Here is a 72089-nt window from a genome sequence, read left to right as displayed (position 1 = left end):
CAAGCTCCTGCTACCAACGGACTTCACGGAGTCATGTCTTCTCTAACTTTCCGAATCCCGTAATATGTCCGATTGCATCCGTCAAGCCTCACCGACTTCTTTTGGCAAATCCCCAAAGCTTCCCAAGTTCCAAAACACTCTCTACACTCTGAAAAGGTGTGTGTTATGTTTGGGTACAAATCTCCTCTCAAGGTATGACAATAGGAGAGGGAAGGAGAAGAGGCTACAATGATTTCTCACTAAGGATGCGTAGCTCTCTCTCTAAAAGATGGGTGTATGTGTTGTAGAAAACCTATCTAGGGTTTTTTTCTCTGAATGACCTCTTTACACATTTGTGGGTAATGAAGGTATGTATAGTATGGGTGAAGCGTAAGAAAGTCACACTTAAAAATCCTCCAAGCAGAAAGTTTCGCAGGTGTCTCATGGGAAGGCCTTACTCGTGAGACACTAGCGAAATCCTCCAGGCTGGCACGTTGCTTCAGCTTCTAGCATGTGCTTCTCACGTGACTCTTTCGCAGGTTAGCTACTAGCGAGACAGTCGTGAAAACACTGATCTTCAATTTAGCTTGAATCTTCACCAACTTAATACTAAACCTAATACAATAAAATCCTACAAAAATACAAGGAACAAATTAAAGCAAATACAACATTTTTTGTCATGGAATAAAGCCAACATAAAATATAGTTGTAAATCACAACTTTACAGGACGGAAGACCTGAATTGAATAAATTTGAAACCTAAGGGACTCAATTGAACAAAAGTAAAGTTAAAGAACTGAAATGAATTTCAAGAAAATTTAAAAGATGCAATTTGCATTTTAGTCACACACAAAAAAGTGTATATATCCCAAACCGGTATGAATTCACCAACTAAAACACCTTATTTTTCTGTGTACGCTCAGCGGTGTCCAATATTGTTTGGTATGTGAACCAGGATGTTTCAACCCTTTATATTAGATCACATGCTTGTAAGAGAAATACTGGTCTTATCGACTGATAGGCTAAGAATGTATTGACCCCTTGGATAAATTAACCAATTAATTAGCAAAGTAAATTAATTAAGTCAATTTAACATGCAATAAGCGTACTAGCACATACAAATCACCAACTAAAGTAAATACAACGGAAAATAAAGTTGACACAGATGATTTGTTTACAAATGTGGAAAACCATCGAGGCAAAACCCCACCAAGTGAATTTAAAGTTACCACTCTCAAGAATCCACTATTAACAAAACAAGCGGTTACAAGTACTGAGAATCTCAATACCTTATACCAACTTACAGTTGAACCCTTACCCCAATACACAATTGAACTTGTAATGTAGTGAAAATCACTCATTTCAATGCACGACTCCCAGTACGTGATTAACCAATCGATGCACGGATTTCAGTACGCGGCTTACACACCAACTTGAAAAAGATGTTGGCTGCAAAGTTCTTCAGTTCATCCACACAATGAAGATCAAGAAGCTTTTTGATTACAAAACCCTATGGCGTACAAACACAAGAGCTTTTTCAAGAGAAAGATGAACTAGGGAAAATTGTCTGGTTACAATATGCAAGTAACAAGTGCAACAACATTTACATCACTTTAGACGACCCTTAAAATAATCCTTATATATGTCTAGGGTTGTGAGAAAAGAAACCCTACACAAACATACATGGATATGCGTGAAAACAGATCTAGAAATTTGATTTTCGTAAATCTCGATAGATAGGTTATCTGTCGAGATGATGCTGAGTTTTGAGCAAAAAGCTTCTTTTAAATCTTGATAGATTTAATCTGTTGAGTTTTAAAATGCAGTAATTCTTCACTTATTTCTTGAACAAATTTGCATGGCTTTAACTCTTAACTTGAACACAAAGTTGCTTGAAGATTTAAACAATCCTAGATCTACCCAATTACAAGTAACGTGCGTTTTGTCAAAGGATTAGCCAATTCTAAATGACATATGTACATAACAATTTCCACATATGTCCTAACAATCTCCCCCTTTGGCAATCCGTGACAAAACCACAACAAACAAATGAAATATGAGAGAAATCATAAATCACTCAACTTATACTTGTTGAATAAAATAAAATCTAATCTTAACACAAACTCTTGAAAAACTTTGCAAGAAGAGAGCTCATGGCATGATAGATTTTGACAACCTATATTTCTGAAACACTTTAAACAAAACTCATCAAGGCATCTTAGTGTGAAATAGAAATTAAGAGATTGCATACATAAGAATCATGTGTATAAAGAAAGAAAATTAAGAAACAACACGTAGAGAGATAGGTGAAAATGTAATAACAACCTCATCAAATATATATATATATATATATATATATATATATCAATAAAGAATACAAGATTTGCTATCACAAAGTGATCACATGACCAGCGTACAAGAACAAAGTATCTAAAAGATGAAGAAAAGAAAAGATATATAAGTCCTCACTACATCCCTCAAAATGTATAGACACTCCCCTTAACAAAAAGGTCCTATGCTAACTCTCCCCTTAGATACATGACTACTCTCATACCCAAAATGACTCCCCAAAGATGAACTAGGGAAAGTTGTCTCCGGTTACAATATGCAAATAACAAGTGCAACAACTTTTGCATCACTTTAGATGGCCTTTAAAATAATCTTTATATATGTCTAGGGTTGTGAGAAAAGAAACCCTACACAAACATACATGGATATGCGTGAAAACAGATCTGGAAATTTGATTTTCATAAATCTCAATAGATAGGTTATTTGTCGAGATGCTGTCGAGTTTCGAGCAAAAAGTTTCTTTCAAATCTCAATAGATTCAATTTGTCGAGCTTTAAAATGCAGCAATTCTTCACTTGTTTCTTGAACAGATTTGCAGGGCTTTAACTCTTAACTTGAACACAAAGTTACTTGAAGATTTAAACCATCCTAGATCTACCCAATTACAAGTAACATGCGTTTTGTCAAAGGATTAGCCAATTCTAAATGACATATGTACACAGCAATTTCCACATATGTCCTAACAATCTCCCACTTTAGCAATCCGTGACAAAACCACAACAAACAAATGAAATATGAGAGAAGTCATAAATCACTCAAGTCATACTCACTTGTTGAATACAATAAAATCTAATCCTAATACAAACTCTTGAAAAACTTTGCAAGAAGAGAGTTCATGGCATGATAGATTTTGACAACCTGTATTTCTGAAACATTTTAAACAAAACTCATCAATGCATCTTAATGTGAAACAGAATTTAAAAGATTGCATACATAAGAATCATGTGTATAAAGAAAGAAAATTAAGAAACAACACGTAGAGAGATAGGTGAAAATGTAATAACAACCTCATCAAATATATATATATATATATATATATATATATATATATATATCAATAAAGAATACAAGGTTTGCTATTACAAAGTGATCACATGACCAGCGTACAAGAACAAAGTATCTAAAAGATGAAGAAAAGAAAAGATACATAAGTCCTCACTACATCCCTCAAAATGTATAGACAGTCCCCTCAACAAAAAGGTCCTATGCTAACTCTCCCCCTAAATACATGACTACTCTAATACCCAAAATTACTCCCCCCTTTTTGTCACGAATGACAAAGGGCAAGTCACCATGAAGCAGTTATCTCCTTATCACCGGAAGAGCTAGCATCCTCATCCTCATCATCACTGGAGCCACCATCATCATCCTCGTCCTTTGAAGCCTATGGAGATGGAGATGGAGATGGAGATGGAGATGGAGAAGCGGTGAAACCTCCCATGACAGCTTGTCGTCGTGCGATACGACCAATACAGGTGTTCACCTGACACAACTCATCACTAAGAGTGTCAAGGTGAGCATCTATGCACTCAAGCTGAGCCATGATGGCCTCAAGAGTCACACCACCCGTAGAAAGAGCAGAGGTGGATGGAGTGGAACGAGCTGGAGGAGTCGCCGCCTCGGTCCGCGGTCACTTCGGTCGAAGCTGAGCCTCACTCCGTCGAACAGTCCTATTGTCAATGGCATGCATGATGGGGAAATGATTAGACTCAGGATAGGAGAAATGAAATCTGATTTCATGTTGAAGCTATTTAAAGAAAACGCGTCTTAATGGATCGAAAGGTATTGAGAATCTGTCAAGCACTAATTTTCGACAGATAAATCTGTTGAGGTATTGTCGTGAATCTATCGACGGCAAAAGAACCTCGATGGATCAAACAGCTATCGAGAAGCTATCGGCAAGACAGAAACTTTCTCGATGGATCGAGAATCTATCAAGAAGCTATCGAGACAAATTCTAAATAGCTCAATGGATCGAAGTTGCAATAGGATCTGTCGAGAAAAAGAAGTTCAGGGGTCTCGATGGATAGCTAGGTGTCGAGAGGTGTTGAGAAGCTGTCGAGCTTGATAAAAACATATTTTTGAAGGAGGAGAAAAACATACACATGAATGCAATCAAGCAAGCTACTCAACCAAAGATCCAATCAACATATTAAGCTTTCAAAAACACTCTCAACAAGAAGAATATAAAGCATTTAGATCCAAAACACACACACACACACACACTAAACAAGTCTAACCAATTTTATGTTTAAAAAATAAGTCAAGATAGTTTAGTGAGCATACATTCACACGTGTATTCCTTGTGATGGCAAAATAAGTGTCTCACGTTATGACGATTTGAGATAATAGAAAATCAATTTAACTCACACACAATCATAACTGCTTGATGGAGACTATCACCTTCGAGATATATCCTTTAACTCCCACTTCTCCTAGAAACACGCTTGCAACCATATTTAAAAGAATTTTGATTTTTTTTGCTTTTGCTTTCTTTGCATATATTTTTCTTTTGAGCATATCATGCACGGGCATATAAGAGAGAGAGAGAGAGAGAGAGAGAGAGAGAGAGAGAGAGAGAGAGAGAGAGAAGAAAATACCCAATTATGTTAAGCTTTTGACATTGCACTTTTGTTATGTCGAAGCATACAGATGTCATTTCATGATTGGCGGGCAATAGTGGTGAGATGGTTATTTATGCCTTTCTCTTAGGGTTTTCTAGTCATTCCCTTCAAAAACACGCTTGCAACCATATTTAAAAGCATTTTAATTCTTTTTGCTTTTGATTTCTTTGCATATATTTTTCTTTTGAGTATATCATGCGCGGGCATATAAGAGAGAGAAGAAAATACCCAATTATGTAAAGTTTTTAACATTGCACTTAAGTTTTTGACATTGCACTTTTACTATGCCGAAACATACAAATGTCATTTCATGATTGGCGGACAATAGTGGTGAGATGGTTATTTATGCCTTTCTCTTAGGATTTTCTAGTCCTTCCCTTCAAAAAGAGTGATATGAGTGTTAAGTATAAGAGATTACTTAATCTTACTCATCACAAACATGAGCCACAAAGCTCATTTGCTTAATTTTGATTTGAGATGCTCATCTAAGCTACAAAAGATACAAAATTTAGAAAACTTTATTTTCAATGGCCATCCAAGGTACACAAGTACCAATGTACATATAACACACTATTTTTGTATTTGTCTGATTTTTCAATTTTTTATTTTTATGAAAAAAAAATACAAAATAAAGCAGCTGAAACAAACAAACAAAAAACATGTTAACACAAAGCATAACATAAAAACTAGATTGACTCAAAAAAAGAAAAAAAAAGAAAGAAAGCAAAATACATAAGTAATGCATAACCAAAAAGAGAGGGAGAGAGAAAAAGTGATTAAATCACTTTGAGCCTTTTTTCTTCCACACCTTGGAAGAACCTTTCCTTTGTGCAAACCCTTGAACCAGAGGTGAGGGGGAAGATTTGAAACTATTCAAGTTCGAAAGGAACATGAGAGCTTTGAGAAGATCTCTAAGAAGAGCAAAAGAGGATGGAAATTGATTTTGGTTTCTAAATGAGATCATATTGTTGCTTTGTTGAGTGGCTAACCACTTGTAGCAATTAGGTCAAGTATGTTCTGTAGCCCCACAATGATGATAGAGATGCTAATTCTTTTGTTTAGACTTTTGGTTATTACCCTTCTTAGTCCTAGGGTTTTTAGTCTTTTTCTTTTCAAGTTTAGGGGGTGCTCCTAAAATAGATTTACCATTGTCTATGTTCTCACTAGCTAAAATATTTTTAACATCATTGTTCTCAGATTCAATATTATTAGCAGGTGGAACAAACACAGTAGTACTAGAAGAAGCAATATTAGGAGAAGAGAAATCATACCCCAAACCGGATCTATCAGAAGCAGATTTCTAAAAGCTAAACAACTCATCTAGCTTTGCACTAGAAGTCCTTTCCAAACGAGCTCTGACCTAGAACAGCTTCTCTTCAAGCTTTTTGGTCCTTTTAGCTAAGAAGTTGTTCTTAAACCGCAGTGCTCCAATGGTCTGATTAGCCTCATCAACCTTTGTGGAAAGCTCTTCTTGATTAAGCATCACTCAGCTTCTTGGTGGCTAGCCTACACAGTTTTTCATGCTTCTTAGAGACCTTGTACAACTTCGCATAGGAAGCATGGGTGTCATCTTGTTCATCCATTTTCTCAAAGTTAGATTCCACCAAGTCCTCTTCTTCATCCACATCTTCAATAAGCCCCTCAGTAGGATTTACAGTGACAGTGAAGGCATTCAAGATTCTTTCGTCATCAATATCTGAATCATTCTCAGGCTCGGTGTCACTCAAGATAGCAACAAGGGCTTTGCTTTTCCCAATGGTCTTGAGATAAGTTAGACATTCTTGTTTCATGTGTCTAAATCCTTAACAATCAAAACACTTTGGTCCAGAGGGAATAGTGTACTGACTGTCGTCCCTAACATCCTTCTTCCCTTTATCTTGGCTCTTGAACTGTGAAGAACTAGATTGCTTTCAGTCCTTGTCAAATCCTTTCGTGTTGGCATTCTTCATAAACTTTTTGAACTGCCTTGTGATGTAGGATTTCATCTTAAAACTTCATCATCAGAAGACTCATTGGTGTCACTGATTTTAGCCTTCAGTTCCATGCTCTTACTCTTGCTCGACTTCCCGATCCTAGACAAACCTAATTCATAGGTTTGCAAGTTGCCAACTAGCTTTGTCAAAAGAATTTGGTCAATGTCCTTTGATTCCTCAATGGTGGTTATCTTGGCATGGAATCTCTTGCGAAGAGGTTTAGCACATTTCTCATAATCTTGGGTTCGGAAATAGTTTCCCTAGGATCAAAGGCAGAGTTCACTATGTCATTGAGCTTGGCATAGAACTCATCAAATGACTCATCCTCCTCCATCTTAAATTCTTCAAAGCTTGTGGTAAGCCTTTAAAGTTTTGAATCCTTGACAGCCTTAGTTCCTTCATAGGTTGTCTAGAGGATGATCCATGCTTCCTTAGCAGTTTTAGTGAAAGATATCTTCTTGAACTCCTCATTTGTGACCGCACTGAATAAAGCATTCAATTCCCTACTGTTGAAGTTTGCCACTTTGATCTTAGCATCATCCCAATTAGCCAGCACTTCCTTTGGCTTGGTCTAGCCTATCTTCACAGCTTACCACACCTTCTCATCTAAAGAATGCCAGAAAGCTCTCATGCATACTTTCCAGTATGCATAGTTAGTACCATCAAATAAAGGAGGTGATTGTCCTCTATCCATGACAAACAGGGGTCAATTGATCACATAGCAAAGATTAACCCTAATCAGAGTGTGCCTGCTCTGACACCACTTAATAGGCCAAAAATGTATTGACCCCTTGGATAAATTAACCAATCAATTAGCCAAGTAAATTACTTAAGTCAATTTAACATGCAGTGGAAAACAAATTTGACACAGGTGATTTGTTTGCGAATGGAAAAAACCACTGAGGCAAAACCCCACAGGGTGAATTTAAGGTCATTCTTGAGAATCCACTATTATCAAAACAAGCGGTTATAAGTAAAGAAATCCCAATACCTTATACCAACCTACAGTTGAACTCTTACCTCAATACACAGTTGGACTTGTAATGTAGTGACAATCTCTCCTTTCAATGCGCAGCTTCCAGTACGTGACTAACCAATCGATGCGTGGATCTCAGTACGCGGCTTATACACCAACTTAAGAAAGATGTTAGCTGTAAAGTTCTTAAGTTCATCCACACAATGAAGATCAAGCTTCTTAGTTACAAACCCCTACGGCGTAGAAACGCAACAACTTCTTAAAGAGAAAGATAAACTAGCGCATATTGTCTCCAGTTACAATATGCATGTAACAACAAGTGCAACAACCTTTGCATCAGTTTAGACAGCCCTTAAAATAATTCTCATATATGTCTAGGGTTGTGAGAAAAGAAGCTCTACATAAACATACATAGATATGCGTGAAAATAGATCTGAAAATATGATTTTCTTAAATCTCAATAGATAGGTTATCTGTCGAAATGTTGTCGAGTTTCAGGCAAAAAGCTTCTTTTAAACCTTGATAGATTCAATTTGTCGAGCTATCTGTCAAACTTCAAAATGAAGCAATTCTTCACTTGTTTCTTGAATAAATTTGCATGGCTTTAACTCTTAACTTAAACACAAAGTTGCTTAAAGATTTAAATCATCCTAGATCTACTCAATTACAAGTAAAATGTGTTTTGTCAAAGAATTAGCCAATTCTAAATTACATATGTACATAACAATTTTCACATTTGTCCTAACATCGATTGATACAATATAGTGTTGACAACTTAGTATTCAGACTCTTCATAAGAATATCATTCAGATCCTTATGGCCCATTTGGTTGGGTGGAGAATGAGAATGCTGGAAAATAAGAGAAAACGTGAGGGGTTGATTTTGTAAATGAGGGGTTGATGATGGAAAAGTGAGTGCGTGGAGATTTCCACACATGCCTACCAAAAATCATCATCTCAAATTGGGAGAAAGATGTGGAGAGAAAATGTTTCGTACATAGAATTTATTATTTTGCCTCTTAATTAGGGCTATCCATGGATCAAATCAGATTGGGTTCGGGCTCAACTAGCATCTGACCCGACCTGTTCGGATGGAGCAACCCTTAACCCGTTGCCGACTGAGAGGATGATCAGATTGGGCGGGTCGGAGCTTCAACGGATGGCAGGCGCATTAGTTGAGGTCAAATATTTGGAAAGCGGTGAGAATCCAGCCAGAAAAATGTGAAAAACAGCAGAAATCCAGTGAGATCTCGACCATCTAGTGAAATCTCACTGAATCTAGCTGAGATCTTCCCCAAAATATCCCAAATCACGTTGGATCTTCCAAATCTTGTTGGTTTAGCTTGCTCGAATTTGAAAGGAGGAGAACCGACATTCGACTTGTCGATCTTGGTTTTTAAAGAAAGAAACCCGTCGCCAACCACTGGAAAATTTAGTTTGGTCGGTGAAGGGTTGGGTTCAGTTGTCTATGACGAGTGAGTCAGGTCCAACGGGTGGCTGGACAGTCCTACTCTTAATTATCATTTCAATCTTTTCTATCATCTCTTTTTACATCATAAAGTTATATTAAATTTATTCAAATCACATTTTCTATCATTTTTATTTTTCTATTATCTCTACCAAATATGTACAAGTTAGGAAAAATTAAAATATTTTTCCTTCCTTACACTATTCTATTCTTTTTATATTTTGACTAAAATAATCATTTGGCTTGACATGTACGTACAATCTTACTTAATAATCATTAATGTGGGGTAGAAATGGCATAGAAATAAAACTCTTTATGAGTTGCTAAATTCAGCATGGAGCCACCTTTGTAATCATTTTTAATTTTAAAAACCAGATTGGATCAGTCGATTCAACCAAGAATTAGGGATCAATTCGGTCTGGTAAAATGCCCAAAACTAGTATAAAACTGGTAAAAAGCAGTAAAAAAAATCGAGTTAAATTAGGAACTGGGGTAAAAAATGGTTCTTTGATCATAGTGGATGTTAAAACCATGTTAATAAGTAGAGTTGTAATAAACTAAGTTGTTTATGTTTGTTTGTACAACAGATAAGTTAAGTTCAAGACTAAGTTTAAACTTGACCATTAAATGAGTTTTAACAAAATAATGTGTCTGTGAACAAACTCGTAAACAAGAAGCATGATTTAACTATATATGATATTATATTTTTGTACATATATTCTTAATTGAAAAGATACTTATATAAATAAACTTGAGATGAGAATATATAAGTTTATAATAGGTGATAATATAATATCAAATAATTATTAATAGTTTATTGATAATATAAACAAACCATTTGTAGTAAAATTTTATAAATTCATAAATTGATAAACAAATTTAATCATAATATTATTATAAATAAGAAAATGAAGAAGCTCATGAACAAACTCGTGCCTATTCAACAATAAATTAAATAAACCAAATTTAAACATATAATTTTGTTTGGTGACGAGCTCAAGTTCAATTTGTGTTTGAAATAAAATTAAATAAACAAGTTTAAATTTTCAATACTCGTTTGCAATCTTATCAATAAGCCCTTGATGGTATATATATGATCCAACTCCCTAGGTAAGTAAGCATTAAAAATTGAAAGATCACTTAGTGTGCAAAACACTAGTGAATGTTTAGACCCCTAATTTCAAATTAGACCAACACAAGCTTATACTTAAACAATGGATGTGCGAATGATAAGTATAAACAATACCTAAATAAATAAACAACTCTAAAATATAATTAATCACAACACAGCAGCAATTAAAAGGTTAGAGTAAGGGTTAGAGAGATTCAAACACAAAGATAACACCAGCACATGTTATCGAAGAGGGAACCAAAGAACTCGTCAAAAAACCTCTCTGCCAGCCTCCAAGCGGTGAAATAATCTACTAAAGAATAAAGTTGGGATACATGAATAGCAATAAACCCTCCAAGCCTAATTTACCCAATGCACCTAAGCCCTCCAAGCTTCTTGCTCCAACAAGGTTAAGTCTAACCGTGTCTTCTTTAACTTTCCGGATCCCGCATTAAGCCCATTGCATCAACCAAATAAATTGGTTATCTCCGAACTGCTTCCAAAACACCAAAGAACCTCCTCATAGATATGGGTATGGTGAGATAAGGATTTGGCTAATGAACCTCTCAAGGGTATGTCAATGGAGAAAGTGAGAGTAGATGAATTTCTCTCTTAAAATTCCTCTACTTGTTTTTCTCTAAGATTGCGAATGAGTCAATCTTGTTTTTCTCTAGGGTTTCTCTCTCAAAATTCTCTCTGGAAGCTCTCTACATTTCGTGGGTATAAGGGTATTTATAGAAGGGTATGAGAAGGAATGTGAAAAGTCATTTTTTTGCATAACAGGGGGTTCTGGAAACTTGACTTGCGGTTGGGACTAGTCGCAAGTTTCAGTCTCAAAATAACTAACTAGCCAAACTGTACTTTTTGTTCTGTAGTGCTCCAGCTGTCATGACCTTTTAGCTTCCTGCATGTTTCACACGTATGGCACTTCTGGCGAGTCACCACTCGTGAGCTACTTGTGAGATCCAGTCGCAAGAAATTTCTTAATTGCACACACACTTGAATTATTCACACTCTCTTACACACAACCTTTACATAATTCGCACCTAAATACAAGGTATCAAATTGGTGAATTACAAGCAAATTTGGCACGGAATAAAGCTAACAAATGGTTGAATACATTAAACCTTACAATCTCTCACTTTGGCTATTCCGTGACAAAATCCTAAAACAGACTCTAGACTTACAATGTGAGTTGGGAACAATTTCCAAAACTCACTTATACTTAATTCTAGATTCTGTGAAGCTCTTGAACCATACAGACGAGTTTTCTTGAAAACAATATCACAAAAAGTTCATTGTTCCTATTTGGTCAAGACATGTTTAATTGTCATATTCAATGCGATCAAGCAAGTATGAATATGACAATTAAACATGTCTTGACCAAATAGGAACAATCACTATAAATAGTGATCACAATGAACATTCACATGATGAATGAACATCCGGACATGCAAGCTAATAAGCTTAATGCAAAGTATCATTTGCATGTCTAACACTCAACCGATGCAAGAACATTAAGGCAATTACATCAAGGATACAAGATCCAACAAGGGCACAAGAGTGGAGTACTAAAGAAAATGCATAACATTAACTAAAAGTATTAAGCTACATAAGCAAAGGTACAAAAAAATATTGTCAAGTCACAACATAGACCATAAAATATGAACATAAACTAGAAGTAGCATAAAAAAGTAAATAGACTAGAAAATGTGAAGGCTTGTTGTAGGTTGCTTCTCTTGCTCTTGCATTGCTCCCCCTTTGATTTAGCTCTTTCTCCCCCTATCATTGCTCTCCCCCTAAAATGAACCATCTCCCCCTTTTTGTCATGGAATAGCTAGTCATCTTTTTCTTCTAGCTTCCTTTGAATTTGATGCAATTGAGTTTGGAGAGAGGTGAACTTTATGTCAAATCGAGTATGTTGAGAGTGCATGATAGATGCGAGGCCGGACAACTTGGTGCTAATTTCTTGAACGGATACCATTATGTTGTCCAACTTCTCATCATAGGGTTGTAAGCTAGAGCTTGAACTACCATGAGGAGCATTACTCTCATGCTTGACATTCTTTCGGCTGTGGCCGATGATAGCATTGAATGTGTGAATGTTGATTGGACTTTGCATAGGGTAAGGGTACTTATCTTCCAATGTGTGTACTCCTTTGAGTTTCAAAATCTTCAAAATGAGGCAACAAGAAGGAAGGCAATTCTATGAAGCCGTTCTCTCAGCATTCTTGCACAAAATGTGGAAGATATGTGAACAGATATCAATTTCTTCATCAGTGATTAAGCCATGAAGAAATAAAACCCGTCTAAGATTCATGTACCCGGTGCTTAAGAGAGGATAGAGATTATGAAACATTATAGTAGTGAGCAACCTCAATTGAGGAGATAATGATGACATATTGATTGATTTCCCATTAGGAGAAACCTCCAAGTTTTCTCCAACAGCATCCCAAAGTATGTCATGTTCCGAATCCAAATCATCATACACTGGTGGTGTGACAAACACTAGTCGGTTGATGTTCAGAATAATAGCAAGATAGGAAGGTGTGACTGTGAAGTCCTTTCCCTTTACCCAACATCTTAGCTCATCCCATCAAAGATGTCATTTGCATAAAATTCTATCACCAGCTCTTCATAAGGATCTTCAAGATTGGACAGAAGGTAGTTTCAATCTTTAGAGGCGAACCATCTAGGAATGTTCGTGTCAAGAAGAGACGCTTGCTCAACAACCCTTTCAATCAACATAGGGGCATCCTTGAAGTGATTCAAATATGCTTGATATGCGGCATATGATCTGAAACGAGTGTCGTCATAAATTCTAGTCGAAGATCGAGTCTTCTTCGACTTAGGGGAGAAGTTACTGAGATCAATTACCGATTCTTTTCCCTTGTTGCTACCTTCTTTAACAGCTTACTTTTTGAAGGGAAACATCTTCAAGCAAAGATCATGTCATCACAAAGAGCAAGATGAAAAACAAATGGCAACACACTTGATTAGCAACAAGTTAGTACCAAAACATAACTTTGAATAAAAACCCTAAAAACTGGAATTTAAAGGGCATCTCAAAAGAAAATTGACATGTGAAGATGCTAAACGTCATATTATGATAAATTCATTGGCATTATTCACTCAACATGTCAAAGGGTGTGTGAGTGTGCATCATATATGTAAGGTTGAATTTATTCAATCATGTGTTGGCTTTATTATGTGCCAAATTTGCTTGTAATTTAGAAATTAGATACCCTGTATTTAGGTGGGAATTATGTAAGGGTAGTGTGTGATAGAGTGAAGAAAACTCAAATGTGTGCATTAAAGAAGAGCCTCGCAACTAGATCTTGCGACTGACAAGTTGCCAAAGGTGACACACGTGTGGAACATGCAGGGGAGCTGAAGGGTCACGACAGCTGAAATACTATAGGAAAAAAATTATAGTCTAGCCTGGCAATTAGCTCACGACTCAAACTCACGACTCATTCCAATCGTGAGGTCGAGTCACCAGAATGCCCTGTTTGGATGAAAACTGACGTTTCACATTCTTATACACCCTACTATAAATACACTTATACCCACGAAATGTAGAAAGCTTCCAAAGAGAATTTTGATAGAGAAACCCTAGAGAAAAACATGATTGACTCATCCACAATCTTCTTCCTTTGATTCTCCAAATTCCTTTACTCTCACCCTCTCCATTGTCATATCCTTGAGAGGTACATTTAACCAAATCCTATCTCACCATACCCATATTAGTGAGGAGGTATTTTGGTACTTGGGAAGCAGTTCAGAAGGGACCAATTCATTTGGTTGATGCAATGGGCTATTATGGGATCCGGTAAGCTAGAGAAGACAAAGTTTGATGTAACCCTGTTGGAGCAAGAAGCTTGGAGGGTTTAGGTGCATTGGGTAGATTAGGCTTGAAGGAACTTCTGCTATTCATGTATCTCAACCTTATTCTCTAGTGGATTATTGACCGCTTAGAGGGTGGTAGAGAGGTTTTTCGCCGAGTACTTCAGTTTCCTCTTTGATAACGCATCACCGTGTTATCTTTGTGTTTGCATCTCTCTTTCCTTACTCTTTACCTTTTAATTACTGTTGTGGTTGTGATTTATTTCGGTTTGGAGTATTTTACGAATTTGGTTTTAGCTTATATTCATCTTTCCGCATATATATTGTTTGTGTATAAGCTTGTGTTGGTATTTTTAATTTTGGGGGTCTAAACGATCATTGGTGTTTTATACACTATTTAAACTTTCAATTGGTATCAGAGCGAGTGCACTTGTTATGGTTTATATACCTAAGTGTGATCCTTGACCCCTTGTGTTTATTTGCCATGGATAGTGCTTTGTATGCCTCTATGCATGAATTGGTTGATAATGAATGGAACATGCCATGTGTTTGTGAAAATGCCTCTATGAGTGATAATCCTCATGATTGTGATGTTATGTTACATGATTCTTTGGGTGTTGTTGATATTCCTAACATCAAACTCTTGAAGAAAAAAGCTAAGAAGTTTCATAAGAATTTGAGCGAGTTATTTTGTGAAAATGATGATTTGATTGCTAAGCTCAATGAATCCAACAAATTGGTTGAGAAATATAAGTAACTTGCTGAAAATTCTCTTGAAAAGCTGAAAGAGTTTGAATGTTTGAACATGGACTTAGATGGTAAACTTATTTTTTCTAACAAACTTGTTGATACGCTAAAATGTGAAAATGAATCTCTTAAGATGCATGTCAAGTGTTTGATTGCTGAACCTATTGCTAATAAGGATGAAAATATTTGTTGCAATCATGTTGTGGTACCCGATTTTGTGCCTATTGTGTGTTCTACCTTAAAGGACAAATCGGTGTACATTCCTCCACACAAAAGAAATCAAAAGGTGGAGAGAAAATCTATTAAGTCAAAGCCTTTATTTAGGTCTCAACCTAAGGTTTTGGATGGATCTAAGTTTGTTCTAACTTGTCATCATTGTAGTGTGTTTGGTCATATAAGACCTCAATTTCACAAGTTGAAAAGAGAACAAAACCTTGGTGCTAAATCCTTCCTTAAAAAGCTCAATGGACCTAAACACATTATGTGTCACCATTATGATTCTTTTGGTCATTTAAGACCTCATTGCTCTAAGTTTCATGCTCTTAAAAGAATTAAAAGAAAAGAGAAATTTGAGCTTCATGGAAGCTGTGCTAAAAAGGGTAAACCGGATTTAAGTGAAAATAGCATGTTGTTAAAGAAAGTGCTTAATGCTCTTAACTTCTTGTCTATGTGCATCTCCAGTTCTCATTCTTCCAACTCTCGTCTCACTTCTCATGAGACACTCATTCCAAACAATCGTTGCGTTTGGATGAGAAAGGGTTCATATGGTTGAGCTTTTGCTCTTTTGGTCATTGATTTAATTCTTTCGATCTTTGTAGGACCCTTCATGCATTGGATGTCATATCTTCATGCATTTTGTGCATTTTGCATTTCTTTATATGCTTTGTTTTTGTTTTGATCTTACTTTTATGTTTTAGTTTTGTGTGAGTAAAAAATCCAAAACCACATAAAAAGTGAAAAATTCAAAAGTTTGATCATATATGTTTGAGCACATATCACATGTGTGTTTGGCCTAGTACCTTCGTACAAATGGCTTAGTGCACTAATAGGCTTAGCTTGTTATGTATGCACATCAATCTTTATGGCAAAAATCTTGACATCTATGTGTAATTGTTGTAAACCGATCTTTAAGCTTGTCATGAATGATTAGTCAATAGTCTTGTTGGTTTTGATATTTGCATAGACTTGTGCCTATATATCTTCCCACTCTTTTATTTATTTATTTATTTTTGCTTAAAGAGCTCAACCAATGTTAAATCTCAAAAAGAGATAATAAGCTGCAAAAGCCATCGCACATACTAGTATTTGACTAGGAAAAAGAGAAAGCGACTTGTAATGAAATGTATGATGCCCCAAAAAGCCAAAAACTTGTTCATCAAATAAAAATATAAAAAATTTCAGGCATCGATCTCAAAAAGAGATGTAAAGATAAAATATGATCAAATGTTATGAATTGTAAAGAAGCCAAAAGAAAAGTTTCAAAGATATGTAATCATTTTCTTGTGAGATGTCATATATGTTCATTTCTATAATTAAGATAGATCACTTAACTTAGTATTAGTTGTGTATGACTTGATTGAATTAATCATTGAAGCTTCACTCTAGACTAAGGACTATTCCACATTTGATACACACACACACAACACACATGCTTAATGTTCAATGAATGCCTTATTCATTTGTTCGATTGTACTTGTTTAAATGTGATGTGTGTGTGCTCAACTATATATGGATTAAACCAAAAAGATTTTTGATCATTTTATATGTATTTGGAAGTGATTTTTATCACTCTTTGTGTTCATGCTTAGTGCTTACTTTGTTTTTCATTGTTTTAAACATGTTTTATGTTGAAAAACAGGTGTCAAAGTTTTTGCGACTCATCTCGCGACTCGCCAGTCGTGAAATTGGAAAAATGCATTTTTTGTGACTTACTCGCGACTCACGAAAATCTTCTTGACTCATCTCGCAACTCGCCAATCGTGAAATTCTCAAGTCGCGAGTTCATCTAGAAACTTTCGCGACTCACTCGCGACTCGTGAAAATCTTCGCGACTCGTGAAAATCTTCACGACTCACCCAGTTGCAAAGTGCCTAGAAATAGATTTTTAAAGAGCTTTTTGTGGGAAACTTGTTTTAAACCTATCCCGTCCTCTCTAAAACCTCTTTTTCAATATTTTTACATCAAAACCCAATCAATTTGAATGATTTTCATTCCATTAACATCTCTAAGGTAATTTTAAACTCTTTTCATTGTTTTGGATCCTTAGATTATGTTTTGGAGAGTTTTGTGCTCTTGGTTGGGATTTTCATCATAGGGGTTGGGAAAACTTAATTTTTGTCAAATTTTTGTATGAGATTGGTTTCTTTTGATGATTTGCTTTGGATGTTGGTCCCTTGTGGCAAAAATAACATGTATTAAGGGTAAATTTCATGATTTTCATGCATTGTTTCACATTGTTGTTCATAGTGTGCATGCTCGGTGTTTGATAAAATGCCTCTTAGGCATTTTCTCACTTATTAGGACTCCGATGAGTACCAAACTTTTGGGTTTCTCATATCTCCTCATTAGGAACATGTTTGGTTCATTGGTTGTGTATTTAACACACCTTGCCCCACATGTGCATTTTTCATGCATAGGTCATGCATTGCACATAGCCACCTCTTGCACACACCTTTGTTACTCTTGTCATGCATTGGTCTATACCTTATTTCTTCATCCTAGCATGTCATGTTTACCTTATACTTTGTAGCATTTTGTTTTGTCTTAGGTTTGAGCATCATTTTCTTATTCATCTCGCATCCTTCATGCATCATTATCATTGTTCGTTCCTTCATCTCTTGCCCTTGTTTCTCCTTGACCCTTTGTTTATTCGTGACAAAAAGGAGGAGAGTATACTGTAGAGTAGTATACTGGAGAGTTTTGTCATTTCTATATGACTCTTGTGCACATTTTTAGGAGGAGAAATTCTATTTCTCATGCACATTTGTAGGAGAGAGCTATTCCATAGGGGAGATGCATATACCAAGAGGGAGAAGACATTGAGTTAATAAGAAAACTTTGTTTTTTTTGTTTTTCCTTATGTTTGTTTTCTTGTTTGCTTTATGGTGCTTTGAGTTATGTTTAGTATCTATGCTTTGTTATTCTCATTGCATCGTGTTTGTGTGTTGGACATGCATACATCCTTATGCTATTGTACTTCATTGAATGCATGTTCAGCTGATCATTTTTTTTGCTATGTGATCATTGTAGTCATTTCTATATGACTGTTTTGGTATATGATCAAGTTACTCATATGTTTTCACATCATGTTCACTTGATCAAAATTTACTTGTTACATTATACTTGTCCTTTTATTACTTACTTTACCTTGAATGTCTTATGTGTTTTGTGCAAGTATTTCAGGTTACAGGTATATATGTTCCAAGTTCCAGGGGGAGTGATATGATAGGGGGAGAAAGAGAGAAAGAGATTTGTGTTATATTAACTATGTTTTTGCTTTGCTCATAGTTCATGATTATGTTTAGCTGTTTAAACTATACTTTATATATGTACCTTTACTTTGTAGCTTAGTACTTTTAGTTAATGTTATGCATTTTCTTTAGTACTTCTCACTCTTGTGCACTTGTTGGATTGTATATCTTTGATGCAACTACTTTGTGTTTTTGTATCGGTTGAGTGTTGGACATGCAAATGATACTTTGCATTGAGCTTATTAACTTGTATGTCCGGATGTTCATTCCTTGTGTGAATGTTCATTCCTTGTGTGAATGTTCATTGTGATCACTATTTATAGTGATTGTTCATGTTTGGTCAAGTCATGCTTTATTGCTTTAATCTTTATTACTTGATCGCATTGTGTTTGCTCCATATGCACCTCAAGATTTCTGCTTACAATGATCTTCTTGTGTTATTGTTTTCAAGAAAAACTTGTTCGTATGGTTCAAGAGCTTCACAGTTTCTAGAGTTAAGTATGAGTGAGTTTTGACAATTGTTCCCAACTTACATGTTAAGTCTAGAGTCTATTTTAGGGTTTTGTCATGGAATAGCCAAAGGGGGGATTGTAAAGTTGAATTTATTCGATCATGTGTTAGCTTTATTTCGTGTTAAATTTGCTTGTAATTTAGCAATTAGATACCCTGTATTTAGGTGGGAATTATGTAAAGCTAGTGTGTGAGAGAGTGTGAAGAAAAATCAAATGTGTGCAATCAAAAAGAGCCTCGCAATTGGCTCGTGACTAGCAAGTCGCCAAAGGTGACACACATGTGGAGCATGCATGGGAGCTGAAGGGTCATAATAGCTGGAACACTACAGGACAAAACTTCCAGTCTGGCCAGGCAATTAGCTCACGACTCAAACTTGCAACTCATTCCAGTAGCGAGGTCAAGTCACCAAAATGCCCTGTTTGGATGAAAACTGACGTTTCACATTCCTCATACACCCGAGTAAAAATACTCTTATGCCTACGAAATGTGAAGAGCTTTTAGAGAGAATTTTGAGAGAGAAACCCTAGAGAAAAACAAGATTGACTCATTCACAATCTTCATCCTTTGATTCTCCAAATTCCTCTATCTCACCCTCTTCATTGTCATATCCTTGAGAGGTACATTTAGCCAAATCTTATCTCACCATACCCACATCAATGGGCTATTGCGGGATTCGGTAAGCTAGAGAAGACAAGGTTCGGCGTAACCCTGTTGGAGCAAGAAGCTTGAAGGGCTTAAGTGCACTAGGTAGATTAGGCTTAGAGGGTCTTCTACTATTCATGTATCTCAACTTTATTCTCTAGTGGATTATTGACCACTTAGAGGGAGGCGAAAAGGTTTTTTGCCGAATACTCAGTTTCCTCTTCGATAACACATCACCATATTATCTTTGTGTTTGCATCTCTCTTCCCTTACTCTTTACCTTTTAATTATTGTTGTGGTTTTGATTAATTTCGGTTTGGAGTGTTTTACCAATTTGGTTTTAGCTTATATTCATCTTTCCACACATATATTGTTTGTGTATAAGCTTCTGTTGATATTTTTAATTTTGAGGGTCTAAGCGTTCATTGGTGTTTTATACACTATTTAAACTTTCAATATGCAAAAGTGTGCAAATTAGGGCAAAGTGTGAAAACACGTAATCATTTGATATTTCAAAATCAAAGAAGCATGATTATCCCTACAAAATTCGTACTTAATAAAGTCCAAAAATACACATAAAAACATCTTAGAGATATTTTATCATGAACATGGTATGCACAACACAACAAAAATCATAGTACAATGCATACAAATGAAGAACAAACATGAAAATATGTATGAAAGACATTATACTAACAAAACTAACAAAACCCATATATCATACTCAACAAAACATCAACAAAAACCATATTTGATAACTATATCTCAACATCTCAACATATACCCAAAATCCAAGAAAATTAGGGCTAGAAACTTGAAATATAGTGAAAATAAGAGAAAACACATACCTTTTCTTGAAGATTGATGAAGAATTGAAGGTTTTGTGAGTGAAAATGGCAGTTTTGGGAGAAGGAGAGGCAGAGAAGCCAAAGAGTTATGCAAGTGATGCGAGGGAAATTGAAAAGTTTTTGATTATATGACCTGTGAGCAAGTCGCAAAAACGAGTCGCCAAAAACCCTTGAACAAAATTTTTGAAAATTTAGTCCAGGTCTTTTTCGCGACTAGGAGACCCATCCACAAGTGAGTTGCGAAAGCTGTTGTGTAAGCTTGCAATTGGAGCTTCCACTCGCGACATTGTCCATGAAAATAACCAAAACCCAGAAATTTTGAAAAAATTTCTAAGTGTTTTTCGCGACTGGGGGACTTACTTACCAGAGAGTCACGAAAGCTTCTGAGTAAGCTTACGACTAGTATGACCCGCGAGTGAGTCGCCAAAAATAGAGTTGCAAAAAATTTTCTATTTTCTAAAATTTTCAAAACAAAATTTTTGAAAATTTAGTCCAAGTCTTTTTTGCGACTGGGAGACCCACCCGCAAGTGAGTTGCGAAAGCTTCTGTGTAAGCTTGCAACTAGAGCTTCCACTCACGACATAGTCCGTGAAATTGAGTCACAAAAATAACCAAAACCCAGAAATTTTGAAAAAATTTCTAAGTGTTTTTCGCGACTAGAGGACTTACTCACCAGAGAGTCGCAAAAGCTTTTGAGTAAGCTCACGACTAGTATGACCTGCGAGTGAGTCGCCAAAAACAGAGTTGCAAAAAATTTTGGATTTTCTAAAATTTTTCAAACAAAAACACTTTCCAAATACAACTAAAATACTCAAAAATCCTTTTGTGTTTGATCAACATATGATTGAGTATGTACAACACATTTAATCAAGTACAATCACACATATGAATAAAGCATTCATTAAGCATAAACATGGGTGATCTATGTGAATACCAAATGTGAGATAGCCTTTAGTCTAATATGAAGCTTCAATGATCAATTCAACCAAGACATACACAATTAGCACTAAGTGACCAATCTCAATTATAGAATTGAGCATATATGACCTCCCACACAAACTTGATTACATAACTTTGAAACTTTTCATTTGGCTTCTTACAATTCATTACATCTCATTTTGAGATTGATGCCTAAAATTTTTTATATTTCAAATTGATGAACAAGGCTTTCCCTTTTTCTTAGTCAAATACTAGTATGTGCGACGACTTTTGTAGCTCATTATCTCTTTTCGAGATTTGACATTTGTTGAGCTATAGAGCAAAAACAAAAAAAAGTAGAAAGATATATAGGCTCAAGTCTATGTAGTTTCAAGATCAACAAAACTATTGACTTATCATTCATGACAAGGTTGAAAATCTATTTACAACAGTCACATACATGTCAAGATTTTTCCCACAATGATATGAGTGCATAAAGAACAGGCTAAGCTCGTAAATACACAAAGTCATTTGTATGAAAGTACAAGGCAAAATATGCATGTGACAATACACAAAAATGCCGATCAAACTTTTTGGATTTTCTACGTTTTATGTGTTTTTGAATTTTTGACACAAAGTAAGTAAAGATTGATCAAAAAGAAAACAAACATTCAAAGCTTTAAAACAACAAAAACATTAAAAACATGCAAACATGTTATCATTAAAGTAGTGTGTGCTTTACTCAAGTGAGACCAAATCAAGATAGATATGTAAAACACACAACACACATGAGATTCAAGGAACTGAACCAACACTGATGGTCTTACGGAGCGATTCGAACCATGGACTATTGAAAGGTTTGGTAAAGATGTCAGCCTTTTGGTTGTCCGTGTGAATGAATTCAAGACAAACGATTATATCTTCCACCAAATCACGGATGAAGTGATAGCGAATCGCTATGTTCTTGGACTTTGAATGCTGAACAAGATTCTTGGAAAGACTTATGGCACTAGTGTTGTCACAAAACACACACATCGTTTCTTGAGGAATCCCATAGTCACAAAGGAGTTTCTTCATCCAAAGAAGTTGAGTACAACAACTTCTAGCAGCTATATACTCGGCTTCAGTTATAGATAGAGACACTGAGTTCTATTTCTTACTCATCCATGGTACAAGATTGTTTCTGAGATAGAAACATCCGCTCGAAGAGCTCTTTCAATCATCAACACTTCCTACCCAATCCACATTCTAATAACCAGCTAGAAAATCATTGGAGTCTTTTAAGTATTATAGACCATACTCTAAAGTGCCATTAATATAGCGTATAATTCTCTTCACAGTTGTCAAGTGAGACTCCTTCAAGGCTGCTTGATAATGAGCACAAACTCCCACACTAAATGCAATGTCCAACCTGCTTGCCGTGACATATAGGAGACTTCCAATGATGCTCCTATACAAAGTTGGACTCACTTCTACCCCGGAAGAATCAAGACTAATCTTAGTGGATGAACTCATGGGAGTGGAGGCATTCTTTTTGGAATCTAGTCCAAACTTCTTGATAAGATTTCAGACATATATTTTTTTTTTTAGAGATGAATATACCATCCTTCCTTTGTTTCACTTGAAGACCCAAGAAATATGCAAGTTCCCCTACCATACTCATTATAAATTCTTTCTTCATTTCCTCAGAAAAGTTTATAGCAATAGTGTCTATGGTGGCTCCAAATACTATTTCATCGACATACACTTGTGCTAAAAGAAGGTAGTTCTCATCCTTTTTTACAGATAAGGTTCGGTCGGTATATCCTCTCTTAAATCCTCTATCCACAAGATAATTTGTGAGCCGATCGTACCATGCTCTAGGTGCTTGTTTTAAACCATAGAGTGCCTTCTTCAATCTCAAGACATGATCCAAAAAGTGAGGATCTTGGAAGCCTTTAGGTTGTTCAACAAAGACTTCTTCATTAAGGTACCCATCGAGAAAGGCACATTTCACATCCATTTAGTAGAGTTTGAAATCCATAGTACATGCGATCGACAAAAGGATGCGAAGAGACTCAAGTCTAGCTATGGGAGTGAAGGATTCACCAAAGTCTACTCCTTCTACTTGAGTGTAACCTTGAGCCACCAACCGAGACTTATTCCTTATTATCTCACCATCCTCATCGGTCTTATTTTTGAAGATCCATTTTGTACCAATGACATGAGTGTCTTTGGACCTTGAAACAAGCTCCCATACATCATTCCTCACAAATAGATTCAGCTCTTCATGCATTGAATCCACCCAATTCTTATCTTGAAGGGCTTCTTCTACCCTTTTTGGCTCAAATTGAGTAAGGTAAGAATTATAAATTACATGGTTTGCAAGAAGTGTGTTCCCTTCCTAAGATGAAGATTTTCATCTAGAGATCCAATAATGTTACTTTCTAGATAATTTTTAACCACTCTTGAAGATGGCTTCTTTAAGGTGGACACTTCATCATTCTGGGAGATAGAAGGATGAACTTCCAAAGGGGTGAGAGGACTTGAGGATCTAGACATTGATCTTGTCTCTATTCTTGAATTGACGGGAGTAGTTTCTTTTTTCAGTGAATGTTCTTCCATTTCAACATCTTGGGCTTCAACCTTCACAGTGGTTTCTTTGGAGCTAGGTCCTTCTCCACCATCATCAATAGCAACTTGTGTTATGGCATCATCAATCACCATATTGATGGACTCCATCACCGTCTTTGTTCTCTTGTTGAAGACTCTATATGCCTGGCTAGTGGTTGAGTATCCGAGAAAGATACATTTATCACTTTTTGCATCAAATTTTTCAAGGTTCTCCCAATCATTTAGAATGTAACATTTACTCCCAAAGACTCGAAAGTATTTCAATGTTTGCAAAGATGATAATCTTTGGCAATATTGTTAGATTTCAAGCATACGCTATTCGATGTGAACTGCCGTTGAGGTATTTTTTGGCTAATTACTTTGAAATCAAAATCATATACATGAAAAATTGAAAAGTACAGTACTTGTTTGGTTTCTGTTTTTCGTAATAGTTTTTATACATGAAAACTATTTCTTAATAAATTGCAATATAATTTTCTATCAAAATAGAATTCAACTTTCTGCAAAACTCATATAGTCATATCTTGTAGTTGACTACTTTTCCAATTTCCACAACCAACAAATTAAATAAAAGTTATGTTTGTTATCTCAATTTTCTTACAAAAATACTAACTATTGTTACCACGTGAAAAAGAATACAAGAATTTTTTTTAAATAAAATAAAATAATAATGTGAGGAAGTCTATTAATTAAGTAAGCCTAACAATGCCAGAGTGCTCAAGGAACAGGGACACAAATCATAAACTTGGAACGAAAGAGGGAAGTAGACCACTGAATGAATTGATAATCACTAAATATAATTTTTTTTTAAAACTGAAACTAAATATAAATGTATGAGTTCTCATTTTTGTCTATTTGAGAGAGAGAGAGAGAGAGAGAGAGAAGATCAGTGTGTTGCCGACACAATGGTGTCGCTAGCGTGTGTGTGATTATTATTATTATTATTATCTTAAAGTTGTGTCTTAAAGAAAAAGTTTAGAAATTCTTACGATTTTGAATTTTTTGACAATGGTAGAGGAATTGGACACTTCATCAGTCGTCACTCGTCAACTTCAGTACGTAGCCGCCAACTTTTTGTAATCAATTTAATTATAATTATATATTTTTTAATTTTTTGACAATACCTTTGTAATCATCAATGCCTTGCCAATAAGCCTGGTAAAACAATGCAATTAAAGGGGCAAGATAAACATATATGAAAATGAGATTATATAAATTATTTTTGAACAACAAACAAACTGCTACTAACTACCACTATCATAGTTTTATAGTTTTCTGTACAGCCACGTAAATTAGGTGGGACAATGTGTAGACTTTGATGGTCTGTGGTTCAACCACCCTCCTCTTCTTCAGTAGAGTGATCATTCAGCAATCAAAATTTTCCAACCACCTGGATTCAACATACGAATACATGCACCTTGATTTAATAATGCAATTAATTAATAATTGTTGGAGCATTGAATACGCAGAAAAGGAAAGAAGCTTGAGAGGAAGATATCAAAACATTCTGTATAAAAAAAAGAAAGCTAAGACTCTCAAATCCGCCTTAGAAATCATCTACTTCTTGCTTGAGATCATCATCATTTACTCTCTCCCTCTCTCATTTTTTTTCCTCTCATGGAGTCTGAAGGTATACAATTTTTTGAGAATAAGACTGTTTTAGTCACTGGTGCCACAGGCTTTCTAGCGAAAGGTTCTCTCTCTTTCTCTCTCTCTCCCTCCTTGGCTCCTCTCATTTATGTATAGCACAACGTGCGTGTTTTGCTTGTTTATAATCTTGTGTGTGCATGTGTTGAAGGATGTTGGTGTTAGTGATAAGTGATAACCCTACCTGCAAAAATGCATGCAGTGTTTGTGGAGAAAATACTAAGGGTTCAACCAAATGTGAAAAGACTCTATCTTCTTGTGAGAGCTTCAGACAACGAGTCTGCTACACAACGCTTTCGTGAAGAGGTACACCAATTAAGTACTTTTTAATTCTCTGAAAATACTATTGGTTTTCAGTTTTTACATGTTACATGATCTTTTAATTTAGATTGAAATGTAAAATACACGTTTTACGTTTGGAAAAATTGTTATTTTGATCTTTAATATTTAAAAACTAAAATAGGTTTAAATAAATTATTATTATTATTACATGTGATTTTTTTTATTTATACAAGATAGAATTTCTACTCTAGTCTAATCTAAGTGTATATGTGTGTGAAACTTCCTCCTGGAAACTTGAAGCCCGGCCCTTGCCCCCCACACTCTACAAGTATTTATATCTGTGGAGTGACTATCGCACCAATAGTGTGCGGTGGTATTACATGTGGTTTAGTAACGTTCAAGGAACATTGTGTTTAATCAGTCATTTGTACTATTTATCTGTAGGTGATAGAAAAGGACATATTTAGGGTTCTAAGAAATAATTTGGGTGCAAATCTAGAATCCTTTATATTTGAAAGGGTTACTCCTATCTCTGGTGACATCAGTGACGAGAATTTTGGAATCAACGATTCTATATTAATAGAAGAGATGTGGAAAGAAATAGACATCGTCTTAAATTCTGCTGCTACAACAAACTTTGATGAAAGGTAACAAAGAACAATATTGTGGCATGGTCAAAATGATTCATATAATTAAACAATAAAACTATTTTACCTTTTCTATTCCTTTCTTTAGATATGATGTTGCATTGGGCATCAACACATATGGAGCTTTGCATGTTTTGAACTTTGCAAAGAAATGTATTAAATTGAAGGTGCTTCTCCATGTATCAACCGGTCAGTTTAGACTCGAACTCTGCCCTTATAAACTGATTTAGTTTACTTGAGCTCTCCTCAATAGACTATCGTTGTTGTTTTTACAGCTTATGTGTCTAGCGAAAAGGGGGGCAACATACTTGAGAGCCCATTACACATGGAAGACACGCCAAAGGGAACCTCAAGATTAGATATCAATGCCGAAAAAGAAGTTGTGGTGGAATACCTAGATAGATTACGAGTGCAAGGTGCCACGAATGAAGAGATCACATCCACCATGAAGGATTTGGGCATTAAAAGGTTTTTAAGAATCTTACAAAATATGTTGAACATCCTTAAATAAAATTTCTAATGACATAATAGTTGTCACCTTCATGTCAATCATATGTATTTACTAAAAAAAAAAGTTTTTGCAATAATAAATGAAGTGACTAGTGCATACAACTAAGTGTACACTCATACTACACACAACATTATTTTACAAGAAAAATCATGAGTTTAAGTCACGATTTTAAATTTTGAAATTGGGACTTAAAATTATGAGCTTTCTTGTAAATTGTAGCTTGTGTGTACTATGTGTATACTAGAATGAATGTAACAGGTAGTACTCTAAAAACAAAGTCTTTTGTAGATGATATTTTTTTTCCTTATTGTTTTAATTTGATCGTTTCTTTTAATTAATTGCAAGGGCAAAACTATATGGATGGCCAAACACCTATGTATATACGAAGGCATTGGCGGAAATGATTTTAGGACAATTTCATCAGAATCTTCCCTTGGCTATCGTACGTCCCACCATGGTAACCAGTACTTACAAAGAACCATTTTCAGGTTGGATTGAAGGTGCGAGGTAATCATAATTTGACATGGAATTATACAAGCTCACAGTTCTGAATAACTATCTTTTATTTTTTGGGCGGGTAATTGAGAAGCTAAGGTGATCAAGAAAATAAAGTGGCTCAAGTGACAATTTAGTAATAACGGCATCATTTGTGATGCTCTATGTTTATGGTTTGAAGTTTGAACCCCACTTGCCACCCACACCATCTACACTATTCTTGACTATTTTTTTTCTCCTATTTTCATGATTGATTCACGCTTTGTTAAATGGAATTCTCTTGTTACAGAACCATGGATGGTGTAATTACTGCCTACGGTAAAGGGAGATTGAAAAGCTTTCTTGGCCATCCTAATTCAATCTTAGATGTTGTGAGTTAAATTCATTCTTCACTCATTAAGCAAACACATGTAGATAAATCTATTTATCCGGCTTATATGCTTGTGTTTGCCTACATCATTATTTTCAATACAAGCTTTCAATATTGAATTTTGAAAGTCTTGCAGATACCAGCAGACATGGTGGTAAATTCTATTATTATGGCAATGGTGACTCATGCAAATAAGTCTTCTCAGATCATCTTCCATGTGGGTTCTTCATTGAGAAATCCGATAAAACTCTCTAGTCTTTCAAATTTTACCTTTCGGTACTTCACTCAAAATCCGTGGATTGATAGAAATGGAAAGTCAATCAACGTCCACAATCCGAAAATTTTTAGTAGTATTGCTAGCTTTCAAGCATACATGGATATTCGATATATACTGCCGTTGAAGGTATGCTTTTGGCTAATTACTTTTTGACCAAAATCATATACATGAAAAATGAAGTACTGTGCTTGTATGGTTCCTGTTTTTAGTAATAATTTTTTGCAAGGACGGACCTAGGATTTCAATTGAGAAGGACTAAAGAATGAATCAATTTTTTTTTTTTAATGAAAATCTCAACTAGCATGCATTTAGTATAACCAAATAAAAGCAAATGAAACAACACAAAATAATCCTTTATTAATACAATGCAATGTAGTTGTCTATCAATATATAACTTGACACCCTTCAAAACTCAGCCAAAATGGGTAAATTCCGCTTATTGGAAAATGATTTAGCAAAATGTTTATGTTTTGAAACTATCTAATAAAATATCCTTATTTTTGGAACTCAATTTTAACAAAATTGAGTTACAAGTGGAACTCAACATTACTAATGTTGAATTTTATGCATATTTTGTCTCTTGAATTTTTTGGAAAATTTAAGAGGAACTTGATAATGCTAATGTCGAGTTCTACATAAAAAATATACATAGAACTTGATTTTAAAAATATCGAATTTTACACATAACTTGATTTTTTAAAATCAAGTTCCAAAACATGAGCATTTTGCTAAATTGTTTTCCAATAAGGGACATTTACCTATTTTGGCCTAAAAACTCATTTGTTGTGGTTGACTTTCTCATAATTCACAAATCAAATAAATTTTATGTTTATTATCTCACTATATATGTCCAATAATTTCCTAACAAAAAGACTAGTTGTTGTTGCCAAGTAAAAAAATAAAGGAAAAAAAAAAATACAATGTGAGAAGTCAATTTAGTAAGCCTAAAAATCCCATAGTTCTCAATTAGCAAACACAAATTACAAACCACTCAATGAATTAGATAAGACAAATGCACAAAAAGAACTATAGATTTAAGCTATTAAGTTAAAAAATAATGTATCAAATCCACCTAATGACAATCACTAAATATAAATTTATAATAGCCCGTTATGTAATTACCTAATTGTGCCTATATGTGCACTGGCCATTGAACAAAGTGGCGTGTGAGTGTGAAATTTTTATTCTAAATTTTTACTTACGTCAGCAAGTCAAAACAACCCCACTAGCGTGTCTGTAGACTGTTGATGAGATAAAAGGTTTTTTTTAAGGGTTAAAAAAATGGGCCAATGGTCAACTTTTTGTTGTTGTTGCGGTTGTTTGGGCTAATTTTTAGTGTTGGGGGCAAGAAGAATTTTCTTGGACCCAAATGATAAATCTCATAAAACTGGATATTTATTCAATTTATGTTAGAAAATTTCAAACCCACCTATTTATCTGACCACGAGTCACTCCGTAAAGTCAAACAAGTTGGATTTGATCGTGTTAATCTAAAATTCAACATTTAAAATACCATTTCTCTAAATATTACTAAAAACTTTTATACTAAACTAAACAGTATCTTAATACAGAAATAGAGAAACACTCATTTTTATTTTAAAAAGTATTCTTTTGTGCAAAGAAAATTAATAATTTGGATATTTTAGTAATTTAGTTTTAAAGACACAAACCTTTTCCTAACCTAAACGGATTTAAAAATTTCAATCCAAACACACTTCAAAAAAAAAAAATCCTAAAATCTTACTACTAAGCACAAGTTGATTTGATAAACCCACCAAACTAGACCCACTGTTATCCTTGGCTACAACTCTACGCTAAAAATTCTCATAAAGCCCATTTGGCTATATTGAAAAAGTGACAAAAAGGTTTCAAAAAAATTGCAACTAAGTTTTTAAGATTACTAGTCTCCCTTCCCTTCCCTTTTTATTTTATTCTTGCAACAAAAGAAAAATTAGCATTTCCTTTCAAAGTTTCCTTTGAATCAGACACTAAGCATGCACTATCATAATTCACAGGAAAAAACGTCCCCTCGATGTATGTATTCTCTACACTATAATATCACTATTTTTATTTCTAACAATATTTTTTGAAGGTGTTATGGTTAGCAAATCTGGTGCTTTGCCAGTATTATCGGGACATATATATTAATCTTAACCGGAAGGTCAGAGTAGTGATGCGATTGGTTGACCTCTACAAACCATATGTATTTTTCACAGGCAGGTTGGTATTGTTTGTTGTAATGATTAATTTTTCAATTGTGTTCTCAATGTATCCACTGATAATAGTAAGCTTTTGTTTTCCATACAGCTTTAATGACTCTAACACAGAAAAGCTAAGAGTGGCGATTAGAGAGAGTGATGTCGATGTAAATTTGTTTTACTTTGACCCAAGGTGCATTGACTGGGAAGACTACATTATGAACACTCACATTCCTGGTCTGACAAAGTACTCAATGAAGCCATAACTTTGAGAGATAGTTTGTTTTTATTTCGCAAAATGTTGTGTGATTTGAAATTTCATTCATCAATAAGGCAATAGCAACCTACCTAGCTAGTTACCATTCTGTTTAGAATTTTACTTGGAGTGAATTAGTTTTCAGAAATTAAATATGTAAGAAATAAATGAATAGATGTGAGGAGCTAAATAAATGTATGTTACAAATTAATAAAGTGTGAAAAGGGAGTTAAAAAGGGTTGTATTTAGAGTATACATACCCATTTGTAACCAACAGGGGAAAGAATTCTCTTCTTGTTATTCATTCTCCCTTCAGTATTCTATAGTGAATGTTTGAGATTGTTTAGATGCATGAGTAAGTCAACCAACTTGTAATGAAGCGAATTTTGAGTGAAAATGCTTATGGTGGGAATCGAAATTGTTAACCCGATTGTCTCTTTAATTTTCTTGGCTTACCAAAGAAAACTTCGATAATTGGGGTTTCTAACTGAAAGACTCAACTCATATTCCAAAATGCATAGAAATTACTGGGAAAATTGTCCGTATAGTTAAGATCAATAAAACCTTTGACCCCAAATCAGAAATAGTCCTTGCAAAAGGCTTAAAAGAATGATCAATGAGCCCTAATGCTTAGGCGAAAATGGGCTTTTTTCCTTTTTGCGAAAAAAAATCAGCAAGTTGCCCCATTTTCCAAACTAATTAGGGAAATATCCTTCTTTTGAAACTTGATTTTCTCAAAATTGAGTTAAGCCCGATAGCAACATTTTAAGGAGCTTATAACGACATTTTAAGGAGCCTATAGTGGCATTTTGGAACTCGAGTTTCATGAAATTGAGTTATAGGTAAAAAAAAGAAAAATTTACCTATAACTCGATTTCATGGAACTCGAGTTACAAAACGTCGCTATAGGTTCCTTAAAATGTCGCTATAAGCTCCTTAAAACGTCGCTATAGGGCTCCAGAATTTTTTTTTTTTTAAAACTTAATTTTGAGAAAATTGAGTTTCATATGAGGGACATTTTCCTAATTAGATTGGGAAATGGGGCATTTGCCCCCTTTTTTTTTTGCGCGAAATGGGCATTTGCCCATTTTCGCCCTAATGCTTAACTATAAGGTTTTTGATGAAACCACGTTCGAGAAATTTGTAAATGATATTGTCTTATCAAGCATGAGAGATCCTTCATAACTCTCTCAAAGGTGTTGATAATGTGACAAAACTCCACCTTTAAACGTTTACAGGTGAATTTGAACCTTTAGAATATGAATTAGTTTCATGTTATTTTCAAAGAGTATTGGGTTTTCTATATCATTAAAAAGGATATGGTGAGAATTTGGATGATGATGTTGTAGTACAAACAATACGCAGGTCAATAGTTTCAAATGTTGGCTATATCGTTGTGGTATCTTTGTTTATTGGCAATGTTAGAATTTAGATACATCTTGGACTTCAAAAATGATTAATGCCACTTATGAAAGATTTTTTTTTTTTTTTTTTTGAGAAGGAACACTATAATTTTATTTATAAAGCCAAAGCGGCATGAGTTATAGTGGACAGGTGTGGAGGAACATCCTCCATCCACACCTTATACTCGCTAATATGTCAAAATCTCACAATATTTTTGCAACAAGTGAGATATCAAATTACCATAGGTCAAAATTATAAAAAAAAGAAAAGAAAAGAAAAGAATATATACACACACACACACTTGAACCTACCACAATTTGGAAAGTCAATATTGTATCAGTACCGAAAAAATATACTATATTGACTATTAAACCAATATTGGTAATCTTTTAAAATGTACTAGATGAAATATCGGGCTGCACCAACCCGTATTGGTTGTACCATGATGTCTTGAGTGTTATGAAAAATATAACAAAAAAATTTAAAAGATGTAAATAAATTGAAAAAATATTGTGAAAAAACATGTTATTTAAGCTAAATATTAGATTAATGTACTTAAAATATATTTGGGCTTGTAAGCTATGTGGATTTAAAAATTTTGTTAATAAACATAAAAATTAGCAAATTCATACTTACAAAAATAAATACAAACATATATGTTTGTTTGTTTAGACCCCTTAAAACTATATTAGTTTAACCTACTAAACTAGCCAAGTAGTTACTTAGGTTAATTATGAGATTTAGGTTAAACACATATGCGGAAAAATAAAGAAGACAACGATATGATTACCCAGGAAAACTAATGAAACTAACCATTTTAAGGTAAAAACCTGGGGAGGATTGAACCTAGCTATCCTCAAGGTAAACAAATCCACTATGAGAGAATGAAAGATTACAATAGATTTAAACTATAAATCTAAAGCTACCTCAAGTAGGACTTACTAACACGACCATGTGTAGCTCCGACTCCACGAACTCTTCTATCTTGGATTTTCTAAATACAAACTCCTCGTTTGTGACTTTGAGATCCCACTCAAAGGCTTCAAATCACTATCAGTAATAGATCTTTATGCAGTAACTTGTTTCCACCAGTTCTTGATTGTAGATCTCGTTTTGGTAGATGCTTGTAGAGTTAGAAGGTATAGTTTTCTCTCAAATCTCATAGGAGTAATTCGCAAGTCTTCCAAGGGCTTCTAAAACGTAATTAGGGTTTTCCTTTTATACTTTTTAGTGTTAAACTGAAACCCTAAACATTTTCATAGGCTTGGGCCTGATTTGAATTCTGCAGAATTGACTTATCTGCGATTTTCGATTAGCCGAGCTTCACAAAACTTGAGCACTCCTTTCTGTAGCTTGAATGTTCTTGAATGTTGATTTGTACAATCTTGAGCAATAACACCTAATCTAGACATGTTTTTGTTCTTGGTTTGCTAACATACACAAAATAAGAATCTAAACATTTAATCCTAAATATATAGAACCTAATAATCTCCCCCTTTGGCAATCTGTGACAAAACATACATAAAAATGATTTGCTCAACTCAAGAACTCTCCTAGAATTTTCTAGTCATTATGATCAAAATATGTGACATCATAATCAAGATCGTTTATTTAAATACTATAAACAACTTGTTAGGACATATGTGTTTCACTTGTTTAGAACATTTGTCATTCATTATTTATGTAATTGGCTAATCCTTTGTCAAAACGCACTTTACTTGTAATTGGGTAGATTTAGGATGAGGTTAATGCTTCAAGAAACAAGGTTTCAAGATCAAGTGTTAAAGCCATGCAAGTCTGTCCAAGAAACAAGTTGAGAAGTGCTTTTCATTAAAGCTCGACAGTTGGTTCGACAGCTACATCTATCGAGCTTTAAGAAGCTGTTCTAGCCCCGAGGCTTAACAGCACCTCGACAGCTCTAGCTGTCGAGATTTAAGAAAAACAGATTCCTAGTTTTGTTTTAACTCTAATCCGTGGATGTGTCTTTAGGCTTTCTTTTCTCCTAACCCTAGACATATAAAAGGATTATTTTGAGGGCCGTCAAAGTGTGGCAAGTTGCACAAGCATTGAGAATTCCTTGTTCATGCAAATTGTAACTTAAGACGAAGTTCTTGCCCTAGTTCATCTCTCTTGTGAAGAAGTTGCTGTGTCTTTGCACCGTAGGGTTTTGTAACCAAGCATCTTCTTGATCTTCATCGTTTGGATGAATTGAAGAACTTTGCAGCCAACAAATCTTCTCTAGTTGGTGATTGAAGTCGCGTACTGGGATCCGCGCAATTGGTTAGTCACGTACTTAGGAGCCATGCATCAAAAGGAGAAATTGTCACTACAGAACAAGTCCAATTGGGTATTGGGGTAAGGGTTCAACTGTAGGTTGCTAAGGTACTTGGGATTCCTTTACTTGTAACCGTTTGTTGTGATAATAGTGGAGTTTTGAGAGTGGTGACCTTAAAATCACCTGGTGGAGTTTTTGCCGTGTAGGTTTTCCCCATTTGTAAACAAATCACCGTGTTATTTATTTTTCGCTGCATACTTTAGTTTATTGGTGATTTGTTTGTGCTACCACGCTTTGCATGTTAAATTGGTTAATTAATTGAACTTGGCTAATTAATTAATTAATCCATCACAAGGGGTCAATACGTTTTTGGCCTATCACAACTCACACAATTAAGCACTACATAGCACAAACTAAAAAAGTATAGAAAATAGCTCATCAAAGCTAAACAAGGTACACTGTCATATAACGTAAATTTCATAGGTCATCCTTATGAATACACATTTAGTGGTGTGCAATACACAAATTTTTTTTTTTGTTGAAATTTTCTATTTTTTTTATAAATAAAACATAAAAACATTCTAATCAACCCTAGAATGAAATGCAAAAAAAAAAAAAAAAATCCTAAGCAAAAACATTTTAGTCCAAAGAAATGAGAGATATAGCACGAGGACCATGTATTTAGGATAACCTAGGGATATGTGATAACGCCAATCACTTGATGAAGAGACTTAAATTTACTTCTATCAAGAGATTTGGTAAAGATGTTAGCATTCTGATGCTTAGTATGGATATATTCAAGAGCAACATTTTTTCTCTCCACAAGATCTCTAATAAAGTGATATTTAATCTCTATGTGTTTAGTCCTAGAGTGTTGAACTGGATTCTTAGAGATAACAATAGCACTCGAGTTATCACAATACACAATTATAGTATCCTGTGATATGCCATAATCACCTAACGACTTTTTCATCCATAGAAGCTGTGAGCGAAAACTTCCTGTAGCAATACATTTGGCTTCTACAGTTGACAAAAAGACTGAACTTTGTTTCTTGCTCATCCAAGCAACTAAATTTGTTCCAACATAAAAACACCATCTAGTAGGGGTTTTTTTATCATCAGCATTTCCAATCCAATCAGCATCAGAATATCTAACAAGGGACACATTTGACTCTTTGCTAAAGAACAAACCAAAATCACTAGTCCCATTCACATATTTAATTATTCTTTTAACAACAGTTAAATGTGATATTTTAGGATTAGCTTGAAATTTAGCACGAACACCAACACTAAAAGATATATTAGAATGACTAGCAGTAAGATACAACAAACAACCAATCATGCTTCTATGTAAAGTAATGTCAACAAGATGACCTGATGGATCAATCCCCAATTTTGTGCTAGTGACCATTGGTGTTCTAGCATATTATGCATTCTCCAATCCAAATCTCTTTACAAGATTTTTGGCATATTTTGCTTGGTTGATGTAGATTCCTTTGTCAGTTTGCTTTACTTGAAGTCCTAAGAAGTAGGTAAGTCCGCCCACCATGCTCATCTCCTTCTTCATTTCATTAGCAAAAGACTTGGCAAGATTTTCATTAGTAAAGCCAAAGACAATATCATCCACATAGACTTGTGCCACAACAAAATGTTTCTTATCTTTCTAAATAAAAAGAGTATTATCTGCATTTCCTCTTTTAAATTCATTTTATGTAAGATAAGAAATTAGCCTGTCATACCAAATTCCTTGTGGTCTAGGAACCAATTCCCACACATCATTCCAAACAAATTGATGAAGTTCTTCATGCATGGAGTTTATCCAATTAGAATCTTCAAGATGTTCATAAACTTTCTTGGGTTCTATTTGAAACAAATAACAAGAGTGAGTGATTACATTTAATGCTTTTGATCTTAGCCACATATTATCATTTAAGCTTCCCAAGATGTTGAAAATAGGGTGATTTAACTTAACCCAGCAAATGGACCTTTTACCAACAATGTTGATGTGCTGGTCTGCCCAATAAGAGTACTTCCCTCACCTTGTTCTTGTATCCTTTAAAGAACAAGTGTTGTAGGTTCTAACACTGTATCATTTAGAATTTGTAATTCTTGGTCATCAGGCCTACTGACATACTCCTTGGGTAGAGTGTCTTCACTATCAGTGTGATAGTTTTGGGTTTCTTGAATCACTTTAAAATAATCTTTAGTACTCTGTTCATCATTTATCACCACATTTGCTGATTCCATCACTGTTTTGGTACTAAGATTGTACACTCTATAAGCTTTGCTTGATGTAGAGTAGCCAAGAAAGATCCCTTTATCACTTTTAGCATCAAACTTCTCAAGATTCTCACGATCTTGAAGAATGTAGCACTCACTACCAAATATTTTGAAGTATTTCACTATAGGCTTTTTCCCTCTCCAGAGTTCATATCAAGTTTTCTTGGTATCGGGTTGAAAGAATACTTTGTTTAGAATGTGACATTCAGTGTTTAGAGCTTCTCCCCATAATGACTTGGTCATGCTTTTGTTATTCAACATGACTCTAGCCATTTCTTGAATCACTCTATTCTTCCTTTCCACTACTCCATGCAGCTGAGGTGTCAGAGAATTCTTACTTAGTTCCTTGATCATTGCAAAATGAACTGAGCTTAGAGTTTTGAAACTCTCTTCCATGATCACTTTTGATGCAAGCAACCATAGCATTCTTCTTAACTTGAAGTTTTTTGTATAAAATATCATCTTTTCAAGTGCTTCAGATTTATCTCTTAGAAGAATTACCCAAGTGAATAGAGTGAAGTCATCTACCACAACTAATAAGACTTCATCCCTCCTTTACTTTGAAATCTGGTTGGGCCCATTAGATCAATGTGTAGTAACTCTAATGATTTGGAAGTCTAAACCTCACTAATTGTTGGATGTTGAGATTTCACTTGCTTACCAACTTGACATGGTCCATAGACACTTTTATCTATCTTCTCGAATTTTGGTAAACCTAAAATTGCCTCACAGTTAGAGATCTTTTCAATTTTTTTGTGACTAGCATGTCCTAACCGTTGATGCCATAAGTCCACTTGATTGATCTTCATACTATAGCACTTGTGATTGATGCCTGGCATTATGCCATAGTAGTTATCAGTAGTCCTTATTCCAACAAAGATGCAGTCACCTACGTCATCCAGTATCTCACATTCATACTTGGTGAATAGTGCATTCAGTCCATTATCACAAATTTGACTGATACTCAGTAGATTTGCCTTTAACCTATCCACATGCGACACATCTTCAAAGACTGGTAACCCGGGTATATCTATTGTGCCAATGCCATGAATGACTAATTTGCTTCCATCTCCAAATGTGACAATTCCTATCTTTCCTTCAGAAAGGGTCTTGAACAAAGCTTTGTTACCTGTCATGTGCCTAGAACAACCACTATCCAAATACCACAAACAAGTATCACGTACTTTTAAGGTAGGTAGAGCAATATAACAGACATAATTATTACAACTAGTAGTTATACCAAGGTATTTAAGAATAGGATTAGCACAATTCGTTAGCCTTACAGTCCAAGATAAAAAAGATTAAATTTTCAATCTAATTGAATTGAAAGGAAAGAAATGAGAATCCACAATAGTCGGAGTCAAGGATCAACTCAAGCTAAAGCTACCTAATCAAGAGCTAACCTCACTCTAATACCACTTGTTTGTTTGTTTAAACCACTTAAAACTAGATTAGTTTAACCTATTGAATTAGCCAAGTAGTTACTTAGGTTAATTATGAGATCTAGGTTAAACACATATAATTATATCATATAGTGCAGAAAATAAAGAAGACAATGATATGATTACCTAGGAAAACCAATGAAACCAGCTATTTCAAGGTAAAAACCTAGAGAGGATTTAACCTAGCTATCCTCAAGGTAAAAAATTCACTATGATAGAATGGAAGATGACAATAGATTTAAACCCTAAATCTAAAACTACCTCAAGTAAGACTTACTAACACGACCACGTGTAGCTCCGACCCCACGGACTGTTCTATCTTGGATTTACTAAAACCAAACTTCCCGTTTGTGACTTTGAGATATCACCCAAAGGTTTCAAACTGCCATCAGTAGTAGATCTTTATGCAGTAACTTGTTCCCACGAGTTCTTGATTGTAGATCTTGTTTTGGTAGACACTTGTAGAGTTAGAAAGTACAGTAAACTCTCAAATCTCATAGGAGTAACTCACAAGTCTTTCAAGGGCTTCTAAAACATAATTATGGTTTTCCTTTTATACCTTTCAATGTTGGACTAAAACCCTAAATGCTTTTGCGGGCTTAAGCCTAATTTAAATTCTACAGAACTGACTTATCTGCGATTTTCGATCGGTTGAGTGTAATTTTCGATCGGTCGAGCTTCACAGAATTTGAACTCTCCTTTCTACAACTTTAATGTTCTTGAATCTTGATTTGTACAATCTTGAGCTATGTCTAACCCCTAATCTAGACATGTTTTTGTTCACGGTTTGCCAACATACACAAAATAAGAATCAAAACATTTAATCCTAAATATTTAGAACCTAACAATATAAATAGCGGTAATCCCGAAATAGAACATTTGTATCAACTAGAATTGAAATATTTTATTCCCTTGGCCAAATCGAAACTACCTATGATATGAAATTGACTCCCTTGGCCATAACTCAAAACGAAGATGTTGTGAAAAATGTTGTAAGATTTTGTTATGCCTATAGATTTTTTCCAAACTATTAATTATATATTCAACACAAAATATATGTAGTCTTCTTCTTGAAATTTCACATATAAAGATATACATACATACATACATACATACATACATACATACATACATACATACATATATATATATATATATATATATATATAGTTGGGTTCACATTACACCTGGTGTGACTCTAAGTGATATTACACCACTCAATAACTTATTATTAGATACGAATTCCGACAAATCTACCATTGGATTACATTATATTCATATTCTCTCCATGCTCACAAAATTTCATGGTGATCAAAGATTAATAGTCATGTTATCAATTAATTGTTTAAATTCAAGATTTTGTAGTTTATATTTATTCATAAAAGATGAGTTTATGGATCACATGGTAAATAACATCCGATTGGCATGAAAATTGTTATGCATGTTAAGCCCATATAGAACATGTAATTCAACGGTGAGATTCTTAAAATATGCCAGAATAAGGAGTTTGAGCAGTGAAGGTCGCAGCGGGAAAGGTAGGAATAAAGAGGAAAGTACTTCGCCTAGCATTCCTTCCATCTTGAGAATAATAGTCTAGCTCTACCCATAGTTCCAAAGTCAAGTTATGATGCCAGTAAGCTTGTTGAAAGCCAAGATAGCAGATTTCATTGCAAAGCTATCAACAATTTAATAACAAGTTTTTGGGTAATATAACTGATAGACCTAGTAAATATCAGTCCAGACGAGCCCATCAAGTACCATCGTCCATCCCACCTCAGCATGGACGATGGTAGAAGCACTATAAAGAGCAGCATTCAATGCCTCAGACAACCAATCGGCCAAGAAGACCGTTGGAGACCCATCAAAGCCCACATTGAATGAGCCTAGAGGCGTTACAAAAGAAGCGATTATACCACCATGAATAGCGTACAATGGCTAGAAAGAATGAGAATGTATATAAGACACATCTCAGAGCCAAAGAAGGTACATACATACACACTCGCTGAAATGCTCTATTTGCTCTAGTTCTTATAAGCCCTATCTACCATTTCTAGTCTCTGACTTTACCATCAGAGATTCCGTGACCGACACCATACCGATGGCCACTTAGAGAGGATTTTATTCTTACTCTTGCATGTATAGAGACGAAGTCCGTGCTAACTTGTCTGGACGAACCTACTTGACTGACGATCTCAACATCATCAGTTTGGCGCCGTCTATGGAAACGACAATTTTGCACTTAGGTTTAAGAGCTCAATTCCATTCAACTCTAGAGTCCAAATGGAGTCCAGCACGCCGCAAGATTTTGTAGTATTAGCCTTGCAATAAGGGAAAAATGGATCGAAGCCTAAAGAGGATGGTCAGGAGGACAAACTCGCCCTTTACAACAGCGGTCCTAGAGTGCCCAATGCCTTCAAAGTTCCGTCTCCCACAACTCAAGCAATTCGATGGTCTAAAAGACCCTTTGGATCACCTCAACACCTTCAAGACAACTTTGGGCCTCCAACAGCCCCTTGCAGACCACCTGCTCATGATCAGGCAGGGAGAGAAGGAGACCCTGAGGTTATATGTGAAGCGTTTTACCAAAGAAATGTTAAAGGTAGATAAAGCAGATGACAAAGTGCAGCTAATGACCTTAAAAGGCGGATTAAAGTCTAGAGAGTTCGTGGTCGCACTCGCGAAGAGCCTTCCTTGGACGATAGCGAAAATTCTCTTGAAAGCACAGAAGTATATGAAAGCCGAAGATGCCTTAGCAATGATAAGGGACAAAGAGAAGCCTAGGGAAAGAAAAGAAAAGGGAGAGGACCAAATAGGACAAAAAAGAGAACGGGGGGAGCGTCAAGGCACTGACAGGAAATAGTGAAAAGACGATAGAACCCCTTGGACGATAAAATTTACCCCTTTAATTATGCTCCTTGACAAAATCTTAAAGCCGATTAAGGAAGAACATTACCTCAAATGGTCAAGGTTGTTGCACTCATCCCCTAATGTGTGTGATAAGAAGAAGTATTGCCGTTTTCACAACGATCATGGTCATTACACAGAATATTGTAGAGAGATAGAAGAGCTCATTCAGAGAGGGAAGTTATAGAAGTTTGTGAAGAAGGGGGACTCCAGTAGATCCAGGAATGATAATAAGGATAAAAACGAAGCTGTTCCAAGGGATGAAGACAACTCGTTCAACCGTCCACAAAGCACAATAAGGGAAATAAAGACGATCACAAGAGGACCATCTACAGGTGGGTCTTTCAAATCCCTCAAGAATGCGTAATAGAGGCAGGTAAATAACATCCACAAGATACCACCCCTGAAACAAAGAAGGACGAACAAGGACATCATATTCTCAGAAGAAGATGTTAGAGGGGTAAAGTAGCCACATGATAACCCCCTAGTCATAATGCTCATGATGGAGGGGTTCAACACTAGGAGGATCCTCATAGACAACGGTAGCTCTATGGACATCATCTACCTCTCAGCATTCCAACAGCTAAAGGTAGATCCCGAAAGATTGCAACCTTTTGAGTCCCTCCTCGTTAGCTTCAGTGGAGATAGAGTGTATCCCAAAGGCATAGTGACATTGATAGTCACAGTAGGATCTTACCCTCAATAGTTAACTCGTTAGCTTGACTTCTTGGTGGTAGACTGTCCTTCCTCGTACAACATGATAATTGGAAGGCCCACACTCAACCGCTAGAAGGCAGCCACTTCCACCTATTGCCTAAAGGCAAAGTTCCCAATGGAGAATGGCGTGGGTGAAGTAAAGGGAAATTAAGTACTGGCTAGGAAATGCTACCAAGCAGTGTTAGCTGCAAAAGAGAACCATACGTGGATGATTGAAGAGAAAGAAGAAGAAAAAATGGAAATCCTGGAAATCGTGGAGCTGATAGACGAGGCACCAACAAAGACTACAAGGATAGGGACTACTTTGAGTGAAGAGATGAAGAAGAAATTAGTCCAATTCCTTAAGGATAATTTGGATGTCTTCATACGGAATCATGAGGATATGCCAGGCATAGCAACTGAGGTCATCCAACACGAACTGAATGTAGATCCTGAGAAGAAGCCCATCTAGTAGAGGCGACGAGTCTTTACTCCTAACGAAACTAGGCAATCATGGACGAGGTAAACAAATTGTTGGCAGCAAACTTCATTCTTGAGGTCTATTATCCAAACTAGCTAGCTAACGATGTCCTGGTAAAGAAGGCAAAAGGGAAGTAGAGGATGTGCGTAGACTTCACAGATTTAAACAAGGCTTACCCGAAAGACAACTTCCCCCTGCCAAGAATAGAGTAGCTGGTAGATTCCACGGCTAGACACAAGCTCCTTACATACATGGATGCGTTCTTGGGATACAACCAAATCAAGATGTCAGAAGAAAACCAGGAGAAAACTTCCTTCATCATAAGCCAAGGGCTCTACTCCTACAAGGTAATGTCCTTTGGACTAAAAAATGTAAGAGCAACCTACTAGAGGTTATTGAACAGGATGTTCAGTAAGCAAATTGGGAGAAACATGGAGGTATACGTAGATGAAATGCTCGTCAAGAGCAAGGAAGAATCTGTACACCTGGACTACCTCGAGGAGACATTCACTACCATCAGACAATACCAGATGAAGCTAAACCCCAACAAGTGCGCCTTCGAGATGGCATTGGGGAAATTTCTGGGGTTCATGGTTTCCTTGAAGGGGATGGAGGCAAACCCAAAAAAGGTGCGAGCCATATTAGAGATGGCATCACTAAAGACGGAGAAAGAAGCCCATAAGCTAATAGGAAGGATAGCTGTACTCAACAGGTTCGTCTCTAGGGCAACAGATAAATACCTGTCTTTCTTCAAAACTCTAAAGCAAGCATTCACCTGGACGGAGGAATGTGAGAAGGCCCTCTAGGACCTTACATACTACTTGAGCAATCCATCTCTCTTGAGCCCGTCCAAAGACGGGGAAGACCTATACTTATACTTAGCAGTATCGGCTACAGCCGTGAGTGCAACCTTGATTCGGGAAGAGAATAGAACACAACTCCCAGTCTACTATGCTAGTCAAGCCTTCCAAGGAGTTGAAGCAAAGTACCCACAGATTTAGAAGATTGCATTTGCCTTGATTGTAGCCTCACGAAAGCTGTGCCCCTACTTTTAGGCGAATCCTTTCCAGGTGATGATGGATCAACCCATAAAGAAGTCAATGAGTAAGCCTAAGGCCGCAGGAAGAATGGTTCAATGGGCAATCGAACTTAGCCAGTTTGACATTGAGTACAACCCCAGAATAACTATCAAGGCACAAAGAACTAGTAGACTTTATCCCCGAATTCACGATCCCTGACGAAGACGAGGCACTAGACGAAGGGGATAGAGGGACTATCTAGGCTAACGGGTCATTAACTTGAAAAAAGGGGCAAAGTAGGGGTCATTATCATTACCTTAAAAGGAGATACGCTCAAATATGAAGTTCAGCTTTAGTTCCCCGCCACCACCAATGAAGCAAAGTACGAGGCAATACTGATGGGACTAAGGGTCTGAAAGGCGTTGGGCACTAAAAACTTGCTCCTCCAGAGCAATTCTAAGTTGGTCGTGGGACAGATAAAGGAAGAGTATCAGGCAAAGGAGGAGAGAATGTAGAAATACCTGAGACTAATGAGGCATTTGGCCCCGAGAATTTGATCAGGTATGTTAGGACATATGTGATTCATGTTAGGAACATATGTCAACATTTTATGTAATTGGCTAATCCTTTGACAAAATGCACTTTACTTGTATTTGGGTAGATCTAGGATGTGTTTAATACTTCAAGAAACAATGTTTCATTTTCAAGTGTTAAAGCCATGCGTGTCTGTCCAAGATTCAAGTATTGAAGTGCAGGATTTTAAAGCTCGACAGCTAGTATCTACAAGGTTTAAAAGAGCTGTTTCAGCCTGAGGCTTGACAGTTGCTCGATAGATAGGGTATTTGTCGAGATTTATGAAAAGCAAATTTTAAGTTCTGATTTTTATCCAATCCGTGAATGTATGTTTGGGCTTTCTTTTCTCACAACCCTAAACATATATAAGGATTATTTAAGGGCCTTCAAAGGTTGCGCGAGTATTGAGCAAAGTTTTGTTCATGCAAATTGTGACTAGAGACAAAATTTGCCCTAGTTCTTTTGTTTCTTGAAGAAGCTGCTGTGTTTGTACACCGTAGGGTTTTGTGACCAAGCAACTTCATGATCTTCATCATGTGATGAACAGAAGAACTTTGTAGCCAACATCCCTCTTAAGTTGGTGATCAAGTCACGTATTAGGATTCGCACATCAGATTGGTTAGTCATCTACTGGGAGCCATTCATTGAATCAAATTCATCTCTAGGACATCCCCAAGCCAATGGACAGACGAAAGTGACGAACCAAACACTACTAAAGATCATCAAAGCCTGGCTGGAACAAGCAAAGGAAGCATGGCCAAAGGAATTGCCTTATGTCTTGTGAGCTTAAAGAACTACGGCGAGAACCCCGACTAAGTTAACTAAACAGCAGGATGTAAATCATCTAAAAGTGACTAAGTACCCATAGACGGGGGTAAGCGGACAAAGACTCTAGCAAAAGCACTAGTCACATACATCAAGCATAACAAGAAAAGAATCATAAAATGTATGAAAATGAGCAATAGCATAAAAATATCTTGTCCATAAATAGAAATTAAAAGCCCCAAAAAACACGGGGCAAAAATCATTGTCTTGGAATTAGAAGACCAAAATCACATTGGCACCAAAAAAAAAAAAAAAATCATATATATATGTGTGTGTGTGTGTGTGTGTGTGCATTGGACAGGTTCAAGCAGCAGTGTCATTACCACCAGTAGGATTGAGCTATGGAGCATTCCTTTTAGGAGCAACAGCAACGGACTGAGAAGCCTCGTCTGACTCCATCTCTTTGTTTACTTCCTCTAGGTCCAGACTTCCTAAGTCCATGCCAGTAGGGTGCTTGACGAGATACCACTGAAGGAGCTTAAAGCCCTTGTAATACCAACTGAAGAGCACAGTGTTGTACTCATCAGTCTATTGTAAAGCTTCAACGGCCTTGGTAGCAATGGTCTTGAACTTCTCTTTTGTAGCTTGGAGTTTTTCATCCTTCTCCAAGGTTAACTGCCTCTCAACCCTTAGGTCGTTAGCCAAAACCTTAGCCATTTCCTTGGCAGTGTTAGCCTCGTCCATGGCAGTAATGAGACCCTTCCTCAGTTTTGAATTCTTTGCCTCTAGGGCCTTTACCTTGGACCCTACTAACATGGCCTTCTCTTCCTGACTCAGGTACTCCGATGTAATGTGGATGGTTTCCCCCAGTACCTGAAAAGGAAATCTCACAGAGCACCTAACTTTCAGATCTATGCAAAAGAGGAAAAGAGAGGAAAATAAGTGATACAAGTACTTCACCTGGACAAGCTTGTGAATGTGACGACTTATGATCTCATTGGAAGGCACGTCAGTAAAGGCCTCAGCAGTGAAGGCATCCTGCGCCCTTATCAACGCCAAGCTGGCGTCTTTCCAGATGCTTGACGAGTGTGAGTCAGCCTTCTCTTTACCCTTGTCCACCACTTGCTGCTTCTTTTGGGTGAGGAGTGATTTCTTCTATGAAGGTGGCAGGAGACGCAGCCCTCGTAGCCCTAAGGACGGAGGCAACAGGCGTGACGGGAGTCTCTTTCTCCACGACATGCACCACCCTCTTCTTGAGGTTGGAGAGGGGCTTGTTCTTCTTGGCCCTTATCTTAGCATATATCCCCTGATTGAACTTCGTTGTCATCTTTGCAGCAGAGAGACACTTGTAAAAAAGAGGGGGAAAGAAAAAAAACCAAGTCAGTGATGAACCAAATAAACACTAACTCTTCTTCTCTTCGATTTCAATGGCATGCAGGACTAAGGAGGAAGGCTCTGGACCGAGGCAATGACGAGCTCAGGTTCTCGAGTTAACAAGGTCGTTGAAGTCGTCAATAGTCTTGGCATATTTAGTAGCTGCTTCGACACGCCTCTTATGCCTGCTCTTGAGCATTGGACGCTTCTTAACTACACAAAGAGTAGAAAGATTAGCCACAAAAGAAAAAAAAAAAAGAGCGAAAAGGGACTTCCAAAAGGATGATGCACCTAGAATTTATTGGAAAAATACATGTTTGTATCACATAAAAAACATACGTAGTGGAAAATAAATGGATCTACTTCATTCGCAATTGATAACATGCACTATGTAAATTTCAGAATTCAAAAATAAGAGAACGTACCTTGAAGAGGTGAATTTCAAAACTAAGATCAGAAGCACTTGGGAACACTTTTAATCTTCACTCTAATTCAACTAACGCCCAAGAAATGTAGTCTATCAATCAGTTTCCAAGGGAGAATAAGAGTGTATCTCTCACTCACATACACCCCCTTTCACAATAGTGTTACCCACAATAATATTCTGTATGTTTCTCCCTTTGTATCTTACTGATTATCAAATTGGGCTGGCCTTTTGGGCCTTTCCAAATGGGCTTAAGTATGTGGCTTGGAGTGGGACCAAAAGGGACCAACAAGACATTAGCTTCAATGGGCCTTAGGCTTTTCTGTTAACTCTTAACAAGTCCAAAATTACCATTAACTATATTTAATAACACTACATAAATATAGTTGTACTCTAGGCCTTATTTATAAATTATATCCCAAGACTTTATTGTACATGTAACCCCTTCATAAAATATTTGTAGTAAGACAAAGTCATGAATATAGACTGTCACTTTGAAGATTACTTCATCTTAATTCTTGGAGTACCTGAGTTAATACTTTAAGTTATTCATCATATATTTATGAAATCCAATTTCATAAATATATACTTTAGTAACTCCTTACTAAAATGGTTAGGCCTAACTCTTTGAATAACCAAACCCATTAAACTTATCTCAAGGGAATATTTTATATCTTCGTTAAGAGATTATGAATTCCATTTTGAGCATATATGTTCCATCCACACTAAATGTGGTTTCCCAACATACTGAGGTTTTGATTATTGATTTTAGATCTCACTCCTGATATATCAAAGCAACCTACACCTAATGATCAAGTCTATTATTCTGTCAAGCTTAAGAGTTCATGTAAATATAAGTCATGAGATTTATTATTCATTTGACAGTCGTTAGGAGAATAATAAATCTCACAGCGGTCCAGTTTAATATGTTTTAACTTTTAAAACATATCAACTAGAAATCTTCATTTCCATGATCAAGACAAATCATTTTAGTTGATATGTTATAGTCTTCGTAGATGAAATACCCAATTTTATTACCAACTACGAACTAAAATTTTGAATTTATAAAGAACTTGTGATTTATATTTTCTGTGACTTTTCACATATATCACATACTATGCATCTCATGAATTATATGATAACGTCCCAATATTCATATTACCATTATTTTTAGATAATAATAAAACAACTTTATTAATCACAACTTTATTAATCACAACATTAATGTCATATATAGCATCATATAATAGGATTTAAGAGCACGCATCCTAACAATCTCTCACTTGCCCTAAATGCTATTGTGCACTAATCTAACTCCCATCTCCTCCAAATGTGACTTGCAAGTCCTTTGGGGCAAAGTTTTGGTAAAGGGATCCGATAGATTCTTTGCACTATCAATCTTTGCTACAACTACATTTTCACGAACAGCAATGTCTCGAATGATGTGGTACTTTCTTTCTATGTGTTTTCCTTTCTTGTGATTCCTTGGATCCTTGGATTGTGCAACCGTTCCACTATTGTCGCAGAACAATGTGATAAGAACTTGCTCAATTCTCACAACACCAAGATCAGAAAGGAATTTCTTAAGCCAAACAACTTCCTTTGCCACTTCACAAGCAGCAACATATTCGGCTTCCATGGTGGAGTCGGCAATACAAGATAACTTAACACTCCTCCAACTTATGGCTCCACCTCCCAAGGTGAAAATACAACTTGAAGTGGACTTTCTAAAATCAAGATCCGACTAAAAATTTGAATCTGTATAGCCAATGGGAATCAATCCTCACTATGGTATACAAGCATAAAATTTCTCGTTCTCCTTAGATACTTGAGAATATGCTTTACCGCTTGCCAATGTTTAGGTCGTAGATTTGATTGATATCGGCTGACCATGCCAACTGAATAACAAATATCTGGTTTAGTACAAAGCATGACATACATGAGACTTCCCATTGCAGAAGCATAAGGAATCTGTCTCATTATGTTTTCTTCCTTAAGAGTCTTAGGCCTTTGGTCATCAGACAGAGGAACTCCATGTCTGAAAGAAAGTAATCATTTCTTGTAGTTTTGCATGCTAAACCATTCTAGAACCTTATCTATATATCTAGCTTGTGATAAACCTAACATTCTATTTTTTTAATCTCGCTAAAGCTTGATCCCTATAATATAGTTAGCTTCACCCAAGTCCTTCATATTAAATTGGCTTGACAACCAAACCTTTACTGATGACATTACCCCTACATCATTTCCAATGAGTAGAATATCATCAACATTAAGCATTAGGAACATTACTACTTTATCTTGATGTCTCTTGTACACACATGGTTCATCTAGATTTTGCTCAAAACTAAATGACTTGATTGCTTGATCAAATCTAATGTTCCATGATCTAGATGCTTGCTTAAGTCCATAAATAGACCTTTCCAACTTGCATATCATATGCTCTTGGTTCTTTGCTATGAAATCTTCCGATTACAACATGTAGATTTCTTCTTCAAGATTGCCATTGAGAAATGCAATCTTGATATCCATTTGTCAAATCTCATAATCATAATGAGCAGTAATGGATAAGAGAATTCTGATAGATTTAAGCATGGCTACTGGTGAAAAGGTTTCATCATAATCAATACCTTCTTTTTGTGTATACCCTTTCACCATTAGTCTTACTTTAAAGGTTTCAACCTTTCCATCTATCCCTCTCTTCCTCTTGTAAACCCATTTGCAACCAACAGGTTTAATGCCGTTAGGCGCCTTCACAAGATCCCATACATGATTGGAATACATAGAATCCAATTCAGATTTCATAGCTTGGACCTAATGATGTGCATCTATATCATTCATTACTTTATCATAAGTGTAGGGATTCAATTCAGCTTTTTTTGAGATAGCTTCATAAGTTTTGCCAAAACCAATAAATCATATAGGAGGCCGGACAATTCTCCCACTACGACGAGGCACCTGTGTACTTGTCATCTCATGAGTAATATCTTGTGGTGTATCTAATACGGCCACATCATCCCTAGTTTCATCCATTGGTTGTTCAACTATAGGTTCATTCATTTTAGCCAAAACAACTCTACTTCTAGGAGTATAATCATTCATATAGTCATTTTTCAAGAATTTGGCATTTGTACTAATAAACACTTTATTATCTTAAAGACTAGAGTAAACCTCCAACCGTTTCTTTTGGATACCCTACAAAGAATACCATTTTTGTTTTAGACTGTAACTTGTCAGACTTTCCTTTCAACACATGTGCTGGACAACCCCAAATATGGAGATGTCTCATACTAGGTTTATGCCCAGTCCACAACTCTATAGGTGTTTTAGGAATAGACTTTGAATGTACTAAATTCAGAAGATACATAGCAGTACTTAAGGCATATCCCTAAAAGGAAATTGGTAGAGTTCAATAACTCAACATGGATCTAACCATATCTAAAAGAGTCCTATTCCCTCTTTCTGCTACACCATTTTGTTGTGGAGTTCTGGGTGCACAACCAGGATATGATACCATTTTCAGTTAAGTAATCCTTGAAATTCCTAAGAAGGTATTTGCCACCTCAATCAGATCGAATGGCTTTTATGTGTTTACTTAATTGATTCTCAACTTCAGCCCTAAACTCTTTGAACTTTTCAAAATTTTTGGACTTCCTTTTCATTAGGTACACATAACCAAATCTAAAGTAATCATCAGTGAAAGTAATGAAATACTCAAAGCCACCTCTTGCTTGGATTAACATAGTAGCACATACATTTGAATGTACTAGTTCTAGCAACTCTTGGGCTCTTCTACCTTTGCATTAAGATTCATAAACTAGAAAAATATCAAAGTCCATGGGCACTAAGATTCCATCTTTGATAAGTCTTTGAATCCTATTTGAATTAATATAACCCAAACGCAAGTGCCAAAGATATGCATCACTAGTAGAAGGAAACTTTCTCTTTAATGATTTCACATGAGAGTTATTATCTAATTCAGAATTATAAAATTCATGCTCATTAGGAGTTAAAATATAAAAACTATCCACAATATTGCTAGAATAGATAAACATTTTATCATTCTTTATTACAACATTATCTTTCAGGATAACACAATATCCATATTTACCTAAATAAGTTGCAGAAATTAAATTCCTACAAACATTAGGTACATACAAATAGTCTTCCAATATTAAAACTCTAGACTTAAAGTATAGATTAAACACTCCAACAGCTACAATTGGAATCCTGCTACTTGTTAGCCAAAGTATGCAATAGCTCTCCTTCATTTATCTTTCTGGTCTCTTGGAACCCTTGCAAAGAATTGAAGATATGATTAGTACAACCTGAGTCCACACACCAGGAATTCGTGGAATTTTGTACTAAACATATTTCAAGAAGAAATGAACTTTTCATACCCTTATTCTTGGCAGCTTTGAAAATTGGATAATTTCTCTTCCAATGTCCTTTCTCACCACAATGGAAACACTTTCCTTTGGTTTTCTTTCCTTTGTTGGCAACTCCTAAGGAAATTTGTTTACCATTTTGCTTGGTGAAGTCCTTTTTCTTCTTTTTCTTATCTTTGCCTTTCGACTAAGGTTGAGAAGTAGAAGCTTCAGCCATGTTAGCATCAACACTAGAAGTACCAAGGATGCTTTCCGCTGCTACCAATTCATTCATCAATTCAGACAAAGAATAAATCTTTTTGTTCATATTATAATTAAGTCTGAAATCCTTGAATGATTCCGGTAGTAGTTGGAGTATCATATCCACTTGGAATTCTCCATTAATATCGGCACCTAAAACTTCCAATATATTCTTATTAGAGATCATCCTAAGACATTGCACTCTAACCGAAGTTCCTTCAGTCATTTTGGTATTATAAATTTGCCTCATAGTTTCCTACCTTGCAAAATGGCCTTGCTCACAAAACATTTCCTTCAGACTTAGCATTATGTCTGAAGCTAGTTCTACATCCTGCATTTGATGTTGTAGAACATTTGAAGTAGATGCTACGATATAGCACTTGGCCATCTTATTAGATTTCTACCAATGATCATATCGTTGTTTTTTTTCAATAAGAGCATCTAATGATGGAAAGCTAGGACATGGTTAAGTAAGCACATATTTGTGCTCTTCAGCAGTAAGAACAATGTCCAAATTTCTTTTTCAGTCAACATAATTGGATCCAGTCAGTTTGCTTTGATTAAGAATAGCAACAAGTGGGCTAAATGATGCCATGATTTAAATCTGAAAACAATAAACATGAATATAATAAGTAAACTAGACATTATCAATTTAGCATATAAACATATAGCATGGAACCTTAATAAAACCACAATATAATATTTGCAACGACAACCCAATCCCATATTCAATATCCTTCAGCATAGAGTGAATATTAAATACTATGATTGACTGAGAACTATTTTCATTATTAGTGCTATCATGATAACTCTTATTAAACATATATAATATGCCGTTATACCTTTAGCCTCTAAATAATCATAGTAAGAACTCAGCATAAAGGATACTATAATATTTAGTCTAATGTGTACCATTGTCTAGAATCATGTGTAGCCACATATCATCTCCCTTAACAAGTTTAACTTGTAGTACCATGATTCAAAACACCCTTCGCATGGAATGCAAAGCTCAAGGCTAAGACAAAGTGTTTGATCAAACTACTATAAACTAGGATGTTCAATCTTGTAGTACCATGAAATAAATACTCTCCGCCTAGAATGCCAAGCTCAAAGTAAAGACAAAGTATATATTTCATACTACTATACACCGACAATGGAGGCCATGAAATCCAACCCTTGTATCTCTCTCCCACTAGATATTTTAAATTAAAGGTTTTTATTTAGAAATCATGTGTAATCCAATCACACACAGCCTTGCACTTAATCCATTTGAAAAAACTTAGAAACATTAAAAATTTACTTCTTTTGATCGATCGAATATGCCCCTCAATCGGTCGAAAAAAATTTAAAAATTCGAACTTGACAATTTTCCTAGCTCGATTGATAGTGATCGCTGCTCGATTGATCGAAAAATAAAATTTGATCGATTGACTAGTAATTGAATATCAATCAAATCAAGCAGATTGGCCCCTATTTCACTTGATTATTGAAAGCGATTTTCGACTGATCAAAACTTGTGAACTTCGAATTTCCAGAATTTGTCTAAGGAAATTTTCAATAGTTTTTCATGAACAAACAACCATCATATGAACATAATACATAAAGATTGATATCAATACTAAATTTCATTGGTGCTATAGCCTTAGAGTTCAATTTAACATAATTGAATCAAACTTAAACAACATCATAACATCAAAATTAGTTTTCATCAAAACATAATTTCAATCAACCATGTAGAAAATCAATTGCATAACTTTCTAACATCATGAAACTATGATCTTGTTCCCAAAACTCACAAAACATGTTATACAATTCGAGATTGAAGACCGCTCTAATACCAATTGTTGGAAAAATACATGTTTGTATCGCGTACAAAACATACGTAGCGGAAAATAAACAGATCTACTTTATTGGCAATTGATAACATGCACTATGTAAATTTTAGAATTTAAAAACAAGAAAGCGTACCTTGAAGCGGTGAATTTCGAAACTAAGATCAGAAGCACTTGGTAACACTTTTAATCTTCGCTCCAATTCCACTAACGCCCAAGAAGTGTGATCTCTAAATTAGTTTCCAAGGGAGAATAAGAGTGTATCTCTGACTCACATACACCCCCTTTCATAATAGTTTTACACACACAATAATATTCTATATGTTTCTCCCTTTGTATTTAATTGATTATCTAATTCGGCTGTCCTTTTGGGCCTTTCCAATTGGGTTTTAGTATGTGGCTTGGAGTGGGACCAAAAGGGACCAATAAGACATTAGCTCTAATGGGCCTTGGGCTTTTCTGTCAACTCTTGACAAGTCCAAAGTTACCATTAACTATATTTAATACAACTATATATATATATATATATATATATATATATATATATAGTTGCACTCTAGGCCTTATTTATAAATTATATCCCAAGACTTTATTGTACATGCAACCCCTTCATACAATATTCGTAGTAATCAAAGTTATGAATATAGACTGCCACTTTGAAGATTACTACATCTTAATTCCTTGAGTATCCGGTTTAATCCTTTAAGTTATTCATCATATATTTATGAAATTCAATTCCATAAATATATACTTTAGTAATTCCTTCCTAAAATGGTTAGGCCTAACTCTTTGAATAATTAAACCATTAAACTTATCCCAAGGGAATATTTTGTATCTCCGTTAAGAGACTATGACTTCCATCTGGAGAATATATGTTACTAAATGTGGTTGTTCAACATACTGAGGTTTTGATCATTGACTTTAGATCTCACTCCTGATATATTACAACAACCTACACCTCGTGATCAAGTCCATTATTCTCTCAAGATTAATAGTTCATGTAAATATAAGTCGTGAGATTTATTATTCATTTGACAGTCGTTAGGAGAATAATAAATCTCACAGCGATCCAGTTCAATATGTTTTAACTCTTAAAATGTATCAACATATCAATTAGAAATCTTCATTTCCATGATCAAGACAAATCATTTTAGTTGATATGTTATATTCTTCGCAAATGAAATGCCCAATTTTATCACCGGCTACGAACTAAAATTTTGAGTTCACAAAGAACTTGTGATTTATATTTGTGACTTTTCACATAAATCACATACTATGCATCTCATGGACTATATGATAATGTCACAATATTCATGTTATCATTATTTTTAGATAATAATAAAACAACTTTATTAATTGCAGCATTAATGTCATACATAATGTCATACATAACATCATACAATAGGATTTAAGGGCACACAACCTAATAGACTCAGGGCTTTTCAACAATGAAGAAACCTAGGAACGTCACCCCAGAACTCATCGGAAGGAGTCTCTTATTCGTCCCCAGACATAAAAAAGAACCTCGATTTCCAATATCAAAAGGACGATGGTAGATCCCTAATGATCCTAACCTTCTTGACCCAGGGCACAAGTTCGTAGTATCCATTCTCCTTTAACTCCTTTAGATGGTACAAATATATGAATTCGTCCACCCTAATCATGTCCCTTTTAGTGACAGCCATCCATATCTCCATGCAACTGATAACAATCCTCCATGAATATGGCATAAGTTGCCCAAGAGTGATGTTGAAATGATTCAGAAGATCTATAATAAAGGGGCGGATAGGAAACCTAAGACCGTACAGGAAGGCAGCCTCATAGAAAGTAGAAACACACCTCTCCAGGCAAAAAATGACAGTCTTGTCCTCTCCATAAGGAAGACGAACCCGAACCCTCTTAGGGAATTGGAACCTATCCCTAAACCTAGAGAAAGTGTTAGCGTCTAGACCACACACCTCCCCGAGGGCATGAAAAGCCATAACCTCTCTTAGGCCAGAAGGCACGGTATCCTCCTCCACCTTAACAGGGTCATCGCTAGACGACAACCTAGTTTCTAGCTCACTGGACCTTACTTCCGACATAGCTCTCCGTTCACCCACTATTCCCTCAAACCAATCCACTAACTCATGAAGGAGAGGGAGTAGATTAGCCAACGCTAGGCCTAAGCCACTACCCCTAAACACAAAACCCTCAATTAAAGAGCTAAAAGAACAAGAAGAGCCTAGAGAAGCCCTTAAGTGCGCAAAGAAAAATGAAAGGGAAGGACAAAGTCTCCTAACCTCAGAGCTATCTACCATGGAACCCGAAAGAAGGAAAAAGGGGGAAAAAAATCCAAACCCCAAAACAAGAAAAGGAAAATACCAGTGACCTTTTGCCGATAAAGCTCGCTACAAAAGATTAAAGCATGAGAAAAGAAATTGTACCTCAAAAAGGAACAATCCTAGAAAGGAGAAACGTGATAGGAAGCTCGAAGAAGAGAAACACAAAGCAACAATGGCGCAAATAGGAGGAAAGAGACAAAGAAACCAAGTTTAATAGAGTTGGGAACGAAAAACCAAAAATCAGCGGGAAACCCAAAATACACATGAGTAAAGCATTGAATTCAACTAGTCAATATGTGCCATGTGGCCACGCTGCATACGACACTGCCACTACGCATTAAATGCGACTAAAACGGAATCCCAAGGGTCACTCTGAACAAAAAACCTTACATCTTCCTATGATTATCATTACACGTAAGGACAACCACAAGACCGAGGGGGTAGCTGATAGGCCCAATAAATATCAATCCAGACAAGCCCATCAAGTACCATCTTCCATCCCACCTCAGCATGGACGATGGTAGAAGTGCCATAAAGAGGAGTATTCAATGCCTCGAACGGTTACCAATCGTCCAAGAAGACCGTTGGAGACCCATCAAAGCCCACATCGAATGAGCCCAGAGGTGTTACAAAATAAGCAATTATACCACCATGAATAGGGTACAATGGCTAGAAAGAATGAGAATGTATATAAGACACATCTCAGAGCCAAAGAAGGTACATACATACACACTCGCTTCACTCTAGTTCTTATAAGCCCTATCTACCATTTCTAGTCTTTGACTTTACCATCGGAAACTCCGTGGCCAGCACCACACCGGTGGCCACTTAGAGAAGATTCCATTCTTACTCTTGCAGGTATAGAGATGATGTCCATGATGACCTATCTGGATGAACCTACTTGACTAGCGATTTCAGCATCATTAGTAACATTGATTAGAGTTATACTAGGTGTAATATGAACCTAACTCATATATATGTGTGTGTGTGTGTGTGGGACAAGATCAAGTTACACTTGACGTAACTTTAGTCAATATTAAATAACTTTTTATGAAATTAATATCTTAAAAATCCCACCATTGGAATGCATGTTCTATCTATTCTTATCACATATGTCAAATTTCATATCAATTGAATATTATTTATTGTTCAATTCATAGACTCATACTTTATGTATAATTTCATAATACAAAATTATAAAATTTAAATGTGTTATAGATGAGATGGTTTTTGATCTCAATTCATTTGAAATTTTGCAAGCATATAAAGTGTTTTTATATGCATTGCACAGTTAGTGATTAGTAACGAAATATTATGGAATCTGTTTCCCTCAAATTCTCTCAAATTGAAGGAATGAAGAAAAAAAAAAAAGACAGGGTTTGGGCTCGGCATGATAACTTGGATCATAGGGGGAAGATATGTGCGTGTGTGTATGTATATATGTTTTTTCGTTTTAATGTTTAATGTTGGCAAGAAAAATGTGGTCACAACTTGTTTCTTTCTAATGGTATTTGGCCATGACTAGGAGTAGTAGTAACTGGTTGGGTTTAGGATGCAAAAATTCTTTTCAAATCCAAACATTCTGAATCTTTTTATATCAAACCCTATTAAATTTTAAGAGTCCTTTTTCAAACTTTCTAGAGTATATTTATAGCTCCCTAACCCATCTATCTAACCATGAGTCAAGTCAAACAAGTTGGATCAAATTGGTTTAATCTAAAACTAGCCTCTGAGCACGTGCTCACGAGTGTGCTCAGAGGCTCTTCTATTTTTTGAGTAAAGGTTAATTTAGAATTTATTATAATTTTAGATTAATACATTTTTCAATCATAAAAAAAAAAACCTAGGGGTGCGATGAAAAATTATTTCGCAACACATAATACTCATCGCACCCCTAGGTTTTTTTTTTTAGTGATTGAAAAATGTAGTAATCCCAAATTATAATAAATGTTTTAAATTAATCCTTACCCAAAAAATCAAAGAGCATCTAAGCACGCGCGTGAGCATGTGCTCAGAGGCTAGTCCTTATTTAAAAGTTTATAAAAAAACAAAAAAAACAAAAAAACTACACGTTTAAAAAAAAATCTCATGTTCTATCCATGTACTATATTTAAAAACTACCCGACCACCTTTTTTTTTTTTAACACAAATTCACGTTTTCCTCTTTTTTTTTTAATCTCTTCCATATTTTGGAAAAAAAACTACACATTTAAAAAAATCCCATGTTCTATCCATGTACTATTTTTTAAAAATCTCACTTTCTATCCCACGTTTAAAAACTACCCAACCACCTGATACATGGCTTGCATTTTTGGATTGGGTTTTGGATGCTTCTACTAATTTTTACAATAGCTAAGTATCCAATGAGTTTAAAATTGACAAACTATGATTATCAATACTTATATTGCATTTTTATAAGGTACATAAGTAAATTAATAAGTTTTTTGTTAAAGGAAATGCTCCTAGAAAGATCCTAAAATTTAGTAACTACACATCCACATTTGTTTGTTTCCCCCCCCCCCCCTTTTTGGTGTTGTTGATGTTGTTTGTTTTTTTTTTTTTTTTTCAACTTTTATGTATGGCAGTTATAATTTTTGTCTAATCCTAAAATGTATTTTTTAATCCTAAAATTTAGCCATTTACTAAACGTCCATAACATAAGTAAATAAAAGCTTAAATTTCAAATTTTATGGCAGGAGATACACGTTTGTTTTGGTGTTGTTGTTCTTTTTTTTAAAATTTAATAACATTTATCAATTTTTTTTAATCCAAAAAATTAGTTTTTTAGTCCTAAAAGTTAGCCACTTACTACACATCCATAACAAAAGTTAAAAATAGTTTAAATTTCAAATATATGAACAACATCAACAACCTTTAAAACTAAGAAAAAAGTACGTAACATTTTTTATGAAGTAGTAAATTAATACTTATGGAAAAAAATTTAAATTGAATTTGACATAAAATTATACAAATGATAAATATAGTTTCTATTACAAAAGAATTTTTTTTACAACAATTTCTTAGATAACAACCACTTTATGTGAGGTTTAATACACATAATAATTCTTGTAAAGTCTCCCACCCGAACTTATCTAATATTCCATTCCAATGACTCCTCAATGCAATCCGAAAAATTTGTACCTACGTCAACCTGAGAAAGATAAAAGAATTAGGGTTAAACCAAGTATTTAAAAAAAAAATTTATTCAATAAACCAAAGTTAGCATGAGCGTTATCTATATATATTAAGAGGATTCGGAAAGTTAGTTATTGCTTTTTCTTATTGTCAAAAGTACCCCTAATTTTATTAATCTAAATTAATCAAAATAGGGTTAAAATAGTAAATTCCATCCAAAATAAATTCCTACCCACGTTTGAAACACTACTCCTACTTCTACATTGAAATACTATCCCCCATTCTTTAAAAAAAATAAAATAAAATACCCCGGCCACCCAATAAAAAAAAAAACACTCCTAGTACACCAAAAGGTCCAAAACAGTCCCCATGTTCATCAACCAAAAAAAAAAAAACCTCCCGACGTTCAAATAACGTTCTATCAATTATCTACCCACCTAACTTCTCACAAATACAAACTCTTTCCAGTAGTTTAAAAAAAAACTAAAAAAAAAAAAATCTTCACTATGAAACCTTTAGAGATTCAAGTAAAAAAAAAAACCCTAAAAAAAAAAGAAACACACACTATCAAATATCTGCCCACGTCCCTATTGAAAAAAAAAGTTCTATAAAAAAAAACACCCCCCAGTACACCAAAACACTCTCCACGTTCATATATATAAAAAATAATAATAAAAAATAAAAACACTCCCCCCCAGTTGAAATAGCACTCTTTACCCACTACCAAAAAAAAAACTTCTTAGTGGTTGAAGTTCTCACAAACACATATGCATAATATTCATCACACTCGTAGGAATTTTTTGTAATTAGAAAATAAAGTAATTTCAATTTATAATGGATGCAAATTATTAAAGATAACAGCATAAGTTTGTTAGAGTTTGTGTTTAATTTAAATTTTGATGAGATTATTTTTTTTCCTGAAAATTCTATTAAAATTGTTTAGAATAAAGATAAATTGTTTTAGAATTTAACTCAATCATAGACTCTTTAAAATCTAATCACCACACCATCAACTATTTAAATAAATAACTAAATAAAAAAATAAAATTTAACGCCAAAAACATATACAATGATGGTAAAAAAAAAATCTTAAAAAGAAAAAAGAAAGAAGAAGGAAAAAAAAAAGTGACGAAATAGAATATAAAGATTTTTTAGAATTTAACTCTATCATGGACTCTTTAAAATCTAATCACCACATCATCAACTATTTAAGTAAATAACTAAATAAAAATAAAATTTAACACCAAAAAATATACAATGATGGTAAAAAAAAATTAAAAAACTTTAACGCCAAAAACATATACAATGATGGTAAAAAAAATTCTTAAAAAGAAAAAAAAATAGGAAGAAGGAAAAGAAGAAGAAGTGAGGAAATAGTAATTGATCATTTATATTTTGATCATTAATTAGGGAGTATTGTAGTAACTATTTTTATTTCAATTCAAATTTTCAAAAATACATTAAAAAAAAAGGAAAAAAAAAAGAGAGTTAACGTGATACATATAAAAAAACCAAAGAAAAGAAAACAAAGAGGAACTTGCAAAAGATAGAACCTGAAAATTTGTTGGTTGAATGCTTCTTTTGTAACATAAGGCAGCCCTGTCTTTGGATCACAATACCTACAACATGAAATGACAATTCATTAAGAAGTACAGTGGTAGAGTATAGGAAGGAACCTTTTATTTCAAAATTACATTTAAAAAAAAAAGAGTTAACGTGATACATATATTAAAAAAAAAGTAGAGCTCAAAGAAAGTCAATCATAAACCAAAGAAAAGAAAACAAAGAGAAACTTGCAAAAGATAGAACTTGAAAATTTGTTGGAGCTTCTGACAATAAATGTCTTTATTCTGAAGAAAAAGAATGGAGGATGTAGAGCTAAACTAAATGTCTTCAGTCTGAAGAAGAATGAGAGATAGAAAGTGAGATAGAAACTGCGAAGCGTACATGAGTTTGGGGTTTTAAAGTGGAGGACTTTTAACTTACATATTTATCTCCTTTAGTTGAAAACTTGTAAGTGGGTATGATAAGGATACTTTAGGCATTCAAAATGAGGAATCCAAACAGGGAAAACCCCTTAAATAATAGTATAGATAAAAGCATCTAATACAATGTTTACGTAATTTATAGTATTAGTAAGCATTTTTGCACTAAACTAAATAATATCTTAAGAGGAAAAAAAGAGACACCTTTTTAATTAAAATTATTTTCTTGCATATTTTTATAATATAATAATGCTAATGCTAGGTTATCTTAGCAATTTAAATACTTAACGGGGTCAGATTCAGGTATCTAATTACATATCAGTGTAAAATGCAAAAACCATAAAAGATCTAAAATTTTGAATCCAAACACACCCAAATCCATTATAAGAAAGTCCTAAACCATCACTAGCCACAACCCTTCACTCAAATTTCTTTTGTAGTCCATTTGGCAATATTGGGAAAGTGATGAAAAGGTTTTGAAAAAACTTGTGATTACTAGAGTTTTAAGAACACAAATTTTTTTTTTAAAATTTTTATATTAATATTTCACATTTTTATCTTTCTCTCGAAAGATAAGGAAAAATAGTATTTCCTTCCAAACTCTTGTTAATTAAAGTATCAAACACTATGCACTATTACAAAACCAAAAGAACGAAGTCCATTTAAATATTAGGTAATAATCATTTATGTGGGAGTGGGAATAGATACGGTACATAGAGGACTTAGTTTACTTTAGACACTTTGTGAGCTGTTAGCCTCAGTCCGTAGCTGCATTTATAACCAACGCGAGTTAGCTTCAAAAATTTAAGTTCTAGCGTCTAAAGTTTATAATATTAATAATTAATGTGAAACTAGGTTAGGCAACATTACCAACCTCACTCTAACCATATGAAAAGCGCATTAAAGGTTTAGGGGCAGACTAGCTTCCTAGCTACTTCGGTAGAGTGATTCAAAAATAGTGCAGTTAATAAACTGAGTCTGATTGAACAGGTTGTAATTGTACAGATCCAGATTAAGAAAAAATTTGTTTATATTCATTTTATTTAATAAACTAGTCGCTGACTCATGCTATATACAATGCAAGTAACAATGGTGTTATGAACACAACTTTCTTTTGCAGTCCATTTGGCTATATTGGGAAAGTGATGAAAAGGTTTTGAAAAAAATTGTGATAGCTAGAGTTTTAAGAACATCACTTCTTTTTGTTCTTTAATTTTTATATTAATATTTCTCATTTTTACATTTCTCTCGAAAGATAAGGAAAAATAGTATTTCCTTCCAAACTCTTATTAATTAAAGTATCAAACACTATGCACTATTACACAACCACAAGAACGAAGTCGAGTTAGTTAGCATTTAAATTTTAGGTAATAATCATTAATGTGGGGGTGGGAATAGATATGGTACGTAGAGGACTTAGTTTACTTTAGACACTTTGTGAGTCGTTAGCCTCAGTCCGTAGCTGCATTTATAACCACGCGAGTTAGCATCTAAAATTTCAGTTCTAGCATCTAAAGTTTATAATAATAATAATAATTAATGTGAAACTAGGTTAGGCAACATTACCAACCTCACTCTAACCATATGAATAGCGCATTAAAGGTTTGGGGGAAGACTAGCTTCCTAGCTACTTCGGTAGAGCGATTCAAAAATAGTGTAGTAAATAAACTGAGTTTGAGTGAACAGGTTGTCATTGTTCAGATCCAGCTTAAGAAAAAATTTGTTTATATTCATTTTAGTTAATAAACTAGTCGCTGACTCATGCTATATACAATGCAAGTTACAATGGTGTTATGAACACAACTTTCTTTTGCAGTCCATTTGGCTATATTGGGAAAGTGATGAAAAGGTTTTGAAACAAATTGCGATTACTAGAGTTTTAAGAACACAACTTTTTTTTTTATAAAATTTTTATATTAATATTTCCCATTCTTATCTTTCTCTTGAAAGATAAGGAAAAATAGTATTTCCTTCCAAACTCTTATTAATTAAAGTATCAAACACTCTGCGCAATTACACAACCACAAGAAACGAAGTCGAGTTAGTTAGCATTTAAATTTTAGGTAATAATCATTAATGTGGGGGTGGGAATAGATATGGTACGTAGAGGACTAAGTTTACTTTAGACACTTTCTGAGTCGTTAGCCTCGGTCCGTAGCAACATTTATAACCAACGCGAGTTAGCAGCTAAAATTTAAGTTCTAGCGTCTTAAGTTTATAATAATAATAATTAATGTGAAACTAGGTTAGGCAACATTACCAACCTCACTCTAACCATATGAATAGTGCATTAAAGGTTTGGGGGCAGACTAACTTCCTAGCCACTTTGGTAGAGCAATTCAAAAATAGTGCAGCAAATAAACTGAGTCTGATTGAGCAGGTTGTAATTGTTCAGATCTAGCTTAAGAAAAATTTGTTTATATTTGTTTTATTTAATAAACTAATCGTTGACTCATGCTATATACAATTCAAGTTACAATGGTGTTATGAACACAACTTTCTTTTGCAGTCCATTTGGCTATATTGGGAAAGTGATGAAAAGGTTTTGAAAAATTTTTTGATAGCTAGAGTTTTAAGAACAACACTTTTTTTTATATTAATATTTCCCATTTTTATCGTTCTCTTGAACGATAAGGAAAAATAGTATTTCCTTCTAAACACTTGTTAACTAAAGTATCAAACACTCTGGGCTATTACACAACCACAATAACGAAGTTGAGTTAGTTAGCATTTAAATTTTGGGTAATAATCATTAATGTGGGGGTGGGAATAGATATGGTACGTAGAGGACTTAGTTTACTTTAGAAACTTTGCGAGTTGTTAGCCTCAGTCCGTAGATGCATTTATAACCAACGCGAGTTAGCATCTAAAATTTAAGTTCTAGCGTCTAAAGTTTACAATAATAATAATTAATGTGAAACTAGGTTAGGCAATATTACCAACCTCACTCTAACCATATGAATAGCGCATTAAAGGTTTGGGGGTAGACTAGCTTCCTAGCTACTTCGGTAGAGCGATTCAAAAATACTGCAATAAATAAACTGAGTCTGATTGAACAGGTTGTAATTGTTCAGATCCAACTTAAGAAAAAATTTGTTTATATTTGTTTTATTTAATAAACTAATCGCTGACTCATGCTATATACAATTCAAGTAACAATGGTGTTATCAACACAACTTTCTTTTGCAGTCTATTTGGCTATATTGGGAAAGTGATGTAAAGGTTTTGAAAAATTTTGTGATTACTAGAGTTTAAAGAACACAACCTTTTTTTTAAAATTTTTATATTAATATTTCCCATTTTTATCTTTCTCTTGAAAGATAAGGAAAAAGAGTATTTCCTTCCAAACTCTTGTCAATTAAAGTATCAAACACTACGCACTATTACACAACCACAAGAAAGAAGTCAAGTTAGTTAGCATTTAAATTTTGGATAATAATCATTAATGTGGGGGTGGGAATAGATATGGTACGTAGAGGACTTAGTTTACTTTAGACACTTTGCGAGTTGTTAGCCTCAGTCCGTAGATGCATTTATAACCAACGCGAGTTAGCATAAAAAATTTAAGTTCTAGCGTCTAAAGTTTACAATTATAATAATTAATGTGAAACTAGGTTAGGCAACATTACCAACCTCACTCTAACCATATGAATAGCGCATTAAAGGTTTGGGGATAGACTAGCTTCCTAGCTACTTCGGTAGAGCGATTCAAAAATACTGCAATAAATAAACTGAGTCTGATTGAACAGGTTGTAATTGTTTAGATCCAACTTAAGAAAAAAAAATTTATATTTGTTTTATTTAATAAACTAATCGCTGACTCATGCTATATACAATTCAAGTAACAATGGTGTTATCAACACAACTTTCTTTTGCTGTCTATTTGGCTATATTGGGAAAGTGATGAAAAGGTTTTGAAAAAATTTGTGATTACTAGAGTTTAAAGAACACAACCTTTTTTTTTTTTTAAATTTTTATATTAATATTTCCCATCTTTATCTTTCTCTTGAAAGATAAGGAAAAAAAGTATTTCCTTCCAAAGTCTTGCTAATTAAAGTATCAAACGCTATGCACTATTACACGACCACAAGAATGAAGTCGAGTTAGTTAGCATTTAAATCTTAGGTAATAATCATTAATGTGGGATTGGGAATAGATATGGTACGTAGAGGACTTAGTTTACTTTAGACACTTTATGAGCCATTAGCCTCAGTCCGTAGCTGCATTTATAACCAGCGCGAGTTAGTATCTAAAATTTAAGTTCTAGCGTCTAAAGTTTATAATAATAATAATTAATGTGAAACTAGGTTAGACAACATTACCAACCGCACTCTAACCATATGAATAGCGCATTAAAGGTTTGGGGGCAGACTAGCTTCCGAGCTACTGTGGTAGAGCGATTCAAAAATAGTGCAGTAAATAAACTGAGTCTGATTGAACAGGTTTTAACTATTCAGAACCAGCTTAAGAAAAAATTTGTTTATATTCGTTTTATTTAATTAACTAGTCGTTGACTCATGCTATATACAATGCAAGTTACAATGGTGCTATGAACTCAACTTTCTTTTGCAGTCCATTTGGCTATATTGGGAAAGTGATGAAAAGGTTTTGAAAAAAATTGTGATAGCTAGAGTTTAAGAACAACACTTTTTTTTTTTATATTAATATTTCCCATTTTTATTGTTCTCTTGAAAGATAAGGAAAAATAGTATTTCCTTCTAAACTCTTGTTAACTAAAGTATCAAACACTCTGCGCTATTACACAACCACAATAACGAAGTTGAGTTAGTTAGCATTTAAAATTTAGGTAATAATCATTAATGTGGGGGTGGGAATAGATATGGTACGTGGAGGACATAGTTTACTTTATACACTTTGTGTGTCGTTAGCCTCAGTCTGTAGCTGCATTTATAACCAACGCGAGTTAGCATCTAAAATTTAAGTTCTAGCGTCTAAACTTTATAATAATAATAATTAATGTGAAACTAGGTTAGGCAATATTACCAACCTCACTCTAACCATATGAATAGCGCATTAAAGGTTTGGGCAGACTAGCGTCCAAGCTACTTTGGTAGAGCGATTCAAAAATAGTGCAGTAAATAAACTGAGTCTGATTGAACAGGTTGTAACTGTTCAGATCCAGCTTAAGAAAAAATTTGTTTATATTCGTTTTATTTAATAAACTAGTCGCTGACTCATGTTATATACAACGCAATTACAATGGTGTTATGAACACAACTTCCTTTTGCAGTCGATTTGGCTATATTGGGAAAGTGATGTAAAGGTTTTTAAAAAAATTCTGATTACTAGAGTTTTACGAACAAAATTTTTTTATTTTAATTTTTATATTAATATTTCCCATTTTTAACTTTCTCTTGAAAGATAAGGAAAAACAGTATTTCCTTCCAAACATTTGTTAATTAAAGTATCAAACACTATGCACTATTACACAACCACAAGAACGAAGTTGAGTTAGTTAGCATTTAAATTTTGGGTAATAATCATTAATGTCGGGGTGGGAATAGATATGGTACGTAGAGGACTTAGTTTACTTTAGACACTTTGTGAGTCGTTAGCCTCAGTCCGTAGCTGCATTTATAACCAACGCGAGTTAGCATCTAAAATTTAAGTTCTAGCGTCTAAAGTTTATAATAATAATAATTGATGTGAAACTAGGTTAGGCAACATTACCAACCTCACTCTAACCATTTGAATAGCGCGTTAATGGTTTGGGGGCAGACTAGCTTCCTAGCTACTTCGATAGAGCGATTCAAAAATAGTGCAGTAAACAAAATGTGTCTGATTGAAGTGGTTGTATTTTTCAGATCCAGGTTAAGAAAATATTTGTTTATATTCGTTTTATTTAATAAACTAGTCGTTGACTCATGCTTTATACAACGCAAGTAACAATGGTGTTGTCAACACAACTTTCTTTTGCAGTCGATTTGGCTATATTGGGAAAGTGATGAAAAGGTTTTGACAAAAATTGTGATTACTAGAGTTTTAAGAACACAATTTTTTTTAAAATTTTTATATTAATATTTCCCATTTTTATCTTTCTCTTGAAAGATAAGGAAAAACAGTATTTCCTTCCAAACACTTGTTAATTAAAGTATCTAACACTATGCACTATTACACAACCACAAGAACGAAGTTGAGTTAGTTAGCATTTAAATTTTGGGTAATAATCATTAATGTGGGGGTGGGAATAGATATGGTACGTAGAGGACTTAGTTTACTTTAGACACTTTGTGAATCGTTAGCCTCAGTCCGTAGCTGCATTTATGACCAACGCGAGTTAGCATCTAAAATTTAAGTTCTAGCGTCTAAAGTTTATAATAATAATAATTGATGTGAAACTAGGTTAGGCAACATTACCAACCTCACTCTAACCATTTGAATAGGGCGTTAATGGTTTGGGGGCAGACTAGCTTCCTAGCTACTTCGATAGAGTGATTCAAAAATAGTGATGTAAACAAAATGAGTCTGATTGAAGTGGTTGTAATTTTTCAGATCCAGGTTAAGAAAATATTTGTTTATATTCGTTTTATTTAATAAACTAGTCGCTGACTCATGCTATACACAATGCAAGTAACAATGGTGTTAAGAACACAGCTTTCTTTTGCAGTCCATTTGCCTATATTTGGAAAGTGATGAAAAGGTTTTGAAAAAATTTGTGATTACTAGAGTTTTAAGAACACAACCTTTTTTTTTAAAATTTTTATTTTAATATTTCCCATTTTTATCTTTCTCTTGAAAGATAAGGAAAAATAGTATTTCCTTCCAAACACTTGTTAATTAAAGTATCAAACACTATGCACTATTACACAACCACAAGAACGAAGTCGAGTTAGTTAGCATTTAAATTTTAGGTAATAATCATTAATGTGGGGGTGGGAATAGATATGGTACGTAGAGGACTTAGTTTACTTTAGACACTTTGTGAGTCATTATCCTTAGTCTGTTGCTGCATTTATAACAAGCGTGAATTAGCATCTAATATTTAAGTTCTAGCATCTAAAGTTTATAATAATAATAATTAATGTGAAACTAGGTTAGGCAACATTACCAAGCTCACTCTAACCATATGAATCGCGCGTTAATGGTTTGGGGGCAGACTAGCTTCCTAGCTACTTCGATATAGCAATTCAAAAATAGTGCAGTAAATAAATTGAGTCTGATTGAACAGGTTGTAATTGTTTAGATCCGGCTTAAGAAGAAATTTGTTTATATTCGTTTTGTTTAATAAACTAGTCGCTGACTTATGCTATATACAATGCAAGTAACAATGGTGTTATGAACACAACTTTCTTTTGCAGTCCATTTGGCTATATTGGGAAAGTGATGAAAAGGTTTTGAAAAAAGTTGTGATTGCTAGAGTTTTAAGAACATCACTTTTTTTTTGTTTTTAAATTTTTACATTAATATTTCCCATTTTTATCTTTCTCTTGAAAGATAAGGAAAAATAGTATTTCCTTCCAAACTCTTGTTAATTAAAGTATCAAACACTTTGCGCTATTACACAATCACAAGAACGAAGTCGAGTTAGTTAGCATTTAAATTTTCGGTAATAATCATTATTGAGGGGGTGGGAATAGATATGGTACGTAGAGGACTTAGTTTACTTTAGACACTTTGTGAGTCATTAGCCTTAGTCCGTAGTTGCATTTATAACCAACGCGAGTTAGCATCTAAAATTTAAGTTCTAGCGTCTAAAGTTTATAATAATAATAATTAATGAAACTAGGTTAGGCAACATTACCAACCTCACTCTAACCATATGAATATCGCATTAAAGGTTTGAGGGCAGACTAGCTTCCTAGCTACTTTGGTAGAAGGAGTCAAAAATAGTACAGTAAATAAAGTAAGTCTGATTGAACAGGTTGTAATTGTTCAGATCCACCTTAAGAAAAAATTTGTTTATATTCGTTTTATTTAATAAACTTGTCGCTGACTCATGCTATATACAATGCAAGTAACAATGGTGTTATGAACACAACTTTCTTTTGCAGTCCATTTGGCTATATTGGGAAAGTGATGAAAAGGTTTTGAAAAAAATTGTGATAGCTAGAGTTTTAAGAACATCACTTTTTTTTGTTTTTTAATTTTGATATTAATGTTTCCCATTTTATCTTTCTCTTGATAGATAAGGAAAAATAGTATTTCCTTCCAAACTCTTGTTAATTAAAGTATCAAACACTATGCACTATTACACAACCACAATAACGAAGTTGAGTTAGTTAGCATTTAAATTTTAGGTAATAATCATTAATGTGGGGGTGGGAATAGATATGGTATGTAGAGGACTTAGTTTACTTTAGACACTTTGTGAGTCGTTAGCCTCGGTCTGTAGCTGCATTTATAACGAACGCGAGTTAGCATCTAAAATTTAAGTTCTTGCGTCTAAAGTTTATAATAATAATAATTGATGTGAAACTAGGTTAGGCAACATTACCAACCTCACTCTAACCATTTGAATAGCGCGTTAATGGTTTGGGGGCAGACTAGCTTCCTAGCTACTTCGATAGAGCGATTCAAAAATAGTGCAGTAAATAAAACGAATCTGATTGAAGTGGTTGTAATTTTTCAGATCCAGCTTAAGAAAATATTTTTTTATATTCGTTTTATTTAATAAACTAGTCGCTGACTCATGCTATATACAATGCAAGTAACAATGGTGTTAAGAAGACAGCTTTCTTTTGCAGTCCATTTGGCTCTATTGGGAAAGTGATGAAAAGGTTTTGAAAAAATTTGTGATTTCTAGTGTTTTAAGAACACAACTTTTTTTTTTTTTTTTTTTTTTTTAATATTTCCCATTTTTATCTTTCTCTTGAAAGATAAGGAAAAATAGTATTTCCTTCCAAACTCTTGTTAATTAAAGTATCAAACACTATGCACTATTACACAACCACAAGAATGAAGTCGAGTTAGTTAGGATTTAAATTTTAGGTAATAATCATTAATGTGGGGGTGGGAATAGATATGGTACGTAGAGGACTTAGTTTACTTTAGACACTTTGTGAGTCATTAGCCTCAGTCCGTTGTTGCATTTATAACAAGCGCGAATTAGCATCTAAAATTTAAGTTCTAGTGTCTAAATTTTATAATAATAATAATTAATGTGAAACTAGGTTAGGCAACATTACCAACCTCACTCTAACCATATGAATAGGGCGTTAATGGTTTTGGGGCAGACTGGCTTCCTAGCTACTTCGATAGAGCGATTCAAAAATAGTGCAGTAAATAAACTGAGTCTGATTGAACAGGTTGTAATTGTTCAGATCCAGCTTAAGAAAAAATTTGTTTATATTTGTTTTATTTAATAAACTAGTAGCTGACTCATGCTATATACAATGCAAGTAACAATGGTGTTAGGACATATGTGGAATTTGTTATGAACATATATTATTTAGAATTGACTAATCCTTTGATAAAACGCACTTTACTTGTAATTGGGTAAATTTAGAATGGTTTAAATCTTCAAGCAACATTGTGTTCAATTCAAGAGTTTAAGCCATGCAAATCTATTCAAGAAACAAGTGAAGATGTATTTTAAAACTCGACAGATAGCATCTATCGAGGTTTAAAAGGAGCTTTTAGCTCGATGCTCGATAGCACCTCGACAGATAACCTTTCTATCGAGGTTTACAAAAATCAGATTTCCAGATCTATTTTTCGCGCATATCCAAGCTATTTGTGCAGGGTTTCTTTTCTCACAGCCCTAGACATATATAAGGATTATTTTAAAGGCCGTCACACAAGGAATTAGGGCATCCCTTCATGCATTATGTGGCCAGAGACAAAAGTTGAACTACTTCATCTTTCTCTTGAAGAAGCTGTTGCATTTGTACGCCATAGGATTTTGTAACCAAGGAGCTTCTTGATCTTCATTGTGTGGATGAACTGAAGAACTTTACAGCCAACATCTTTCTCAAGTTAGTGTTTAAGCAGTGTATTGGGATCCGCGCATCGATTGATTAGTCACGTACTAGGTGCCATGCATTGAAAGGAGAGATTGTCACTACATTACAAGTCCAATTGTGTATTGGGGTAAGGGTTCAACTATAGGTTGATATATGGTACTGAAATTCCTTTACTTGTAACCTCTTGTTTTGATAATAATGGATTCTCGAGAGTGGTGACCTTAGATTCAGCCGGTGTGATTTTGCTTCAGTGGTTTTCCCCATTCATAAACAAATCACCCGTGTCAAATTTAATTTCCACTGCTTTTAGTTATTTGGTGATTTATTTGTGCTACTACGCATATTACATGTTAAATTGACTTAATTAATTGACTTGATTAATTAATTGGTTAATTTACCCAAGGGGTCAATACATTCTTAGCCTATCAAGTGGTATTAGAGCAAGTACACTCTGATTAGGCTTAATCTTTACTGTGTGATCTATTGACCTCTGTTTGTCATGGACAGAGGACAATCGTTAATTATACCTTCTTTATTTGATGGCACTAACTATGCATACTAGAAAGTATGTATGAGAGTTTTCTTGTAATCTTTAAATGAGAAAGTGTGGCAAGCTGTGGATATAGGCTGGACCAAGCCAAAGGAAGTGTTGGCCGACTGAGATGCTGCAAATATCAAGGTAGCAAATTTCAACAGTAGGGCATTGAATGCTTTATTCAGTTTGGTCACAAATGAGGAGTTCAAGAAGATATCATTCATTGAAACTACAAAGGAAGCATGGACCATTCTCCAAACAACCCATAAGGGAACCAAGGCTGTTAAGGATTCGAAGTTTCAGAGGCTCACTACTAGCTTCGAAGAAATTAAGATGGAGGAGGATGAGTCATTTGATGAGTTTTATGCCAGGCTCAAGGACATAGTGAACTCAGCATTTAATCTTGGAGAAACCATTCCCGAACCCAAGATTGTGAGAAATGTGCTTACATCTCTGCCCGAGAGATTCCATGCTAAGATCACTGCAATTAAGGAGTCAAAGGTTATTGATAAAATTCCTTTGCTAGAGCTAGTTGGAAATATGTAAACCTATGAGTTGAGTTTGTCTAGGATCAAAAAGTTAAGCAAGAGTAAGAGCATGGCACTAAAGGCCAAGAGCAGTGACACAAATGAGTCTTCCGACGATGAAGATTCTAAAATGAAGTCTTACATCACTCGGTAGTTCAAGAAATTCATAAAAAATGCCAATTCAAAGGGTTTCGACAAGGACCATAGGCAATCAAGTTCTTCTCAGTTTAAGAGCCAAGACAAAGGGAAGAAGGATGCTAGGGATGGCGGTCAGTACACTGTTCCCTCAGGACCCAAGTGTTTCGGGTATCAAGGATTCGGTCGCATGAAACAAGAGTGCCCTACTTATCTCAAGTTCATTAGGAAAAGCAAGGCACTTGCTACTACCTTGAGCGACATTGAACCTGACGATGATTCTGAAAATGAGGATGACGGAATCCTAAATGCCTTCACTATCACTGTCAATCCTACTGAGGGTATTATAGAAGATGTGGTTGAAGAAGAATACTTGGTGGAGTCAAAGTTTGAAAAGATAGATGAGCAAGATGACATCCACACAACCTATGCTAAGTTATACAAGGACATAGTGAACTCATCATTTAATCTTGGGGAAACCATTCCCGAACCCAAGATTGTGAGAAAGGTGCTCAGATCTCTGCCTGAGAGATTCCATGCTAAGATCACTGTGATTAAGGAGTCAAACGATATTGATAAAATTCCTTTGATAGAGCTAGTTGGAAATATGTAAACCTATGAGTTGAGTTTGTCTAGGATCAAGAAGTTAAGCAAGAGTAAGAGCATGGC

At 34.8% G+C, this 72089-nt stretch overlaps 2 protein-coding genes and 1 long non-coding RNA gene across 4 annotated transcripts; 1 reads left to right on the top strand and 2 right to left on the bottom strand.

The window, feature by feature from the left end:
• Nucleotides 1–25565: 25565 nt before the first annotated feature.
• LOC142606704 (alcohol-forming fatty acyl-CoA reductase-like) lies at nucleotides 25566–30879 on the top strand. Of its 2 annotated transcripts, XM_075778040.1 has the most exons (10): nucleotides 25573–25769; nucleotides 25926–26029; nucleotides 26450–26652; nucleotides 26741–26841; nucleotides 26928–27120; nucleotides 27509–27670; nucleotides 27948–28029; nucleotides 28165–28431; nucleotides 30398–30525; nucleotides 30613–30879. In XM_075778040.1, the coding sequence occupies exons 1-10, from the start codon at nucleotides 25694–25696 to the stop codon at nucleotides 30767–30769; spliced, it is 1473 nt and encodes a 490-aa protein (XP_075634155.1). In that variant the 5' UTR covers nucleotides 25573–25693; the 3' UTR covers nucleotides 30770–30879. The 2 variants fall into 2 exon arrangements, with proteins under 2 accessions (XP_075634156.1, XP_075634155.1); XM_075778041.1 differs by lacking the exon at nucleotides 30613–30879 and having other exon boundaries at nucleotides 25566–25769; nucleotides 30321–30525.
• Nucleotides 30880–35129: 4250 nt separating this feature from the next.
• On the bottom strand, nucleotides 35130–35849 carry LOC142606411 (secreted RxLR effector protein 161-like). Its single transcript, XM_075777768.1, has one exon. The coding sequence runs from the start codon at nucleotides 35847–35849 to the stop codon at nucleotides 35130–35132; it is 720 nt and encodes a 239-aa protein (XP_075633883.1).
• A 14895-nt stretch (nucleotides 35850–50744) lies between these two features.
• Nucleotides 50745–61005, bottom strand: LOC142608338 (uncharacterized). The gene is made up of 3 exons (XR_012839462.1): nucleotides 59869–61005; nucleotides 58263–58331; nucleotides 50745–51628 (listed from the first exon to the last, which is right to left on the bottom strand). It is a non-coding gene; the product is annotated as an uncharacterized LOC142608338 (long non-coding RNA).
• Between the last annotated feature and the right edge of the window lie 11084 nt (nucleotides 61006–72089).

The sequence above is a fragment of the Castanea sativa genome, chromosome 8 (assembly GCF_040712315.1).
Source record: "Castanea sativa cultivar Marrone di Chiusa Pesio chromosome 8, ASM4071231v1".
Lineage (NCBI taxonomy): Eukaryota > Viridiplantae > Streptophyta > Magnoliopsida > Fagales > Fagaceae > Castanea > Castanea sativa.
Note: the sequence above shows the minus strand (reverse complement) of the source record. Positions and strands in the feature narration are given on the sequence as shown.

What these genes read in the sequence shown, in the direction of transcription:
- LOC142606411 (XM_075777768.1), bottom strand. Translation starts at nt 35,849, where the DNA reads ATGGTCACTAGCACAAAATTGGGGATTGATCCATCAGGTCATCTTGTT.
- LOC142606704 (XM_075778040.1), top strand. Translation starts at nt 25,694, where the DNA reads ATGGAGTCTGAAGGTATACAATTTTTTGAGAATAAGACTGTTTTAGTC. An exon ending in ACAACAAACTTTGATGAAAG is followed by an intron (nt 26,653 to 26,740) that starts GTAACAAAGAAC and finishes TCCTTTCTTTAG; the next exon opens with ATATGATGTTGCATTGGGCA. An exon ending in GGTTGGATTGAAGGTGCGAG is followed by an intron (nt 27,671 to 27,947) that starts GTAATCATAATT and finishes CTCTTGTTACAG; the next exon opens with AACCATGGATGGTGTAATTA.